Consider the following 71,865-nt stretch of genomic DNA (forward strand, 5'->3'; position numbering starts at 1 on the left):
TGAACCTCTGCTATTGACCAGCCAAGTGGCTTCTGCTGAATTTTTATCCCACTGCTTCCATGCCGCATTGCCCAGTGCTCTCAACATGGTCTTAAGAGCTTCCATCTTTGTCAGCTTCACTGCTGGACACCACTGCTAGGGTCCAGTCCAGAGATGGCGGGCGTTCTTCACCGGCAGGGGACTGCTCTGCGATCGCGCCCAAAACGTCTGAGACATCAGGGCTCTGCTCAGGAGGATCTTCTCCAGCCCCAGCGTGAGCAGCGGCCAGATCTCCGCGTCGGCGCAGAGCGGCCACCGGCGGCGCTGAGAGCCGAAACGACGATCTGACGGAGGCGCGACCGCGGCGGCCACAGCGGTGTGTGTATCCGAGGGCAACGCTGAGGCAGTCGTCGGCTGAGGTTGCGGAGCGAGGTCGGCGTCGGAGCCGCAGCTGTCCAGTGGCAGCACTAGGAGTGTCATAAAGTGTGGTGGCTGCGGGCGAGCGGGCTGCGGCTGCGGGCGAGAGGGCTGCGGCTGCGGGCGCCCGTGACGGGTTGCGCCGACGTGCAGCAAGCCGCCCCTTCGGCTCCCCCGTGCCAGCCTGCCCGTCCGCCCGCTTCCTCCGGCACTGCCGGCTCCTCGTCTGGCAGCCGCTCCGAGGTGGTCGCCGCTGTCCCATCCCCGGCCGTGGCTTCCTCCTGCTTCGCGGAGTGGGTGGCCGCCACCTTGACCCGCCGCGCCTCGGCGGGCGCCGTCGGGGTGTCTGCCGCGATCCGCCTCAGGCGCACTATCAGCGGCTTCGGCGGGAGCTAGCTCCGGTACTGCTGGCCAGCCAGCAAGCCCTAGAGAAACCGGCCGGCCGACCAGCCAACTCGCTCGCCCTCCCTCCCGGCCCCGGCCTCCGCCCTACCCCGACAGAAGCCTCCAGTTGATGAATCAACTCACGGATGGGAGCCAGGGAATCTCGGATCGTGCGATATTGCCTCCGGTGCACTGTCCTGGTAGCAATTGGTACCTGTTGCTCTTGAACTTGCAGCAATCCCACAACAAAAGGGTCTTCTGAGAGGCCAGGTAAATTAGAGAGTTGTTTGATTTTCTCTGTATCTACAGTGGCTATACCAAAAGCCCATCGATACCCCTTGGGGTCTTTGAAGTACCCTCTCCTGAGGTAATCTATGCCAAGAATTCAAGGGGCCTCTGGACCAGTCACAATGGGGTGTTTTTTCCATTTGTCCCCTGTTAAGCTCACTTCAGCCTCTAATACAGATAATTCTTCACATCCCCCTGTCACTCCAGAGATCCAGACAGAATCTGTGCCTCTAGACCTTGATGGCATCAATGTACACTGTGCCCCTGTGTCTACTAAGGCTTTATACCTTTGTGGGTTTGATGTGCCAGGCCATCGAACCCACACAGTCCAGTAGATTCGGTCATCCCTTTCCTCCTCCTGGCTGGAGGCAGGGACACTCTGTTTCTGTTCTTCATCAGAGTATTCGCTATCTGATCCTTGCAATTGCAGACCTGAAGTCTCCTCATTGGCATCGAAGGAAGTAGTTGCAGTTCTTCTATGTCTGGGAGATTGTTGATGGTCCTCTTTTGTTTTGGCAGCCACTCTGCTGACAGCCCTCTTGGGAGGTCCTTTTCTAACAGCTGTCTTCCCCCTTAGTTCACGTACACGCGCTTCCAGCTTAAAAGTGGGTTCACCATCCCACTTCCTCATATCCTCTCCTTGGCCACGCAAAAAGAGCCAGAGTTCATTTCGCGGTGTACTCCTGCGTCTGGGACTTCCCTTTCCCCTGGTCGGGACAGTGGATGACTGAATTCTTGAGGCAGATCTGACAGTCAGGCCATCATCCCACACTGATGAGGAGGTGCAGAGGCTCTCTTCATAGTTCTGTAAATGTCCATGTTTTGAGGCTTTTGTTTAAGACTATCTGAGGTAGTGCACTGTGCTTATGGAGTGTGAAACTTCTTCAGTGGTACTTCAATGAGAAACTTCAACACGGACAAATCATCAAAAATCACATGTATAAGAAAATATTGATGTGAGATTTTGATTGTGATGGGTTTTAATTTTGCTTCTGGAAGCTGTCAGAAATTCACACCCTTTGTGAGAATTGTATATTGTGCATTGTAAGTTCAACAGGAGATTTACGATGTACCGATGTTCTTTGGCATATAACAATGCTTCGTGCTTCTTAAAAGAAGAAACACACAGTAAAGCATGTCTAGATTACATGAATTACCAGCCCTCTGGTTTGTATCCACCTTTAGGTTGTACAGCCTTGTATGGACAGTGAAAGAACCGCTGTGTTACTCAAAATACTGGCTTTTACCCACAGTAATCTTCAGAAGGTGCCGACATTCACTAATTCAGGAGATGAGGCAGAAATGGTTCATCGGGTGAGCATCATTTTACACAGGTAAGTGGGGGTTTTAATTATTAAGACATAACAAACTAAAATATCTTGACTTCTAAGGATAAAGGAGGTTTGTGAATTTGGAATTTAACTACTTCTGCTAAAAACAGCCCAAACCCTGCCCTTCTGCCAGCTAGAAGAAAGGCTGACAGGAATGTCTGACACAGAATGCATTCATGATGACATTTTGAACTATGTTCTGTCTCATTTTGATAAATCCCAATATGGTTCCTCCCCACAGTTACAGCTGTGGATATTGGGTCCCTCCTTCGGGACACGGCCTGCTCTGGCCATAGTGATAAAGAAGGAAATCACTGCCCCTGGCTCGGGGCCATTAATGAAGTGAATCGCTGCCCCTGGACTGGGGCCAGCTTTAGCAAAATGAGTCTCTACCGCTGCTGTAGGGTCTTTAAAGAAATGCAAACAAACCTCAGCTTCCCCAGTTCTCTCCATAGAATGCAGGGAGGTCTCTGTTCCAGCACACCTCCTCCTCTCTTTCATCGCTGACCTTGGAGTCAGCATGGTTGTTTCTCTCACTGTTCCTACTCCTTGCACCACCAGCAGCCAGAAGAAGAAAGGGCAGAAGAAAGAAGAATGGAGGAAGAAACCTCCTCTTCAGGCTTCTCTTAAAAAGTGATGATGGAGGCTCATTGGCTCAGCCCCAGCAGTGGGTCTGGCTCAGAGCTGGGGAGAGCTGCGAGCAACTTCTTCCAGGAGCCATCTTTACAGCCCCTTCCCCCTCACCAGAAAAGGCTGTCATGGCAAACCATGACAAAGTGGTTGGGGAAGGACCTTTTTTCTTACTTCTTAAATCAGTGGATGGAGAGATGGAAACAGCCACTGTTAAAGTGATGTCACACTTCACATGCTTCAAGTAGTACCCTTACAAGTGTGTATAAACCCTGTGCTTAGCTTTAACAGATGAATGCATGCAGTCTTTGGAAGTTACAGATGCCACTTGTGTGACACATTTCAGTTTTCCTCTCCAAGAATCTTTGCTCATGGTGTACACAGCATGCCTGACAACTTCTGTAATGCGATAAAGGTTTGACAAACCGTTACCAGGTTAATACTGCATTTGATCACAAAGTAGTGGATACACAGAAGCTGTTAAAAATACGTGTGTATTTGTTTTAGGATTCTTCTGTAGACCAAGAGAACACAAAGGCAAAGTCAGTCGTTCTGTTAACAGAAAACAACGAGTGTGATGCACTTGGGATCCTCCGCTATTTGCAGCAGGCAGAAGCTGAAGTTCCCCCAGAACTGCCTGGTTTGACTGCCAAGGTGCTAAAAGATGAAGAATACCAGAAATTGTCAAGGCCACTGTGTACCCATCTTAAAACATTTGGGACTTGCAGGTGAGGAATTGCCAAGCTTTCTTACCACCCATACTGGTGTAGGAAGGTGGTATATGCCTCAATCATGGCTGTTTCTGTTTTCTTGCTCAATTTTGCTGTTGGATACTTTCATGAAACCATTTTTTGCTCATGACTCTTTTTCTTGTGGTTACTTTTGCATCAGTTTCACTCTTCTTAGGTACTGCTACGAAAATCAAAATACCAACATTTTCTGGAGACCAATCTCATGTAGCCTGACAGGATATCATAATTCATTGTCATTCCTGCCCAAGTGTTCTTGAGGGAACTTCAGGCTCTTTTTTGATTAGTATTCTAGCCCATAATTGCCCAAGACTTATGCTTTGCTCTCTCCTCTGTTGTCTTCTGTCCCTCCACATTAGGTAAGTAGATGACTTCTCTGAGCTGTGTCTAACTGGATTCTAACAGCGCCTTAGATGAAGCCCTCAGATATTCCTTCTCGTGTGGATGACCCTTGTTGCAAGTAACACAAAATTCAGTGTTAGTATTTGTTTTATTCTGAAACTAGTTTCCTGGTGGATTTTGGTTTTATTGTATAAACTTTTACAACAAGAGCTTTTTGGTCACTTCTGTCTAATCTCCAGTCATTGGTGCTACTTGAAACAGAAATTGAATACTGAGGGCTGATGAAATGTTAGTGTTAAAAGATGTTGTAAGCCACATCAAAAATAGTTTACAACTAAAAGGGCTTTGTTCTAAAACCAGTTTTTAAATATGTAGAAACAGAACAGTGTGTCTGGATCGTCGTCAAGTTAATTTACAAATAGACGTGCCCCAGCATATCCCAGATGCAGTGACACAAACACCTGGATATCTGATGGTAAGTTACAGTTATTGCTTTTTCCCTTGGTTTGGTGTACCAAGAACACATCTTAAATACCTCCTTAGCATATTACCTTCATGTTAATGTAGTACATATCCCACATCTCTTGGGTATTTGGGAGATTTTTAGCTTTTTTAGTTTCTCTGTTGCTTAAGTGTGTGTCAGATTTTCACTTAATCTTTAGCTTGACCTAAAATTGTTTTGTAGGTGGTTCTGAGTTTACCTTAGGTTTTCTCCTGCATTGGAGGCTCATGTTCTGTGGGAAGAGGGCATTTGTTCTGTTTATTCCTTTCCTCTATCAATTTAGAACATAAACCAAAATAGGCAAAGATTAAAGGTCCTGTAAATGTCATTATTTCTGTAGTAGAGCAAACACAATCCTCTGGAGTGAAGAAACGTTGCAGTGGAAGATCATGCCTGTTTAACAAGAGTTGAAGGGAGGATTTTTCCTTCTCTGCCACGTTGATGCAGACTTCCTGAAAAATGAGTATATTCTGGCCTTGTCAATTGAACCAAATATTTTCTCTATTTGCACCGTCCATAGACATGGGATATAAATTCTCTCTTCTAGATGGAGCAGTTGCTTCCTACTAAGGTGTCATTGTGGTGTTGAAAACAGTTTTGATAGAATCCTGTTACATTCAGACTGCCATTTTTAGTAGTTAAATAGTCATGAAACCTTCCTGGTTACTGGTTTGACTTTGCTATAGTGGTTCTTCACATCTCAGTAACAATTTGTATGTCAAAACTCCCTTCACTTGGCTTTTCAGTCCCGACTTTACTAGATAGTCTTCCTGTACAGCAGTACTGTAGAGTCTGTCTCGTCTCCACCTTGGATAATGATTGCTGAGGGCAGATGTGTAGACACTGGTGCTTCCTTTCAAGGTTAGTGCTTGGATCTGAGAACTGCTGGGTGCTTTCCTTTTTGGATGAGCTGCTTACACTTTCTTCCTGTCCTGTCTTTTGCTAGAATTCAGGTGTGCTCAAGTCATGCAATCAATGGGTGTTCCCCATTCCCAAAAATCATAGGTTGTGAGAATAGACAATAAAAACTGGGTGGATTCCTTGGTGTCACTCCATTTCTGCCTAATAAATAAGCTTTTGTTGGCAGCTGGTAGTTGAAACTCGTTGATAACCTATAGATACAGTTTGAGTGCTTGAAACCTGGACAGATTTCATAATACTCCTGTTATAAACTTGTACTTCCCTTTTGTGCACTCAAGACAGCAGTTGTGGCCTCTTTCCTCATCTAGTTCTGCTTCTGCTGACTGCAGAGCCTGGATATATGTCTTACAAATCAGTTGTCAATTGGATAAGTGTTCACTGTCTCTTTTGTTTAGAACTCGGTATCATGTTGCTTTCCTTTAAGAATCTCTAGTTGCACTGTGAGAGTTTTAGGGTTTTAGTAAGTGGAAATTACCTTTCTGGTCTTCTTTTCTGTCTGGCCTCATACACTCAGCTGTATCTCAGTACTTGTGCCTAGCATGAGCCTTTGGATGAAATGCAGCCAGCATTTTGTGAACTGGTGTTCTTGATAGCTTATGTCAAGCATTTTCCGTGCAAAAAGAGGGAAGGCGTCACGCTTCCCCAGTCAGTTCTTCTAAATCTCATTGTAAGGTTGGAGAACACTTAAAATTAAGCTTGGATGATGTGAAATGCCTTAGTGGTTAGTAGCTTGACAGGTAATACTGTAGTTCACTAGTGTTCATTTAAGTGGAATACCACCAAGACCTAATAGATCTTGCTCTATAAACCTCTGTCCAGTCTGGACTGGGCTATGGACAGTTACCATTCATAAGGATTCATTCATTCAGGATTATTCCTAATCTTTGGAGTAATAAGAGGTCATCATCTTCTGAAATGCATGTGTACAGCAGTATTTGTCATCTCTTTAGGCTGGAAAGAGGTAGGTCACCTTCAACATGAAAACGTCTCATTAACTTAAGAAACCATCAGTTGTCTTTATAACGTATTTTATGCTTTCAGATTCTGCCTCTCCACGTTGTAAATGCAACAAACTACTTTCGTCGAAGAGTAGATCAGCAGAAGAACCAATATACAATTCTTGCTGAAGGAATTAATGGGTATTTTAAGGAACCTGGTAATAAGATTGCTGTTAAAAATGTGGAGAAGCTGGCATTTCATGGTTTATGTCAGAAAACAGTTGTTCTCGGTAAAAATGTGGATTTTTTTTTGGTTTAAATTATTCATGTGCACTTTTTAATACAAAGTAGTTTAGAACTTTTACTGCTAAGTTAAAGTTAACCCACCATGAAAACTAGCAAAAAAATCTCTGCTGTACAAATTGTTCTTTTAAAAGCTCTCCCATGCTGCCTGTACTGAAGGGAAGCCAGAATGGCTCCACATACACACCACTGAACATTGTGCTGTGAAAGTTTAATCTTTTTTAGACACAAGGAAGTGAAGAAACTTTACAACTATAATAATTCTTTGATTCCTCTCCAACTCTGAAGGGCTCAGGTGCTAGATATTTCCCCAAAAGAGAAGGAAAATATGTTCTGTAGTGTCAAAATTAACTATATAGATGAAGGCAGAACATGTCAAGTCCAAAGTTACCAGCTGCTTCACTCACCTGCCAAGTTTCAGTGTCTGCCACCTCAGGCTGGGGACTTTGTAGAGTGACACCCATTGGTAATGAACTGGAGTGGAACCCAAAGGTAATATTTATCAGATTTTCAATGGTATGTTCTTTTATTTCTCTTTGTGTGTTATTTTCTGTAAGAAAGCAGTAATGGACTGCAAACTTAGTTTTCAAATTTAACTCCTCATTAGTATTGACAAGAAATATCTACTATTGGCCAGATTCTGAGAAGTCAGCTTTCTTGGTTTGTTTTCCTGCAAAATCAAGTGAGATTTATGCGATTTTTTTTCTTCAATTCTTCTGAATTCAGTATCTTCTTCCAGAAAACGTTATTGCTGCTTTTGCATCTGTGGGGATTGAACAGGGGAAGGGTAGCCTCTGTAAATGAAACTGTGTTTGAGTACTGTCCCATTCAGGAAGCTCCTTCCTTAATGAGTAACAAAATCTGGTTTTATTTGTTTAATACTGGTGTCATGTTTAAGCTTGGAAGATTTGTTTCATTACAGTTATTGTAAAGTTAAGTTGGAATTCATCTCAAGTGCAGTGACTTTGTTTTTCCTTAGGTAACTAATTCTATTCATCAAACAGTTAAAGGAGAACTACACAAAGCGAAAGTAGTACTGACCTTGGGAAACACAACTGGGATTGACCCAATGGGAGGTATAGAATTGCAGCATTACAAAATATTTGTATCTAAACTCCTTTACCAAGAGCACCTGTTCTTTTCTTTGCTTCTGTCCGTTCCAAGTTCAATTTGATTCCACACGGTATTCAGGTAATACTGTTGGATAATTTACTGTGGTGGCGTCTGACCCCTGGAACAGGTTTCTCAGAGACTGTAGAGTCTCTGTCCTTGGAAATAAGCAGAAGCAACCAGCATGTGGTCCTGGGCACATGATTCTAGGTGTCCCTGCTTGAGCAGGGAGTTTGGATGAAATTATCTCCAGAGGGCCATTCCAGCCACAGCCATTCTGTGGTAAACTGAGATAACTTCTCATGGCAATAATCTTAGGCATGGCAATAATCTTATTAAAATTGTTTTAATTATTGGTTTTCTCAGAGTCAACTCTTCAGGTTTTCCTGAAAATAAAATATTACAGTCAGTGTCATGTTTGTATTGTTCTGTCAGTTCCCTGGCCTGTAATAAGGGCACTGGCAAATAGTCTTCTCAGTAAGACTGACTAGAAGGTAACAGCCCTCCGTGCAGTGAGTGTTTCCTCTCAGCATTCTCTTATTCTCCCAAAACCTTGTTGGTCGGAGATTGACTTAGAGATGAGTTTTGCTTAAAGAGTTGGTTATTTTTTAATTGTCTGGACAAGTTCATCAGAAAGGCCACCCCTCCATCTCAGGATCGTGACGTGCCTCTTGTGGCTGCTTGGTCCTGTCCAAGAGTACAGTTAGTTAGTGTTTTGGAATGTGTGATGCTGTTTTCCATCTGAGCATTCAGTCAATTTCAGATGAAAAATAAAGTGGAAACGGGGAATTACTGGAAGTAATTCTCTTTAGCAGCTTCCTTTTCTATATGGCACATCTCAGCCTTTTTCTGATTGCCATGCTTTTGTTTAGAGTTTTTCTAACTGTGTCACCCCAGCAGTTTTCTTCTATGTTTTGGTCTAGGAAGTTATTCTGTGTGGTGTGTATTTCAGCTGTAACTTGTGTAATCAGGGCTCAGATTGTTTACTTGGTTGCTCTCTTGGTTGTGTTCCATGGAGTTAACTACGAGTTCCTTACGACATTATTATGATGAAAAAGATGGCAATATCTGGAGAAGAATTAAACATGGGAACGTGCCTGTTGGGACACTGGGAGAAAACCAATTACTTACAGGTGTCAATAAATGGGTACATGTTTAAAGCTTCACTTAGAGTAGCTTAGAGTTAGAGAGAGACTACTGATGAGTTATGGTTTCAACTTGATGTGTTTTGTCATCCAAGGTCCAGGTTACCAGGCTTCCAGACTTGAAGATGTCAGTTAACAAATACGACGTTCAATCTGAGGTTTTGCCTACAGGTCTGGGAACTGACAATGCAGAACATAGAACACAACTTCAGAAGCTGTGCAGCCACATGAACATATTGGACATGCAGCAAACTTGGAGCCCTTGTAAGAGTTGACAAGGTCTTTTGAGCATACACTTTATGAAAAAAGAAGGAGATGTTTTCATGATTGATATTACTGTGTGTTTCGTTTGAACACGGAAACAAAGGTGTTTGTAATATGTCTGCATTCCTGTGACTGTCTGTAGTGGGTCTGGGACGGTAGTGACTTTCCACAGCAGCTCCTGCAGTGCTGTGCTTACTGTTGATATCAATATTATGACTACCGCTCGCACAGCATCAGGGCTGTCCCTCCAGCATTCCTTTCCCGACGTTCACCAATAACTGTGGGTGGGCATGATCTTGGCACGGGCCATGGCCAGGACAGCTGACCCAGGCTGACCAAGGAGATATTCCATACCCTAAGACATCAGCTCAGGAATATAAACTGGGGGAGAGGAGCAGGAAGGGGAGGCGAGATGCATTTCTGGCCTTCCCAAAGCAACCGCTACGCGTACCGCAGCCCTGCTTCTCGGGAGGTGGCCGGACATCGCTGCTGATGGGAAGTGGAGAGGAACAGCTTTATCTGCTTCTGCTTTGCTTCCCGCGCGCGGCTTTGCTGCTTCTTTATTAAACTGCTTTTATCTCAACCCACGAGACTCCCATCTTATTTTCTCCCCTTCCCTGGCTTGCTGAGGAGGTGGGGGACAGAGTGGTGTGGTGGGCACCTGGCATCCAGCCAGGCTCAAACTACCACACCTACTTACCACTGTAGTTGGGGTCTGTGTACCTGCTTTCTTGTAGTGTCCACACGCAGTGGCATAACTTCTACTGGCAGCCTGTATGTTTTCAATGGGAACTGAGCAGCCCAAGTGCATGGGATTGGAGATAAGTCCCACAGGAAAGCAGCTGCAAATGTGACACAGTGCAAGATGATAGACTACAATGGGACCTACTTACCACTATAGGTGGAGTCTGCCTTCCTGCTTTCTTGTAGCTCCCATACTCAGTGGTAGAGCTTAACCGATACCATGTATTTTTTCAATGGGAGCTGAGGAGTCCCAGTGAGTGGGAATGGAGATAGCTCCCTCAGGAAAGTAGCTGCAAATGTGACACAGTGCTGGCTGATACACTGCATGGGGATATCACAGCACACGTGGGCACTGCAATGGGGTTCAGTGACATTGCCGCACATGTGGCAATTGCAGAGAGACTCTGTGACATCACAGCAGACGTGGGCATGGCAAAAGTGCTCTATAACATCACATCACCTCTGGACACTCTGACAGTGCTCTGTGACATCACAGCACATGTGGGTACTTGTCATGGTTTGACATGACAGCCTTTTCTGGTATGGGGGAAGGGGCTGCAAAGATGACTCCTGCAAGAAGTTGCTCACAACTCTCCCCAGCTCAGAAAAGGCTCACTTCTGGGGCTGAGCCAATTAGACGCCTCCACGATCACTTTTTAAGAAGAAGCCGGAAGGGGAGGTGTCTTCCTCCATCTTCTTTCTTTCTTCTGCCCCTTCTTCTTCTTCTGGCTGGTGGTGGTGCAAGGAGTAGGAACGGTGAGAGAAACAACCATGCGGACTCCAAGGTCAGTGATGAAAGGGAGGAGGTGTACTGTAGCAGAGACTCCCCTGCATTCTATGGAGAGAACTGGTGAAGCTAAGATTTGTTTTCATTTCTTTAAAGACCCCACATCAGCGGGAGAGACTCATTTTGATAATGAGCCCGCATCAGGGGCAGAGACTCATTTTGCTAAAGCTGACCCCGGACCAGGGGCAGCGATTCACTTCATTAAAGGCCCCGAGCCAGGGACAGTGATTTTGGCCGGAGGAGGCCTTGTCCCGAAGGAGGGGCCCTTTATCACTATGGCCGGAGCAGGCCCTGTCCCGAGGAAGGGACCCAATATCCACAGCTGCAACTGTGGGGAGGAACCCACGACAAAGCAGCTCATTAAACTTATGCCCAGAAGAGGCCTTGTCCCGAGAGAGGGACCTTGCAACTGCAGAAACTGCAACCGCGGTGAAGAATTCACGTCAGAGATATTCACCAAGGACTGTGTCCCGTGTGAGGGAACCTGTATCGGCAGAAGCCGCAGCTGCTGGGAACAACCCACACCAGAGAAGTTTGTTAAGGACTGTGTTCCGGGGGAGGAACCCCGTGTTGGAGCAGGGGAAGAATGCCAGGAGTCGTCATCATCTGAGAAGACAGAAGCGGCAAAGCCCATCTGTGAGAGACTGACCACATTCCCCACTCCCTGCCCCCCTGAGCTGTTGCGGGGGGGAGGAGGTAGAGATATCGGGAGCAGTGAGCTGGGCCCGGGAAGAAAGGAGGGATGGGGGAGGGAGATCTTAAAGTGCTGGTTGTAATTTTCTCATCATCCTACTCCCTTTTTGCTTTTATTCTGTTCTGTTTCTTGTAGAATAAACTTTCCTACTTTCCTCTCTAAGTCGAGTACTAGAGTCTGTTTTGCCCAGAACCATAATTGGCAGTGAGCCCTCCCTGCCCTTGTCTCAATCCACAACAATCTTGCTTATCTTTTTACTCACATTTCACTGGGTCCTCCGCCATCTTAACGACGGTGGGGGTGAATGGGGGCATCGAGCGAGAAACTGTCGTGGTGCTGTTGTGCTAGCTGGGCCAAACCACGACAGTACTGCATCCAGGCTGTGTGACATCATAGAATCGTAGAATGGTAGGGGTTGGAACGGACCATTAGATATCATCTAGACCAACCCTCTCCCCCACAATCAAGTTCACCTAGATCAGGTCGCACAGGAACGTGTCCAGGCTTATGCTGAAGTCCTCCAAGGAAGGAGACTCCACAAGCCCTGTGGGCAACCTGTTCCAGTGCTCCGTCTTCCTCTTCCGCGGACGTTTGACATCACAGCACAACTGAACACTGCAAGAGTGCTCTGTGACATCACAGCACAGGTGTGCACTGCAACAGGAGTGTGTAATACAACAGCCCATCTGGCCTTTGCAGCGGCGCTGTGTGACATGACAGCACTTGTGGGCACTGTAGCAGTGCTCTAAGACTTCACATCATATCTGGGCACTGAAACGGGTTTCTGTGGCATCACAGCAGACGTTGTCACTGCAACAGTGCTCTGTGACATCACAGCACAACTAGGTACTGCAACACGGCTGTGTGACATTGCAGGAGATGTGGGCATTGCAGAGGTTGTGCTGTGTGTATTGTATCACAGCACATCTGGGCACCACTACACTGCTCTGTGACATCATTGCTTATCTAGGCACTGGAATGGGGCTCTGTGACATCACATCACATCCGGACACTGCGGCAGTATTCTGTGACGTCACATCACCTTTGGGCACAGCAACAGTGCTGTGTGACATCACAGGACGTCTGGGCACTGTAGCAGTGCTCTAAGGCTTCACATCATATCTGGGCACTGAAACGGGACTCTCTGACATCACAGCACATCTGGGCACTGCAACAGTGCTCTATAACATCTTACCTCAACTGCACACTGCTACAGTGCTCTGTGACATTACAAGACATCTGAGCACTCAATCACTGCTGTGATATATAACAGCATCACTAGGCCCTGGCACGGTGCTCTGTGACATCACAGCACATCTGGGAAAGGCAGCAGTGCTCTGTGACATCACAGAACATGTGCACAGTGCAACAGGACTGTGTAACACAACAGCACATCTGGGCTTTGCAGCAGGGCTGTGTGACCTTACAGCACATCTGGCCACTCCAATAGTGCTCTGTGACATCACAGGACGTCTGGGCACTGGACACACACTGCTCTGAGACTTCACATAGTATCTGGGCACTGAAACGAGACTCTGTCATCACAGCAGACGTGGGCACTGCAACAGTGCTCTGAAACATCCTATCACAAGAGGACATTGCTAGGGTGCCTGTGAGATCACAGCACAAGTGGGAACTGCAGTGGTACTCTGTGACATCACAGCACATCTGGGCACTGCAACAGTGCTCTGTGACATCATAGCACATCTGGGCCCTGCAACAGTGCTCTGTGACATCACAGCACATCTGGGCATGACAAGGGGGTGTGTGAAATCAGAGAACATCTAGGCACTACAACAGGACTGTGTGGCACAGCAGTACATGTGGGCATTGCAGAGGTTGTGCGGTGTGCGTCGCATCACAGCACATCTGGGCAGTGCTACACTGCTCCGTGACATCATAGCATATCTAGGCACTGGAACGGGGCTGTAGGACATCACAGAAAATCTGGGCACTGCAACAAGAGTGTTTGACATCACATCACATCCAGACACTGCCGTGGGGTTCTGCGACGTCCTAGTACTAGGCAGTGCAACAGTGCTCTGTGACATCACAGCACATCTGGGAAAGGCAACAGTACTCTGTGACATCATAAGACGTGTGCACTGCAATAGGACTATGTAACGCGACAGCACATCTGGGCTTTGCAGCAGGGCTGTGTGATATGACAGCACATCTGGGCACTGCAATAGTGCTCTGTGACATCACAGCACATCTGGACACTGGACACACAGTGCTCTGAGATTTCACACAATATCTGGGCACTGAAATGAGACTCTGTGACATCACAGCAGACGTGGGCATGGCAACAGTTCTCTATAACATCACATCACCTCTGGATGCCTCAACAGTGCTCTGTGACATCACAGCACATCTGGGTACTGCATCTAGACTGTGTGACATCATAGAATCCTAGAGTGGTAGGGGTTGGAAGGGACCATTAGAGATCATCTAGAACAACTCCCTCCCCCAGAATTCAGTTCACCTAGATCAGGTCGCACAAGAACGTGTCCAGGCTTGTGCTGAAATCCTCCAAGGAAGGAGACTCCACAAGCCCTCTGGGCAGCCTGTTCTGCAGGGTTTCTTTTTCTTTGTGCAGGGGTTCTTCTTTGTTGCGCGAAACGGGAGTGACCAGACGCCAATCTGATGTGCATCAGCTCCAATTTATTGTCACATCATCATCACTTCTATACCTTTTCAAATGCTTTGTACGTGCCACAATTCATGGCAAATAGTTAATACTAAGCATCACGCACTATGCATAAGGCCTCAAAGTTTCATTTTGGTAACAACTTAAACACCAACCTCACTGTGTTTAAACACCATCCTTCTTGTGCTTAAAACATCAGCCTTATTGTGTCTAAAATATCACCCCATCTGTTTGGCCTTCAGTTAGTTTTCTCTCACACTATGGTTATGCTTACCTTACGTTTAGTTACCTTTATATTATTGTTAGTTACATATGTTACCATTTACTAGTCAAGTACAGTCAATCATACAATGCTAAATTGAATGCTATAGGTGTGGAAAGGCAAGCGGCATATGATTTATTTACTGCATTCTTGCAGAAGCGGCAGATAAAGGGTATAGATCTGCAAAAAGACCTACCAGGGTTGTTAGCTTATGGGTATGCTAAGGGAGTGTTTCAGAATCCACAGACAGTGCATGAATTGAGCGAATGGCGTAGATTTGGGCATTTGCTGTGGGAAGCTACCCTGGAGGACGATGAGATAGCTGAAAAGTTAGGGAAGTTTTGGAGCATAGTGCACAATGAGTTGTTGCAACATGAGGCAGAAAAGAAGGCTGCTGAGCACGCATCAGCAGCACAGAGTAAGAACAAAAACGATGAGCGTGACTGGTTCCAATCCACCTCGCTGGCTCCTACCGTCTCAAAAGTAATGCTCCCCACCCCGCGTGTAGAAAATGACCCTGGAGGCACGGACGGGGTACGAGAACCATATGAGCCATCAGCCCCTCCCGAGGAACAAGAGTGCCGGCCTAAAGAGCCCCCGCCTCCCCCCCCTTCCCCCCCACTTAGTGAGCCTGTCCCTGGGGCAGAGAGTGAACTGGCAGAGGCACCGACAGTAGTGTCGGGAGAGGTGCCGAGAGTAGCGCCGGGAGCAGCGCCGGGAGAGGTGCCGAGAGTAGCGCCGGGAGAAGCGCCGGGAGAGGTGCCGGGAGAGGTGCCGGGAGCAGCGCCGGGAGAGGTGCCGGGAGAGGTGCCGAGAGTAGCGCCGGGAGAGGTGCCGGGAGAGGCGCTGGGAGAGGTGCCGGGAGAAGCGCCGGGAGAGGTGCCGGGAGAGGTGCCGAGAGCAGCGCCGGGAGAGGTGCCGGGAGAGGTGCCGGGAGAGGTGCCGAGAGTAGCACCGGGAGAGGTGCCGGGAGAGGTGCCGGGAGAGGTGCCGAGAGCAGCGCCGGGAGAGGTGCCGGGAGAAGCGCCGGGAGCGGCGCTGAGGCGGATGATACCGAGAAAAAAGAAAAAGATTCTTCTCTACACAAGAGTATTTACAAAGTTAGAGAGGCGAAGGGACTTCAGAGCAGAGCCCCCGCGGGAGAGCTGCTTCCCATTCGAGCCCAACCCGCCGAGTTACCCCTGGGACGACTCGCAGGGGAATGCCGAGCGGGCGGAGTCGGGCCGGGGTGCAGCGCAGGATGATCAGAGGAGAGTGGGGGAGCGCGACCCCGTGTTACACTCGACACCATCGGGCATGTGAGGGAAGAAAAATAAAACACGGGAGAGAGTAACAGCGGCTGCGCCGCCGCCGCCGGGGACGGCACGGAGTGAGCCAGACCCCCCGCGCCCCTTCCATCCGCAGCCGCCGCCGCGCAGCCGCTTCCCGCGCCCGGTCGGTGTCTCCGGAGCCCCCCACACACACCGCGCCGACACCGCCGGCCCCGGCCCTCACGGACCGCTGGGCTCGTCCTTTCCATCCTCAGTCCCTTGCCTCAACGAGTGTAAACACTGGGGTTTTGTGGAAATTCTGAGGGATTTGGGTGGAATTTTATAGAGGAAAAGCGGTGTTTTTGAGCAATTCTGAGGGGAAAAGTAGAGTTTTTGTTTATTTGTGTTCTGGTTTAGCAAGGAGCAGCTTTTGGCTTAGTAACAGGGGGAGCGGGTTGCAGTGAAGACCCGAGAAAGAGTTTGCGGACTCTCTCCCTCCCCCGGCTCCTGGGTTCACACCCACCTCCGGCCCGGCTGGGCCAATCTGGCGCCTCTGCGATCATTATTTAGGGGACGGGAATGTGAAATGCGAGGCAGGAGGTGTAAGAGTGACACGAGATGGAGGCGACCACGCGGACCCTTCAGCCGGAGAAGGAGGAAGGAAGGAGAAGCAACAGAGCAGAGACTCCTCTGCAAGCCGTGGCGAGAATGCAGCTGTGCCCCTGCAGCCTGTGGAGATCCATGGCAGGAGCGAGAGTTCCCAGCAGCTCCGTGTGAGTGAGCCCGGACAGGAGAGGGACTGTGTGGGGAGGGGCCACGGCCCAGGCCGTGCTGGAGAGCCTGCACGCCGCAGAGCAGCCCCACACGAGAGGCAGAGACGAGCTGCAGCCTTTGGAGTCAGTGGGCATCGGAGCAGCCCGTGCAGGGCTGCCATGCGTGTGAGTTACCCCACGGACTCGCAGGGAGGACTGGTGTGGAGTTCACCGGTCCTGAGGAGGGACAAATGGCAGAAGCTATGGAGAACAGACTGACTGAAACCCCCACTGCCTGCCCCCCCGAACCGTTCAGGGGGGGACAAGGTAAAAGCCCCGGGATCAGGGCTCTGAGCCTGGGAAGAGGGGAGGGGTGGCAAGAAGGTGTTCTTCAAAAGGCTGGTTGGACTCTTCATTGATGTATTGCTCCGTGTTGTTTCATTTTGGTTATGTTTTGGGTTTTTGGGGGTATGTTTTAGTTGATGTTGCATTACACTGTTTCTCTGTTTTCTTCCCCAAACCGAGTGGCCTGGTCTGCTTTGTCCTGAACCTTCAGCGGCAATTAAGCTCTCCCTGCCCTTGAGCAATTCTCAGCCACTTGGGTACTCGGGGCTAATCGTGGCCTTTGTTCCCTGATGGGCCTAAACCAGGACAATTTCTGAGAAGAAAAGTGAGGTTTTGTTGGAGTTTTAGGAGAAAAAATGGGTTTTGGTGCAGTTTTGCAGGGAAAAGTGTAGTTTGGAAGAGTTTTGAGGGGAAAAGTATGGATGGAGTACATTTCTGAGGGCCAAAATCCGTGGAGTTGTGGGATAAAATGAGGTTTTGGTGCAATTCTGAGGGGAAAAGGTGGGATTTGGGTGGTGTTTTGAGGGAAAAAGCAGGGTTTTGGTAAATTTCTGAGAGCAAAAGTGGGGTTTAGGTGGAGTTTGGATGGAAAAAGTGAGATTTTGGAGTAATTCTGAGGGGAAAAGAGGGCCTTTGGGGAAGATGTGAGGAGAAAAGGGGTTTTGTGTGAGTTTTGAAGGACCAAGTGGGGTTTTGGAGGAGTTCTGAGGGATGAAAAGAGGTTTTGGGGTAATTGTGAGGGAAAGCAATTGGGATTTGGGTGTAGTTTTGAGAGGAAAAGTGGGGTTTTGGAGCAATTCTCAGGGGCAAAGTGGGGGTTTGTGTGGAGTTTTGGGAGAAAATATGTGTTTTTGTTGGGGTGTTTAAAGAAAAAATGAGGGTTTTGGGAAATCTTGAGGGGAAAGTGTGAGGTCTGGGTGGAGTTGTGAGAAAAAAAGGAAGGTTTTGGTAACTATCTGAGGTCCAAAGTGGGGGTTTGGCTGGAGGTTTGAAGGAACAAGTGGGTTTTTGTTGGGGTTTTGAGGGGAAAAGTAAGGGTTTAGGGGAGTTCTGAGAGATAAAATGAGGTTGGGGGCAATTCTGAAGTCAAGTGAGGTTTGGGTGGCGTTTTGAGTGGGAAAATGGGTTTTTGGGGAACTTATGTGGCAAAAAGTGGGGTTTTGGTAGAGTTTTGAGAAGAAAAGTAGGGTTTGGGGGGGTTCTGAGGGATAAAATAAGGTTTTGGCGCAATTCTGAGAGCAAAAGTGTGGTTTCAGTGGAGTTGTGAGGGATAAAAGGAGGTTTTTGGGCATGTCTGAGGGGAAAAGTGGGGGTTTTGGTGGTTTTCTGAGGCGGCAAAAGTGGGGTTTTGAGGGTATTTCTGTGGGGAAAAGTGTTTGATTTGGTAGAGTTTTGAGGGGAAAAGTGAGCTTTTGGGGAAATCCTGAGGGGAAAGTGTGAGGTCTGGGTGGAGTTGTGAGGAAAAAAAGGAAGCTTTTGGTCAATATCTGAGTTCCAAAGTGGGGGTTTGGGTGGAGGTTTGAAGGAACAAGTTGTTTTCTGTTGGGATTTAGAGGGGAAAAGTGAGGGTTTGTGGGAGTTCTGAGGGATAAGATGAGGTGTGGGGACAAATCTGAGGGGAAAAGTGAGGTTTGGTTGGCATTTTACAGGAAAACAGTTGGGATTTGGGTGGAATTTGATAGAGGAAAAGCAGTGTTTTTGAGCAATTCTGAGGGAAAAAGTAGAGTTTTTGTTTATTTCTGAGAGCAAAAGGGAGGTTTTGTTGGAGTTTTAGGAGAAAAAGTGGGTTTTGGTGCAGCTTTGCAGGGAAAAGTGTAGTTTGGAAGAGTTTTGAGAGGAAAAGTGGGGATGGAGTACATTTCTGAGGGCCAAAAGCAGTGGAATTGTGGGATAAAATGAGGCTTTGGTGCAATTCTGAGGGGAAAAGGTGGGATTTGGGTGGAGTTTTGAGGGAAAAAGTGGGGTTTTGGTAAATTTTTAAAGGGAAAAAGTGGGGTTTGTGTGGATTTTTGAAAAAACAAGTGTATTGATGGGGTTTTGAGGGGAAAAGTGGGGTTTTGTGGAAATTCTGAGGGTAAAAGTGCAGTTTGGGTGGAGTTTTGAGGGGGAAAATGGGGTTTTGGTGGAGTTTTGAGGGGGAAAAAGTGGGGTTTGGTAGAGTCTTGAGGGGAAAGGTGCAGTTTTGGGGAACTTCTGGGGGAAGAAGCGGGGTTTTGGTGCAGTTTTGAGGGAAACAGTGGTGTTTTGGTGGAGTTCTGAGTGAAAAAGTGAGGTTTTGGAGGTGTTTTCCGAGGAAAAGTTGGTTTTGGGTGCTATTCTGAGGGAAAATTGGGATTTTTGGGAACTACTGGGTAAAAAAGTGCCATCTTGAGGGGAAAAAGTGGAGTTTTGGAAGCGTTTTGAGGGGAAAAAGTGGGGTTTGGGGGAGTTGTGAGGGATAAAATGAGGTTTTGGTGCAATTCTGAGAGAAAAACAAGGATTTTGGAGGAGTTTTAATGCAAATTGCCTTTGCATCAGGCCAGTGCAGAGAGCCTCAGGTTCCATCAGAAATCATCTGCTGGTTGTTTCAAGTGCAGAGCACAGAGTCTGGATAAATGTCCAGCAAGAACTGTAAAGGGAGAATCCCAGGCAACAGATGTGAAAAGGGGGGTGGAAAAGGGAGGGAGAATTCTCCAGTCCAGGTGGGCAAAATGTCAAACCAAACCCAAAGTCAAGTCCCCAGGAGATCAACAGAAACTTGTCACCACTGCAGTGAGAGGGAGACTTTTAAAACACCCATTGTTTGCTCTTCCAGATGCTGTTAGTGAGGAAACACTGGGCTGGAGAAGAGCAGGAAAGAACAGGCAGCTGTGTCATTGAAACACCATCACTCAGTTGCTACTACCCAGACGACAGCCAAAGTATGTGCTGTAGAAGATACCACATCTGATGTTTTCCTTTATGTGACAATAAAAGGTGAAAAGGTAAGATATTTTGATCTCTACAAAGCTCTTTGTGCACTGTGCTGTAGAAGTTATAACTTTGTGACAAATTTAAGGCCGAAAAGTGTTATTTGCAAGTGAATTTTGTAATTTGCCATATACAGTAGAAGTGCAATCATTAACTTACTAGAAGATTTATTTTCTAAATCTGTTGTTTGTGAACTTTGGAATGAATTCTGTGAGGTGGAAACTTGTGAAGCGCTTTGGAAGGTATTGACAAGCAAATGAAGTCCCCCATGTACTTCAGATGAACAACTATGTGAATTTACTGTACTCTTGTCCTTCTTTGTGATACACTTAAAGATATTTCAAGAAGGCAGTTGCATGGTGTTATGAAAATAAATACAAGTTCATATGTGCATAAGACTGAGTTCCCAAACAGTTGGGAGAAAGGAAGAAAGCTCGTTGCACTTACCAAAGTGCGTAACTCCTGCTAAATCTCTGCTGCAGCTACTGTCAGACTTAAGCAGCTGCGTAGTAGACAAAAATAAATGTGTTTGAAAACTGCTGCCATTTGGAGTATTTTACCAAGACTTTTAACATTAGAGCTGTGGTCTTCACTGTAGACAATAACTTGGATTACATCTTAATTTGAATACCTTCTCTGTTCAGAATCACAGTTGGCAAGTGTCACTTCTCTCTGAGCCAGTAAGAACTTTGAAGTTGAATATTGTTTTTTCCTGCCAGGTTTGGATGCACTCTGAATCAAAGGGACATAAAACTAAGATAGTTTTTCTAAAAATGTTTAAAGCTCATAGAAAACTGAGCACAGAATTTTAGGCAAAAGCATGAAACTGGTAAGTAACACCTGTTTGGAGAACATAGAGGAAGATATGACCAACTTTTCTGCCCTGGAATGAGTACTCTTCAGAAAGCATTTGTACATACTGCATATGTCTTCCTGTTGTCTCCAGCTTCAAGTAAATTCTAAAGCAGTATGTGATGGTGACTTGCTTGTTGATTCTGGTCAGTCAAATACTTGGGTTTTTTAGGTATGCGTTAATGATGATCTCGTCTTAAGCAGCTTTGCTCATTTTGAGCAAGCTGAAGAGAATGCAGTGAGTTCAGCAGATTATCAGGAGACCCAAACATCATTAAATCTTGACTCTCTTCCAATGAAAGTTGTTAATCCTGCACTTGATTTGAGGACAGTGCTGCTCCAGCAGAAGGTATCAATAGATCCTGAAACAAGTGGGAACCGTGTGTGTTGGCAGCAATCATTCATGCAGTGCATCATTTGTCTTTACCTGGATATATTGAACTACTGTATCAGTTGGAATCCAACAAGTGGAACAAAAGGTATCCTAACAAACACTACCTATGTATCAGTTTACAAAGAGCAATCAAATCAGCAGATGCAGGAATATTCTAAAGCATTTTGTACTTGATAAGACAAAGGTGAGTTGCAGGGTCATTTGTTGATATGCTGAAAAGCATTAGATACTGTTGAAATAACTTGTAGCATTGATCAGTGATACCTTACTGTTTGATTTGAGTTTAGAGGGATTTCTCTACACAGAGGTAACTTGAATGTTTTCTGTGAGTTGTCTTGTTTAAAACAGACTTGAATCACTATAAATATCCTCTGTCCTTGTTCCCTCGGTTCATTTGCATATCTTTATGTAAATACAATTGTCTTTTGGTTGTTCTTTTTGCCATTAGAAAATGAGACAAGCAGAGAAAGAAGTCAGTTGCAACCAACTGTAAAAACACTGGCCTTTCTTAGATTCAGATAATCACAAACGTGTTTCTGCATCTTTTAAAATTGTCTTTCTAGATCTTGCTATATCTGGTTCTATTCTTGAAAAGACATGACAAAGCTCCAACACAGATGACAGTGAAACTACCACATCTGTAAGTGTTAGATTTTCTATTCAAATGTCAGAATGAATTAAGTGAAGCATCTGTAAGGCAGATTAGGAATACTGTAGTCAGCTATCACGTCCTTTTCTGTAACAAATCTGGGACTAACTCTTGATCTAGTTAAAAGAGAACATTGTCCTTCAAGTTTGTGGTTCTGGTGGTTTTGGTTTTTTAGATTGCAACGATGGACTTTGAACAGGTTGTGTCTCCTTTTGTGCTCACTTGCTCTAGTGCTGTGAAGATGTGTAGTGGTTTTGTGTGGCCAGCTTTTGGTAGTTGTTGGGGGAATACAGGGGCGGATTCTTCAAAGAGCGAGCTGCCAGAAGCTATAGCTTGAGCTGTGAACGTGAACTGATTCTCCTGTGTGGTTGATGTTCTTGTTGCATGCTTGATTCTTAATGAAGAAAATTCGGTTAGGTAAGAAAACCACCTTGAGCTCAGTAATCTTTTTTTTCTAAAATGTTGCTCTTAAACAGTATTTTACTGCCAGAAAAGGGTTTGTCTTTTCTTGATAGATTGTCCAAACAATCCCAGGATTGCCTTTCAAGGAAAATCCAGCAGTTCACACAGACAGGTATGGTATAGTATGTTACATATTTGAAACAATTGTTTAGTCAGATAATTAGGAGCTGTAGTATGTTTCCAGTTACTCTTCTTAGACAGCTAAAAGGGCAGAGGGTAAGACAAGATGTGTGCACATGGTATTGGGGAAGGAGGCCATTAGAAGCTGCTGATACTTATCCAGACCACAGTAAAAATAGCAATTCTTTCTAAACAGTAGCTTGAAAACAAGGCTGTGATGAGGCAGTACGTTTCTGCACACTCAGCATATTCAGTTGCCTTCTTTTATTCTTAGTGTGATTGATAAAGTTTTCAAGCTGAATGAAATCTGACTGAGTTGACTTGTGCAAGGCTTTTATTATGCTGCAAATCACTTGCTGCATATGTAAACAAGCTGAGGGGTGTTTTTAATTCAAGTTTTAACTGTTGCAAAGATACATTGTTTCATGTTTTTGCAACTTTAAGACACCTTTTTCCTGCAGTCCCATCTGATTTTCTTCTGAAGTTGAGGAACCCACCAATTGTCTTGGTTAAAAAGCCTTTGGGTTATTTTCAGATACCTAAAACCTAATAGTAAATTTTACATCCAAAATGATACTTCTTGATTTCTTCTTTCATATTTGAGGATTTTTGTTGGCACAGGTAATACATCAGAGATATTTTGTAGGTGAACTGTTTCGTGCCATTTTAGAAATATTGGTGATATTTATCGATTACACTTTCCTTTTGCATTTCCATTGAATTTAATATTTGTATATTTCTCAGGCTTCAGCAGTGCTTAAATTCTGATCCTTTGAACACACATAGAACTGAAAATGAGCAACAGGTAATTCCAGGATGTAACTTCCATTTAAACCTCTGCAAACGTGTGTCATATATGTGGAAGGTGTGAGTAGTGTTGAGGCTACAAGAGTGGTCATTGTGGAGGGACTCTGTGGAGGGACATCAGGGACTGAATCCAGCCACATCAGCAACAAGACCAGACCAAAGGTCAGCAAGCCAGCAAAGTTGGCAAGCCAGCAAAGTTGGTGGTGCCTCTGTGAAAATATGAAGGGCAAAAAAAAATGCAGGGGAATAGACAAAAAGAAAAAAAGCAAGAAACAGAGGCAATGGCCAAGTCAGGGGACAGTAGGAGTCTCAGCACTGTTCTGTGTGACGTGTGTGTGAGTTGTACTTCATTTGTGTTTAGCATTTCGTTGTCTAATTCTTCTCAAAAAAAATAGTTTTTAAGTTGGATGTAAGCTCAAACCCATTTACTAAGTATTGCCCTTGTCATCTATTTCATATGGTTTCAGAGTTTTCAAAATCTTGAAGAAAGAAACTTTGTCTTTCTTGGCAAGAAAATGAAGCCACCATCAATTCTGGAAACAGCATCACTTCTTGAAGATCTGGAACGAGTAATGCTAATGTAATACATTACATTTAGTATTTTTAAGACTAATATCATACCTTAACTTTCAGATACTAAATATGACAGTAGCTAATTTTGATTGAGGAATGTGTAGGAGGTTGTTCATAAGGTTGAGTAAATTATGCTTCAGAGAGACTGTAGAATTGTACAGTTTCATCTGATCTATCAACCACTGCTACAAAATGATGGCATTTGAATGAGATGTAAGAATTTAAGTCCTCATCCCAGAAGAACTCTTATCATATTGTGTGTTAAGGAAATGTATTATGCAGTGGGTCAAAGGCTTTTAAATTGCTCATTGCTTTGTGTTGCCTTGTTGGTGTTTCAAGCACACGATTTTCAGGTAGAACTCTTTATTTCTCTTTCTGTAGGAACTTACTTGGAAAAAAGTTTTAGGCCCTAACTCCACTGAATCTTACTGTTGGCCACCAATAGCTCAAGGATGTGATGCAGTTGCCATCTCATATCAGGGAAATAATCCTTTCTTGTATATTCCACCAATTCTTACACTTTTGCAGTCGAGCAGTTGCTACAAACCTTGAGAAACAGGAGTGGAGGATGTATATATTAGAGTACTGCAGGTTTTGTGTTCTAAGGTGCAAATGTCAATGAATGATCCAAAAGGTAGTGCATGTTGAGAATGGGTGCATCTCATGTAGTCTTAGAGTATCTTCATGATGCTTCCCAGGTTATTTAGGCCATCTGCTTAGACATTGACAGAGATGGACTGCATGAGTGTGGGAGTCTGTAACTTATTTATCAAGTAATATCTAACAAGTGGTTAATGTCATATCACTTGGATACTCGATGAAGCTTGATTTTTAAGGGGCTGTTACATAGTGAAATGGAAATGTCTGGTTTGATTTTTAAAACATTGTCATTCATTTTCTACTGCATTAGATCACAGAAACATAGACTTACTGAGGCTGTAAGGGACCACTGAAAATGGCTCACACAGCTCCAAGACAGACAAGATGTTTCTGCTTCTATGAAACTTTTGGACCTTTCACCGTGTGTTGCTGCACATCCATTTGTCTCCAGCTTGGTGCACGGTTCCTCGGGCCTGTACCATCTGCATTTAAGAGGTGATATGGTGTTAAAAGCTTCTATTTGAAGCATTGAAAGGCCTGTTTTGCGGATTTTAGTTTTGCCCTAAATTCTGAAATAGTACAATGACTAAGATTCTAAACAGTTGTCTCATGCTCTACTGTAACTCTTTTGTACATCCACACCTAGCCACTAGCACTTATCTTGTGTCCTGGGTGGAAGAAGGCACAACTTGTTTTTGAGCTACTGAAAACATACCAGAGATGCTCCAGACAGCTTCATCCAATGTTGTTAATACTTGGGCAGAACAAAGAAGCAGCTAAAAGTGTGAAAATCTGAGGAAGTAAGAATGCTCCTGTCGTCTGAATGACACTTGAATGCAATGTGGGCTGTCTTAGTTGCACAAAACTGTAAGAAATGAAGTTTTACTTTTTCCTATCAAGTGATCATTTTGTTTCTTAGATGCTGTAACTCTAGTGATGCATGAAGCTTCATTAATGCTATTTAACAGTAAATAGTATTAAAGCTGTTAAAATGATCTGTGTTTTTGCAAGTCTCATAACCACTATTTTTAGTCAAACGAGTGGGAGGGGTTTGCTGAGGTTCATGCTGAATTAAGATTCATCATAGATGTTCCTGATTTAGAGGCAGGTTTTACAATAGTGGTTTTATTTTTACATGTGTGTATTTTTACATACATGTGTAGATATGGAAGATACAATATTGGCTTTAATTTGTTGTTAAAACCAAACTTCTAAAGGCTATGCTTGAATGTATTTAAATATTTACCTTCTGTCGATCTGGTTCTACCATGGTCTTTTGGGAAATGAAATGACATCCTGCTCTGTAAAGCTGTTAACAAAGACTTTTCAGTGTTTCAAAAACACAGTTTTACGTACTCAGATCTTAAAGACACACAGGGGTAAAGAAATAGAAGCGAACTAAAATGACTGTTGACTAGAAGTCAGAACATGGAGTTATATGGTCCCTATTTAAAAAAAAACAAAACAAAAACCCCAACCAAAAATCCAAACACACACAAATATCCAAACAAAAATACCTTACCACCAAAACCAACCAAAAAAACCCTTCCCATAACTTCAAGATGATGCATCTGAAATGCAGTTGAGATCTTCTTCATAAAACTAGTGTGTCATGATGTGGAATGTAAATTAATGTTAACAGTTGTCCTTTACCGACTTGTAGGTGAGGTAATAGTGCCTGCACCATATTGCCTCCTGAGACTGTCTGAACATCACACGCTGTTTCGTAATCTTTGCCATCTTGTTCTTGATGAGGTTGAGGTGCTGTTCTCTGATGCTCCTGAACAGGTAAATAGCTTAAATGTTCAGATGGGAAAATACTGTTCAATTGTGCAAGTGTTTTGAAAGCAAGTGTCACCCACTGAAAACAAACACCTTCCTGAACCCCAGTGGTAGAGTTGAAAAGAAAATGAAGTTTGAAAACCCCACATTTGTATACTTCTGGCAGAATGAAGTATTGGAGAAGTGGAGTTGTAATCAGTCAAAGCAGACTTTACCTTGTTTTTTTCTTTAATCAGTGAGCCCTGTCTTGCCCTGGTCTAAGCTACTGCTCCATTATGCTGTTGTCTTTTGCTGTGGATGGTTTCCAAAGCAGTTGACTTTTGTTTTTGTTCCATTTGGTAGCGGTGGTTTCAGTGTAGGGGTCTTTAATGTGCTTTAAGGTCTTGTCTGTAAGAAACTTCATTTTTCCTCTTAGCAGCACTGTTTAAACAGTAGAATGAAAGGCAGAAGTGAATGATCAAATAGTCTTGGAAGCATTTTCTTGTGTTCTTGGGTCTTAATGACAGTGCAGATAAAGAAGGAGCTGATCACAGTCTTCTAAGAGGAACAGCATCAAGTTCCATGTTGACCAGGATGTATCAGTATCAGATTTTTTTTAAATCATTAACCTTCTAATATTATCTATTAAAAAATTGGTGATAAGACTAAAGGGCTGTGCTTCTAGCTGTGATAAGCTAGAGAAAGTCCTTAGTGGAAACAGGTTGCCCAATTTGCTGTGTGTGAAGCTGTTAAATGTGCCTTTGTAGCAGCAAATATCAAGTTATAAATTAGATGATATGTCTTCTTTATCCAGTGGGCTATTGCTGTTTTCTCTTCAGACTGCTCTTTCTGTTGTGCTATTGGACTTCCTGAGACGGAGTGTGGATATAACATTACAATTGTGGGAGAGGTAGTTCTCAGTTTCTCAAAAACATTTGTCTTGAATAGGAAAAACAAAGATGCTCTTTCAGCGGGGAATGGTCATTTGAAAATGTTTGAGCTATTTGATAAAGATTTGATTGTAGCTCTTCTAAAGTATTGTTACAGAAAGGGTATGTTATTGCAGCTAGGGGTAAGTTTAGTGGCAGGTTGAGAAAGATGTCTCAGAGCTGTGCCAGAGCTCTATATTACTTTAAAGTGTGGTAGAGCTTTGCCAAAAATCCTGCTGTTGTTCCACAGCTGAACTGCACGTCACTTAGGTAAGCAGTACACCAGGAATGTGTGAGCTCTGTCTTAGTGGGTTTCACTTGTTAGAAGTAATTTAATGCTGCACACACACCATTGGGGCTCTGGGGTTTGGTTTTTTTTGACAAGTCTGCTGTCTGCCTCTGACCTCTTGGATTTGCTTTTGCCTAGGCTTAGTTTGGTTTTTTTTTCAGATTTGAACTGCTCCTTTTCCTGAGACTTCCATCTTTTGTGACTGGAAAGAACAGTGGGCTGAAACAGTTTGCTTTTTACTGCTGCTACGTACTCGTTGGAACAGGATAAGAGGATAGAAACTGACTTCTGCTTTTTCTTGATAGGTGTTTACTATATGAGATTGTTACAAGAAACCCGTTATTGCTGAAGAATGGAAGTATTCACAGCAAATTATTGCTGTTGGAACTCATTGGAATAAGCGTACAGCACACTAGATAAAGGAGCTCATGAACGATCCTTGCGATGTGGTAACAGCCATTGAAGAAGCTTCCATCTACGGAAATGTGCAACAGGTAAGAGTTTGGGGATGGTGTCACTCTTTGTTCACGACACTGTTTTGCTGTTTGCACTGATTGAGGTCAGTATACATGAGCAGTGCTACAGGGCTGAATGGACTGTCCAGTTGCACGTCCCGCGAGTGCAGCGAGGGAACTCTTGGAAGACCTGTGTCAGTTAATCACTGAACCAGCTGAAGGTCTTTTTTAAGCCTGAGATGAAGGTGCACTCTCCAGTATTTTATTGTTAGTGCAAATGAGCCTGAGTTTGGTATCAAGTACTTGCAAATGCTATTGTTTGTGACCAGAATGTTCCGAATGTTTTTGTGGTTGTTGATTGAGTGGCAGAACTACAAGTGAGTTTTCCAAAGACAGAGCTAGTAAAATGCTTGTTTGACTGCTCTGTGCCACACAGTGCAGAAATTAATTTGACCTAATATTTTGAGAAAGCTACTGTATATCCTGAGGTGTCTTCTCATGGAACTTCCAGTCAGTGTGGTGTAGAGCTGAAGAATTGTATAAAATGTTACAAGTATGATCTGAATTCTTCTGTGACTCAAAACATAATCATTTAGGGATTGAGAATGTTGGGAAGTCTCTAAGACCAGACATTCTGAGCATGACATGAAACTGGAAAAACATCACTTTTTGTGAAAAGTCTAGTGATTTGGCAGCACTGCAAATGTCCATGTTTTGGGGCTTTTTTTAAGACTATCTGAGGTAGTGCACTGTGCTTATGGAGTGTGAAACTTCTTCAGTGGTACTTCAGTGAGAAACTTCAACACTGACAAATCATCAAAAATCACAGGTATAAGAAAATACCGATGTGAGATTTTGATTGTGATGGGTTTTAATTTTGCTTCTGGAAGCTGTCAGAAATTCACACCCTTTGTGAGAATTGTATATTGTACGTTATAAGTTTAACAGAAGATTTAGGATTTACCAATGTTCTTTGGCATATAACAATGCTTCGTGCTTCTTAAAAGAAGAAACACACAGTAAAGCAGGTTCCTTTTTTAAAAGTGTTTGCTGTTTCTTCAATTTAAAAGGCGTATTAACAAACACTTGATCATCTTCATTATGATACTGAGCAGCTTCTTTTTCTAATTCAGCTTCCTCATCGGAGGATAATTCTTCAGATAATTCTATAGGTCTCAAGGCGCTCTTGCTTTGTTTTAACGGTCGGCATTTTTTACCTCCCATATTTGAGTACATAAGAAAGGGATTTTTAAAATTAGATTCCTGAATATCTTTTTGTTCATTATTGATTATTGATGGATATTCAGGTGGAGCAGAGGGTTGTGAATCGGGATTAATAACAGCAGAAGGTTTTAAACCTGAATCCGCTGAACGAGATCGAGGACGTGTTTGTCGTTGCCATTTATCATATTCAGTATCACCTTGTAAACATTCTTTAATTAAAATCCATAAAGGAAAAGCATCTATAGGGATCTTATCAGGGCCGTTAGCAGCATAATAGCTTTTAATGTTTTCACCGACCTTATTCCAGGTTTCCAAGTTAATAGTGCCTTTATTCGGAAACCAAGGACACACAGTGTCTATAAATTCTAAAAATCCACCCACTTGCTTGGTGGTTACAGATATATTTCGACTTTTTAACAATGTCTTGACCATAGCTACAAACAGCTGTCTTTCCGTACTATGTACATGTCCCATATTTTAAATTGTAAATGCTGAATATGAGGGAGCCCTACCGTTGAGTCAGGAGGTTCAGTTTGGACCCCCTTGCTTTCTAAGACACCTTATAGAAAGGGCTTAGGTGCGGCTGGATCCAGACTTAGTCTCAGACTTGGTCAACGGAAAATCTAAGACAAAAAAGGGATTTTTGTTTTTATTTTACTGAGATAAATTTCTACTTTCTTATATTTTACACCTTCCTAGTAGTTCTGCCCCCCTTTATTTCCCCTTTTCCTTACCGCGGTTCTGTTGATTCGGAGGCAGCTCACCCTGGTCAAAGGCAACCGAGTTTCCCGGGTTTCGGCACCATTTGTCAGAGACCAGCTCTTTCCAGGACGATGAAGGACAGGCGGACCACTGCTCTTTGAGCAAGTGACAGTTTATTGCTTCTTCTTATGCTCTTTTTATAGTCAGTACATATCGCAAAGGTCATCAGTATAGGTTAACAAACAATATGAGTACGTGTATTTTCTATATGCTACAAATCAATCAAATGTTATCTACAAAATTTATGGTACTGTTTACTACATTTTTGTGATATATGTTCCGTGGCTACAAGACATCTGGTGTCGTTATCACTGTTGTGTATACAGGATGTTTTTGCTTAAGTTAGGGGCTTTGTTTAAGGAGCCAACCCTTTCAGGCAGGCTTCCTTAGAAAAGATTAACCCTTACCAGGCAAATCCTTTCGAGGGCCATTCTACCCTTTCAGGCAGATTGGTCTCATCAGGTCATGTTGCATTTCTACTGCTGTCTCCGACAAATGGTGACCTCGACGTGATACACGGGGGACGTGATATACCGACGTGATACACGAACGACGTGATACAAGATTGGCAACCACGGCGGAGCGGCGAAGGAGCTCGGGTCCTAGCAGCGAGGACGGCAACTAAGCACCAGAAAGCAGAAGGAAGGGGTGGTGCCGTGCCCTGGGTGATCGTACAAACGAGCCCGGCCGATACGTGCTGCCGAGACCTTGTGGGGCTGCAACAGCGCTGACGACTTCTGAAAATGGAAAGGCAAGCAGCATATGATTTATTTACTTGTTTTTTAAAGAAGCGACAGGTTAAGGGAATAGATTTGGAAAAGGATCTCCCTGGGCTTTTAGCTTATGGGTATGTTAAGGGTTGTTTTCAGAACCCACATACTGTTCATGAGTTAAGTGAATGGCGAAAGTTTGGGGATAAACTATGGGAAGCTACCCTGGAGGACGATGAGATAGCTGAAAAGTTAGGGAAGCTTTGGAGGATAGTGCGCAATGAGTTGTTGCAACATCAGGCAGAAAAGAAGGCTGCTGAGCACACATCAGCAGCACAGAGTAAGAACAAAAACTATGAGCATGACTGGTTCCAATCCACCCCACTGGCTCCTACTGTCTCAAAAGTAATGCTCCACCCCCCCCCCCCCGCGTGTAGAAAATGGGGTGCGGGAGCCATGTGAGTCATCGGCCCCTCCCGGGGAACGAGAGTGCCGGCCTAAAGAGCCCCTGCCTCTGCCCCCCCCACTTAGTGAGCCTGTCCCTGGGGCAGAGAGTGAACTGGCAGAGGCACCGACAGTAGTGCCGGGAGAGGTGTCGAGAGCAGCGCCTGGAGCAGCACCGAGAGTAGTGTTGGGAGCGGCGCTGAGGCGGATGATACCGAGAAAAAAGGAAAAGGTTCTTCTCTACACAAGAGTATTTACAAAGTCAGAGAGGCGAAGGGGCTTCAGAGCAGAGCCCCCGCGGGAGAGCTGCTTCCCATTCGAGCCCAACCCGCCGAGTTACCCCTGGGGCGACTCGCAGGGGAATGCCGAGCGGGCGGAGTCGGGCGGGGATGATCAGAGGAGAGTGGGGGAGCGCGACCCCGTGTTAGACTGGGCACCATCGGGCATGTGAGGGGAGACAAAGAAAACACGGTTGAGAGTAACAGCGGCTGCGCCGCCGGGGACGGCACGGAGTGAGCCAGACCCCCCCCGCCCCTTCCATCCGCAGCCGCCGCCGCGCAGCCGCTTCCCGCGCCCGGTCGGTGTCTCCGGAGCCCCCCCACACACACCGCGCCGACACCGCCGGCCCCGGCCCTCACGGACCGCTGGGCTCGTCCTTTCCATCCTCAATCCCCTGCCTCAACGAGTGTAAACACTGGGGTTTTGTGGAAATTCTGAGGGATTTGGGTGGAATTTTATAGAGGAAAAGCGGTGTTTTTGAGCAATTCTGAGGGAAAAAGTAGAGTTTTTGTTTATTTGTGTTCTGGTTTAGCAAGGAGCAGCTTTTGGCTTAGTAACAGGGGGAGCGGGTTGCAGTGAAGACCCGAGAAAGAGTTTGCGGACTCTCTCCCTCCCCCGGCTCCTGGGTTCACACCCACCTCTGCCCGGCTGGGCCAATCTGGCGCCTCTGCCAGCACTATTTGGGGGACGGGAATTTGGAATGCGAGGCAGGAGGTGTAAGAGTGACACGAGATGGAGGCGACCACGCGGACCCTTCAGCCGGAGAAGGAGGAAGGAAGGAGAAGCAACAGAGCAGAGACTCCTCTGCAAGCCGTGGCGAGAATGCAGCTGTGCCCCTGCAGCCTGTGGAGATCCATGGCAGGAGCGAGAGTTCCCAGCAGCTCCGTGTGAGTGAGCCCGGACGGGAGAGGGACTGTGTGGGGAGGGGCCATGGCCCAGGCCGTGCTGGAGAGCCTGCACGCCGCAGAGCAGCCCCACACGAGAGGCAGAGACGAGCTGCAGCCTTTGGAGTCAGTGGGCATCGGAGCAGCCCGTGCAGGGCTGCCATGCGTGTGAGTTACCCCACGGACTCGCAGGGAGGACTGGTGTGGAGTTCACTCGTCCTGAGGAGGGACAAACGGCAGAAGCTATCGGGAACAGACTGACTGAAACCCCCACTGCCTGCCCCCCCGAACCGTTCAGGGGGGGACAAGGTAAAAACCCCGGGATCAGGGCTCTGAGCCCGGGAAGAGGGGAGGGGTGGCAAGAAGGTGTTCTTCAAAAGGCTGGTTGGACTCTTCATTGATGTATTGCTCCGTGTTGTTTCATTTTGGTTATGTTTTGGGTTTTTGGGGGTATGTTTTAGTTGATGTTGCATTACACTGTTTCTCTGTTTTCTTCCCCAAACCGAGTGGCCTGGTCTGCTTTGTCCTGAACCTTAAGCAGCAAATAAGCTCTCCCTGCCCTTGAGCAATTCTCAGCCACTTGGGTACTCGGGGCTAATCGTGCTCTTTGTTCCCTGATGGGCCTAAACCAGGACAATTTTTGAGAGCAAAAGGGAGGTTTTGTTGGAGTTTTAGGAGAAAAAGTGGGTTTTGGTGCAGTTTTGCAGGGGAAAAGTGTAGTTTGGAAGAGTTTTGAGAGGAAAAGTGGGGATGGAGTACATTTCTGAGGGCCAAAAGCTGTGTAGTTGTGGGATAAAATGAGGTTTTGGTGCAATTCTGAGGAGAAAAGGTGGGATTTGGGTGGAGTTTTGAGGGAAAAAGTGGGGTTTTGGTAAATTTTTAAAGGGAAAAAGTGGTGTTTGGGTGGATTTTTGAAAAATCCAAGTGTTTTTGTGGGGTTTTGAGGGGAAAAGTGGGGTTTTGTGGAAATTCTGAGGGGAAAAGTGGAGTTTGGGTGGTGTTTTGAGGGGGGAAAATGGGGTTTTGGTGGAGTTTTGAGGGGAAAAAGTGCGTTTTGGTAGAGTCTTGAGGGGAAAGGTGCAGTTTTGGGGAACTTCTGGGGGAAGAAGCGGGGTTTTGGTGCAGTTTTGAGGGAAATAGTGGTGTTTTGGTGGAGTTCTGAGTGAAAAAGCGAGGTTTTGGAGGTCTTTTCAGAGGAAAAGGGGGTTTTGGGTGGTATTCTGAGGGAAAAAGTGGGATTTTTGGGAACTGCTGGGTGAAAAAGTGCCATCTTGAGGGAAAAAGTGGAATTTTGGAAGCGTTTTGAGGGGAAAAAGTGGGGTTTAGGTGGATTTTGAATGCAAGAAAGGGGGGAGTTGGTTGGGTTTTGACGGGAAAAGAGGGGTTTGGGGGAGTTGTGAGGGATAAAATGAGGTTTTGGTGCAGTTCTGAGAGGAAAAAAAAGGATTTTGGAGGAATTTTGAGGATTTAAAGTGGGGTTTGAGTACATTTCTGAGGAAGAAAAGTGGCATTTGGGTGGAGTTTTGAGGGAAAAGATGAGGTTTTGGGGCATTTCTGAGGGAAAAGGTGGGATTTGGTTGTTGTTTTGAGGGAAAAAGCAGGGTTTTGGTAAATTTCTGAGAGCAAAAGTGGGATTTAGGTGGAGTTTGGATGGAAAAAGTGAGGTTTTGGAGTAGTTCTGAGGGGAAAAGAGGGCCTTTGGGGAAGATGTGAGGAGAAAAGGGGTTTTGTGTGAGTTTTGAAGGACCAAGTGGGGTTTTGGGGGAGTTCTGAGGGATGAAAAGAGGTTTTGGGGTAATTGTGAGGGAAAGCAATTGGGATTTGGGTGTAGTTTTGAGAGGAAAAGTGGGGTTTTGAAGCAATTCTGAGGGGCAAAGTGGTGTTTCGGTTTATTTCTGAAAGGAGAAGTGGGGTTCTGTTGGAGTTTTGGGAGAAAAAGTGGGGCTTTGGTGCAGTTTTGCAGGGGAAAGCTGGGATTGAGTACATTTGCGAGGGCAAAGAGCGGTGGAGTTGTGGGCTAAAACGGGGTTTTGTTTCAATTCTGAGAGCAAAAGTGTGGGTTTGTGTGGAGTTTGCAAGGAAAAAGTGGGTTTTTGTTGGGGTTTTGAGGGGAAAAGTAAGGGTTTAGGGGAGTTCTGAGAGATAAAATGAGGTTGGGGGCAATTCTGAAGTCAAGTGAGGTTTGGGTGGCGTTTTGAGTGGGAAAATGGGTTTTTGGGGAACTTAGGTGGCAAAAAGTGGGGTTTTAGTAGAGTTTTGAGAAGAAAAGTAGGGTTTGGGGGGTGTTTGGAGGGATAAAATAAGGTTTTGGCGCAATTCTGAGAGCAAAAGTGTGGTTTCAGTGGAGTTGTGAGGGATGAAAGGAGGTTTTTGGGCATGTCTGAGGGGAAAAGTGGGGGTTTTGGTGGTTTTCTGAGGCAGCAAAAGTGGGGTTTTGAGGGTATTTCTGTGGGGAAAAGTGTTTGATTTGGTAGAGTTTTGAGAGGAAAAGCGAGCTTTTGGGGAAGTCCTGAGGGGAAAGTGTGAGGTCTGGGTGGAGTTGTGAGAAAAAAAGGAAGGTTTTGGTCAATATCTGAGGTCCAAAGTGGGGGTTTGGGTGGAGGTTTGAAGGAACAAGTTGTTTTCTGTTGGGATTTAGAGGGGAAAAGTGCGGGTTTGTGGGAGTTCTGAGGGATAAGATGAGGTGTGGGGGCAAATCTGAGGGGAAAAGTGAGGTTTGGGTGGCCTTTTGAGGGATTTAGGTGGAATTTGATAGAGGAAAAGCGGTGTTTTTGAGCAATTCTGAGGGAAAAAGTAGAGTTTTTGTTTATTTCTGAGAACAAAATGAGGTTTTGTTGGAGTTTAAGGAGAAAAAGTGGGTTTTGGTGCAGCTTTGCAGGGAAAAGTGTAGTTTGGAAGAGTTTTGAGAGGAAAAGTGGGGATGGAGTAGATTTCTGAGGGCCAAAAGCAGTGGAGTTGTGGGATAAAATGAGGTTTTGTAGCAATTCTGAGGAGAAAAGGCGGGATTTGGGTGGAGTTTTGAGGGGAAAAGTGGGGTTTGGGTGGATTTGTGGAAAAACAAATGTTTTGGTGGGGTTTTGAGGGGAAAAAGTGGTGTTTTGGTGGAGTTCTGAGTGAAAAAGCGAGGTTTTGGAGGTATTTTCAGAGGAAAAGTGGGTTTTGGGTGCTATTCTGAGGGAGAAAGTGGGATTTTCGGGAACTGCTGGGTAAAAACGTACCATCGTGGGGGAAAAAGTGGAGTTTTGGAAGCGTTTTGAGGGGAAAAAGTGGGGTTTGGGGGAGTTCTGAGGGATAAAATGAGGTTTTGGTGCAATTCTGAGAGAAAAAAAAGGATTTTGGAGGAGTTTTGATGCAAATTGCCTTTGCATCAGGCCAGTGCAGAGAGCCTCAGGTTCCATCAGAAATCATCTGCTGGTTGTTTCAAGTGCAGAGCACAGAGTCTGGATAAATGTCCAGCAAGAACTGTAAAGGGAGAATCCCAGGCAACAGATGTGAAAAGGGGGGTGGAAAAGGGAGGGAGAATTCTCCAGTCCAGGTGGGCAAAATGTCAAACCAAACCCAAAGTCAAGTCCCCAGGAGATCAACAGAAACTTGTCACCACTGCAGTGAGAGGGAGACTTTTAAAACACCCATTGTTTGCTCTTCCAGATGCTGGGTTAGTGATGAAACACTGGGCTGGAGAAGAGCAGGAAAGAACAGGCAGCTGCGTCCTTGAAACACCATCACTCAGTTTTGCTACTACCCAGACGACAGCCAAAGTATGTGCTGTAGAAGATACCACATCTGATGTTTTCCTTTATGTGACAATAAAAGATGAAAAGGTAAGATATTTTGATCTCTACAAAGCTCTTTGTGCACTTAGCTATAGAGGTTATAACTTTGTGACAAATTTAAGACGGAAAAGTGTTATTTGCAAGTGAATTTTGTAATTTGCCATATACAGTAGAAGTGCAATCATTAACTTACTAGAAGATTTATTTTCTAAATCTGTTGTTTGTGAACTTTGGAATGAATTCTGTGAGGTGGAAACTTGTGAAGCGCTTTGGAAGGTATTGACAAGCAAATGAAGTCCCCCATGTACTTCAGATGAACAACTATGTGAATGTACTGTACTCTTGTCCTTCTTTGTGATACACTTAAAGATATTTCAAGAAGGCAGTTGCATGGTGTTATGAAAATAAATACAAGTTCATATGTGCATAAGGCTGAATTCCCAAACAGTTGGGAGAAAGGAGGTGTGGTAGTTTGAGCCTGGCTGGATGCCGGGTGCCCACCACACCGCTTTACCCCCCACCTCCTCAGCAAGCCAGGGAAGGGGAGAAAATAAGATGGGAGTCTCGTGGGTTGAGATAAAAGCAGTTTAATAAATAAGCAGCAAAGCCGCGCGCGGGAAGCAAAGCAGAAGCAGATAAGCTGTTACTCTCCACTTCCCATCAGCAGCGATGTCCGGCCACCTCCCGAGAAGCAGGGCTGCGGTACGCGTAGCGGTTGCTTTGGGAAGGCCAGAAATGAATCTCGCCTCCCCTTCCTGCTCCTCTCCCCCAGTTTATAATACTGAGCTGACATCATATGGTATGGAATATCTCCTTGGTCAGCCTGGGTCAGCTGTCCTGGCCATAGTCCCTCCCAAGATCATGCCCACTCACAGCTATTGGTGAAGGTGGAGGAAGGAATGCTGGAGGGACAGCCCTGATGCTGTGCAAGCGGTAGTCATAATATTGATATCAACAGTAAGCACAGCACTGCAGGAGCTGCTGTGGAAAATCACTACCGTCCCAGACCCACTACAGTCTCCACCCCTTATTCCATACCATTTATGTCATGCTCAGACAAACCATCTTAACAATCCATATACATTCTTATATACTCTCATTAACCAGTACCCCCACTCTTCAACAGACAAACATCATTCTTGTATTCCCTCTTGCATCTTGCATCCAACAAACAAACAACATTCTTATATCTTTCATCCTCTGTAGATGTTCACTGGAGCAGGCCATAACTTCTGTCTCATCCATCAAGATGGATATCCAAGCCAGGGGAAACAGTATGTTCAGTGTTGGGCACCAGCACCGGCTTGGTTTGTCCACTTGTCCGGTTTTTCTTGCAAAGTTCATCTACAACAGATAACTCACATAACAGGTTATTTTTCCCCCAAGGTTAAGTCTCCTTGAGGTACACATCGAGTTTCCCCATCCTTTCTCATCACCCACCAAGTACAGCCAGGCCCTTGAGCAAAGACAATCCCACGAATGGGTTTGCCTTTTCCCATGGGAGGTGCAACCCATACTGCCTTCCCCAGCCATTTCCCTGGGTGCACTACGGGGACCTTGTCTCCTCCCACAGTATGTAGTGGTTTTGTTTGGGCAGGACCAGGACGGTCAGTTGAACCTCTGCTATTGACCAGCCAAGTGGCTTCTGCTGAATTTTTATCCCACTGCTTCCATGCCCCATTGCCCAGTGCTCTCAACATGGTCTTAAGAGCTTCCATCTTTGTCAGCTTCACTGCTGGACACCACTGCTAGGGTCCGGTCCAGAGATGGCGGGCGTTCTTCACCGGCAGGGGACTGCTCTGCGATCGCGCCCAAAACGTCTGAGACATCAGGGCTCTGCTCAGGAGGATCTTCTCCAGCCCCAGCGTGAGCAGCGGCCAGATCTCCGCGTCGGCGCAGAGCGGCCACCGGCGGCGCTGAGAGCTGAAACGACGATCTGACGGAGGCGCGACCGCGGCGGCCGCAGCGGTGTGTGTATCCGAGGGCAACGCTGAGGCGGTCGTCGGCTGAGGTTGCGGAGCGAGGTCGGAGCCCCTTCGGCTCCCCCGTGCCAGCCCGCCCGTCCGCCCGCTTCCTCCGGCACTGCCGGCTCCTCGTCTGGCAGCCGCTCCGAGGTGGTCGCCGCTGTTCCATCCCCGGCCGTGGCTTCCTCCTGCTTCGCGGAGTGGGTGGCCGCCGCCTTGACCCGCCGCGCCTCGGCGGGTGCCGTCGGGGTGTCTGCCGCGATCCGCATCAGGCGCACTATCAGCGGCTTCGGCGGGAGCTAGCTCCGGTACTGCTGGCCAGCCAGCAAGCCCTAGAGAAACCGGCCGGCCGACCAGCCAACTCGCTCGCCCTCCCTCCCGGCCCCGGCCTCCGCCCTACCCCGACAGAAGCCTCCAGTTGATGAATCAACTCACGGATGGGAGCCAGGGAATGTCGGTTCGTGCGATATTGCCTCCGGTGCACTGTCCTGGTAGCAATTGGTACCTGTTGCTCTTGAACTTGCAGCAATCCCACAACAAAAGGGTCTTCTGAGAGGCCAGGTAAATTAGAGAGTTGTTTGATTTTCTCTGTATCTACAGTGGCTATACCAAAAGCCCATCGATACCCCTTGGGGTCTTTGAAGTACCCTCTCCTGAGGTAATCTATGCCAAGAATACAAGGGGCCTCTGGACCAGTCACAATGGGGTGTTTTTTCCATTTGTCCCCTGTTAAGCTCACTTCAGCCTCTAATACAGATAATTCTTCACATCCCCCTGTCACTCCAGAGATCCAGACAGAATCTGTGCCTCTAGACCTTGATGGCATCAATGTACACTGTGCCCCTGTGTCTACTAAGGCTTTATACCTTTGTGGGTTTGATGTGCCAGGCCATCGAACCCACACAGTCCAGTAGATTCGGTCATCCCTTTCCTCCTCCTGGCTGGAGGCAGGGACCCTCTATTTCTGTTCTTCATCAGAGTATTCGCTATCTGATCCTTGCAATTGCAGACCTGAAGTCTCCTCATTGGCATCAAAGGAAGTAGTTGCAGTTCTTCTATGTCTGGGAGATTGTTGATGGTCCTCTTTTGTTTTGGCAGCCACTCTGCTGACAGCCCTCTTGGGAGGTCCTTTTCTAACAGCTGTCTTCCCCCTTAGTTCACGTACACGCGCTTCCAGCTTAAAAGTGGGTTCACCATCCCACTTCCTCATATCCTCTCCTTGGCCACGCAAAAAGAGCCAGAGTTCATTTCGCGGTGTACTCCTGCGTCTGGGACTTCCTTTTCCCCTGGTCGGGACAGTGGATGACTGAATTCTTGAGGCAGATCTGACAGTCAGGCCATCATCCCACACTGATGAGGAGGTGCAGAGGCTCTCTTCATAGTTCTGTAAATGTCCATGTTTTGAGGCTTTTGTTTAAGACTATCTGAGGTAGTGCACTGTGCTTATGGAGTGTGAAACTTCTTCAGTGGTACTTCAATGAGAAACTTCAACACTGACAAATCATCAAAAATCACATGTATAAGAAAATATTGATGTGAGATTTTGATTGTGATGGGTTTTAATTTTGCTTCTGGAAGCTGTCAGAAATTCACACCCTTTGTGAGAGTTGTATATTGTACATTATAAGTTTAACAGAAGATTTAGGATTTACCAATGTTCTTTGGCATATAACAATGCTTCGTGCTTCTTAAAAGAAGAAACACACAGTAAAGCATGTCTAGATTACATGAATTACCAGCCCTCTGGTTTGTATCCACCTTTAGGTTGTACAGCCTTGTATGGACAGTGAAAGAACCGCTGTGTTACTCAAAATACTGGCTTTTACCCGCAGTAATCTTCAGAAGGTGCTGACATTCACTAATTCAGGAGATGAGGCAGAAATGGTTCATCGGGTGAGCATCATTTTACACAGGTAAGTGGGGTTTTTAATTATTAAGATATAACAAACTAAAATATCTTGACTTCTAAGGATAAAGGAGGTTTGTGAATTTGTAATTTAACTACTTCTGCTAAAAACAGCCCAAACCCTGCCCTTCTGCCAGCTAGAAGAAAGGCTGACAGGAATGTCTGACACAGAATGCATTCATGATGACATTTTGAACTATGTTCTGTCTCATTTTGATAAATCCCAATATGGTTCCTCCCCACAGTTACAGCTGTGGATATTGGGTCCCTCCTTCGGGACACAGCCTGCTCTGGCCATAGTGATAAAGAAGGAAATCACTGCCCCTGGCTCGGGGCCAACAATGAAGTGAATTGCTGCCCCTGGACTGGGGCCAGCTTTAGCAAAATGAGTCTCTACCGCTGCTGTAGGGTCTTTAAAGAAATGCAAACAAACCTCAGCTTCCCCAGTTCTCTCCATAGAATGCAGGGAGGTCTCTGTTCCAGCACACTTCCTCCTCTCTTTCATCGCTGACCTTGGAGTCAGCATGGTTGTTTCTCTCACTGTTCCTACTCCTTGCACCACCACCAGCCAGAAGAAGAAAGGGCAGAAGAAAGAAGAATGGAGGAAGAAACCTCCTCTTCAGGCTTCTCTTAAAAAGTGATGATGGAGGCTCATCGGCTCAGCCCCAGCAGTGGGTCTGGCTCAGAGCTGGGGAGAGCTGCGAGCAACTTCTTCCAGGAGCCATCTTTACAGCCCCTTCCCCCTCACCAGAAAAGGCTGTCATGGCAAACCATGACAAAGTGGTTTGGGAAGGACCTTTTTTCTTAATGCTTAAATCAGTGGATGGAGAGATGGAAACAGCCACTGTTAAAGTGATGTCACACTTCACATGCTTCAAGTAGTACACTTACAAGTGTGTATAAACCGTGTGCTTAGCTTTAACAGATGAATGCATGCAGTCTTTGGAAGTTACAGATGCCACTTGTGTGACACATTTCAGTTTTCCTGTCCAAGAATCTTTGCTCATCGTGTACACAGCATGCCTGACAACTTCTATAATGCGATAAAGGTTTAACAAACCGTTACCAGGTTAATAGTGCATTTGATCACAAAGTAGTGGATACACAGAAGCTGTTAAAAATACATGTGTATTTGTTTTAGGATTCTTCTGTAGACCAAGAGATCACAAAGGCACAGTCAGTCATTCTGTTAAGAGAAAACAACGAGTGTGATGCACTTGGGATCCTCCGCTATTTGCAGCAGGCAGAAGCTGAAGTTCCCCCAGAACTGCCTGGTTTGACTGCCAAGGTGCTAAAAGATGAAGAATACCAGAAATTGTCAAGGCCACTGTGTACCCATCTTAAAACATTTGGGGCTTGCAGGTGAGGAATTGCCAAGCTTTCTTACCACCCATACTGGTGTAGGAAGGTGGTATATGCCTCAATCATGGCTGCTTCTGTTTTCTTGCTCAATTTTGCTGTTGGATACTTTCATGAAACCATTTTTTGCTCATGACTCTTTTTCTTGTGGTTACTTTTGCATCAGTTTCACTCTTCTTAGGTACTGCTACGAAAATCAAAATACCAACATTTTCTGGAGACCAATCTCATGTAGCCTGACAGGATATCATAATTCATTGTCATTCCTGCCCAAGTGTTCTTGAGGGAACTTCAGGCTCTTTTTTGATTAGTATTCTAGCCCATAATTGCCCAAGGCTTATGCTTTGCTCTCTCCTCTGTTGTCTTCTGTCCCTCCAGATTAGGTAAGTAGATGACTTCTCTGAGCTGTGTCTAACTGGATTCTAACAGGGCCTTGGATGAAGCCCTCAGATATTCCTTCTCGTGTGGATGACCCTTGTTGCAAGTAACACAAAATTCAGTGTTAGTCTTTGTTTTATTCTGAAACTAGTTTCCTGGTGGATTTTGGTTTTGTTGTATAAACTTTTCCAACAAGAGCTTTTTGACCACTTCTGTCTAATCTCCAGTCATTGGTGCTACTTGAAACAGAAATTGAATACTGAGGGCTGATGAAATGTTAGTGTTAAAAGATGTTGTAAGCCACATCAAAAACAGTTTACAAGTAAAAGGGCTTTGTTCTTAAACCAGTTTTTAAATATGTAGAAACAGAACAGTGTGTCTGGATCGTCATCAAGTTAATTTACAAATAGACGTGCCCCAGCATATCCCAGATGCAGTGACACAAACACCTGGATATCTGATGGTAAGTTACAGTTATTGCTTTTTCCCTTGGTTTGGTGTACCAAGAACACATCTTAAATACTTCCTTAGCATATTACCTTCATGTTAATGTAGTACATATCCCACATCTCTTGGGTATTTGGGAGATTTTTAGCTTTTTTAGTTTCTCTGTTGCTTAAGTGTGTGTCAGATTTTCCCTTAATCCTAAAATTGTTTTGTAGTGGTTCTGAGTTTACCTTAGGTTTTCTCCTGCATTGGAGCCTCATGTTCTATGGGAAGAGGGCATTTGTTGTGTTTATTCCTTTCCTCTGTCAATTTAGAACATAAACCAAAATAGGCAAAGATTAAAGGTCCTGTAAATGTCATTATTTTTGTAGTAGAGCAAACACAATCCTCTGGAGTGAAGAAACATTGCAGTGGAAGATCATGCCTGTTTAACAAGAGTTGAAGGGAGGATTTTTCCTTCTCTGCCACGTTGATGCAGACTTCCTGAAAAATGAGTATATTCTGGCCTTGTCAATTGAACCAAATATTTTCTCTATTTGCACTGTCCATAGACATGGGATATAAATTCTCTCTTCTAGATGGAGCAGTTGCTTCCTACTAAGGTGTCATTGTGGTGTTGAAAACAGTTTTGATAGAATCCTGTTACATTCAGACTGCCATTTTTAGTAGTTAAATAGTCATGAAACCTTCCTGGTTACTGGTTTGACTTTGCTATAGTGGTTCTTCACATCTCAGTAACAATTTGTATGTCAAAACTCCCTTCACTTGGCTTTTCAGTCCCTACTTTACTAGATAGTCTTCCTGTACAGCAGTACTGTAGAGTCTGTCTCATCTCCACCTTGGATAATGATTGCTGAGGACAGGGTTGTAGACACTGGTGCTTCCTTTCAAGGTTAGTGCTTGGATCTGAGAACTGCTGGGTGCTTTCCTTTTTGGATGAGCTGCTTACACTTTCTTCCTGTCCTGTCTTTTGCTAGAATTCAGGTGTGCTCAAGTCATGCAATCAATGGGTGTTCCCCATTCCCAAAAATCATAGGTTGTGAGAATAGACAATAAAAACTGGGTGGATTCCTTGGTGTCACTCCATTTCTGCCTAATAAATAAGCTTTTGTTGGCAGCTGGTAGTTGAAACTCGTTGATAACCTATAGATACAGTTTGAGTGCTTGAAACCTGGACAGATTTCATAATACTCCTGTTATAAACTTGTACTTCCCTTTTGTGCACTCAAGACAGCAGTTGTGGCCTCTTTCCTCATCTAGTTCTGCTTCTGCTGACTGCAGAGCCTGGATATATGTCTTACAAATCAGTTGTCAATTGGATAAGTCTTCACTGTCTCTTTTGTTTAGAACTCGGTATCATGTTGCTTTCCTTTAAGAATCTCTAGTTCCATTGTGAGAGTTTTAGGGTTTTAGTAAGTGGAAATTACCTTTCTGGTCTTCTTTTCTGTCTGGCCTCATACACTCAGCTGTATCTCAGTACTTGTGCCTAGCATGAGCCTTTGGATGAAATGCAGCCAGCATTTTGTGAATTGGTGTTCTTGGTAGCTTATGTCAAGCATTTTCCATGCAAAAAGGGGGAAGGCGTCACGCTTCCCCAGTCAGTTCTTCTAAATCTCATTGTAAGGTTGGAGAACACTTAAAATTAAGCTTGGATGATGTGAAATGCCTTAGTGGTTAGTAGCTTGACAGGTAATACTGTAGTTCACTAGTGTTCATTTAAGTGGAATACCACCAAGACCTAATAGATCTTGCTCTATAAACCTCTGTCCAGTCTGGACTGGGCTATGGACAGTTACCATTCATAAGGATTCATTCATTCAGGATTATTCCTAATCTTTGGAGTAATAAGAGGTCATCATCTTCTGAAATGCATGTGTACAGCAGTATTTGTCATCTCTCCAAGTTCAATTTGATTCCACACGGTATTCAGGTAATACTGTTGGATAATTTACTGTGGTGGCGTCTGACCCCTGGAACAGGTTTCTCAGAGATAGTAGAGTCTCTGTCCTTGGAAATAAGCAGAAGCAACCAGCATGTGGTCCTGGGTACATGATTCTAGGTGTCCCTGCTTGAGTAGGGAGTTTGGATGAAATTATCTCCAGAGGGCCATTCCAGCCACAGCCATTCTGTGGTAAACTGAGATAACTTCTCATGGCAATAATCTCAGGCATGGGATGAAATTGTTTTAATTATTGGTTTTCTCAGAGCCAACTCTTCAGGTTTTCCTGAAAAGAAAATATTAGTCAGTGCCATGTTTGTATTGTTCTGTCAGTTCCCTGGCCTGTAATAAAGGCACTGGCAAATATTCTTCTGGGTAAGACTGACTAGAAGATAACAGCCCTCCATGCAGTGAGTGTTTCCTCTCAGCATTCTCCTATTCTCCCAAAACATTGTTGGTAGGAGATTGACTTAGAGATGAGTTTTGCTTAAAGAGTTGGTTATTTTTTAATTGTCTGGACAAGTTCATCAGAAAGGCCACCCCTCCATCTCAGGATCGTGACGTGCCTCTTGTGGCTGCTTGGTCCTGTCCAAGAGTACAGTTAGTTAGTGTTTTGGAATGTGTGATGCTGCTTTCCATCTGAGCATTCAGTCAATTTCAGATGAAAAATACAGTGGAAACGGGGAATTACTGGAAGTAATTCTCTTTAGCAGCTTCCTTTCCTATATGGCACATCTCAGCCTTTTTCTGATTGCTATGCTATTGTTTAGAGTTTTTCTAACTGTGTCCCCCCAGCAGTTTTCTTCTTCTATTTTGGTCTAGGAAGTTATTCTGTGTGGTGTGTATTTCAGCTGTAACTTGTGTAATCAGGGCTCAGATTGTTTACTTGGTTGCTCTCTTGGTTGTGTTCCATGGAGTTAACTACGAGTTCCTTATGACACTATTATGATGAAAAAGATGGCAATATCTGGAGAAGAATTAAACATGGGAACGTGCCTGTTGGGACATTGGGAGAAAACCAATTACTTCCAGGTATCAATAAATGGGTACATGTTTAAAGCTTCACTTAGAGCAGCTTAGAGTTAGAGAGAGACTACTGATGAGTTGTGGTTTCAACTTGGTGTGTTTTGTCGTCCAAGGTCCGGGTTACCAGGCTTCCAGACTTGAAGATGTCAGTTAACGAATACGACGTTCAATCTGAGGTTTTGCCTACAGGTCTGGGAACTGACAATGCAGAACATAGAACACAACTTCAGAAGCTGTGCAGCCACATGAACATATTGGACATGCAGCAAACTTGGAGCCCTTGTAAGAGTTGACAAGGTCTTTTGAGCATACACTTTATGAAAAAAGAATGCTACAATTAAGGAGATGTTTTCATGATTGATATTACTGACTGTGTGTTTCGTTTGAACACAGAAACAATAGTGTTTGTAATATGTCTGCATTCCTGTGACTGTCTGTAGTGGGTCTGGGACGGTAGTGATTTTCCACAGCAGCTCCTGCAGTGCTGTGCTTACTGTTGATATCAATATTATGACTACCGCTCGCACAGCATCAGGGCTGTCCCTCCAGCATTCCTTCCCCCACCTTCACCAATAGCTGTGGGTGGGCATGATCTTGGGAGGGACTATGGCCAGGACAGCTGACCCAGGCTGACCAAGGAGATATTCCATACCCTAAGACATCAGCTCAGGAATATAAACTGCGGGAGAGGAGCAGGAAGGGGAGGCGAGATGCATTTCTGGCCTTCCCAAAGCAACCGCTACGCGTACCGCAGCCCTGCTTCTCGGGAGGTGGCCGGACATCGCTGCTGATGGGAAGTGGAGAGGAACAGCTTTATCTGCTTCTGCTTTGCTTCCCGCGCGCGGCTTTGCTGCTTCTTTATTAAACTGCTTTTATCTCAACCCACGAGACTCCCATCTTATTTTCTCCCCTTCCCTGGCTTGCTGAGGAGGTGGGGGACAGAGTGGTGTGGTGGGCACCTGGCATCCAGCCAGGCTCAAACTACCACACCTACTTACCACTGTAGTTGGGGTCTGTGTACCTGCTTTCTTGTAGTGTCCACACGCAGTGGCATAACTTCTACTGGCAGCCTGTATGTTTTCAATGGGAACTGAGCAGCCCAAGTGCATGGGATTGGAGATAAGTCCCACAGGAAAGCAGCTGCAAATGTGACACAGTGCAAGATGATAGACTACAATGGGACCTACTTACCACTATAGGTGGAGTCTGCCTTCCTGCTTTCTTGTAGCTCCCATACTCAGTGGTAGAGCTTAACCGATACCATGTATTTTTTCAATGGGAGCTGAGGAGTCCCAGTGAGTGGGAATGGAGATAGCTCCCTCAGGAAAGCAGCTGCAAATGTGACACAGTGCTGGCTGATACACTGCATGGGGATATCACAGCACACGTGGGCACTGCAATGGGGTTCAGTGACATTGCCGCACATGTGGCAATTGCAGAGAGACTCTGTGACATCACAGCAGACGTGGGCATGGCAAAAGTGCTCTATAACATCACATCACCTCTGGACACTCTGACAGTGCTCTGTGACATCACAGCACATCTGGGTACTGCATCCAGGCTGTGTGACATCATAGAATCGTAGAATGGTAGGGGTTGGAACGGACTATTAGATATCATCTAGACCAACCCTCTCCCCCACAATCAAGTTCACCTAGGTCAGGTAGCACAGGAACGTGTCCAGGCTTATGCTGAAGTCCTCCAAGGAAGGAGACTCCACAAGCCCTGTGGGCAACCTGTTCCAGTGCTCCGTCTTCCTCTTCCGCGGACGTTTGACATCACAGCACAACTGAACACTGCAAGAGTGCTCTGTGACATCACAGCACAGGTGTGCACTGCAACAGGAGTGTGTAATACAACAGCCCATCTGGCCTTTGCAGCGGCGCTGTGTGACATGACAGCACTTGTGGGCACTGTAGCAGTGCTCTAAGACTTCACATTGAGAAGAGGCGAAACTGAGGAGAAGCAAAACAAACTGAGGAGAAGCAAAACAAACAAAATGGAGTACGCCCTGCACACCATGAGAACAACAACCGCCTCAGCGAAAGTGCAGTCTCATTGAGACCGCTTCATTTCCTAGAAGCAGAAGTTAAAAACATTTCCTAAAAAAGGCTGCGGCCTGTGGTTATCAGGAAGGGCCAGACCAAGGGTCAAGAGCTTGTAACTATTGTTTGAACCCTATATCTGTTGTGTGGCGTGTAAACCCTATAAAAACCCTTTTCTACTGAGCACCAGGGTCGCCTCCTCTGACTCCTGCGTGAGTTACGAGACGACCCGGAGCTCCGAAATAAACCTCACCTCGTGCGTTTGCATCTAGTCGGCTCCTCGTTTTCCTCTGAGGTGCACGTCTGCCTGGGTAGAGGAAAGCTTCGCCTTTCATTTTGGGGGCTCGTCCGGGATCAACGACGAACACCTCAGGAAACGATGACCCCTTGGAGGTGAGCTTTTTTGTGTGAATGTTTGTGGCGCCACATGAGAGCTTGTGAGCTTGTGTAGATTGAGATTAAGAGTTTGTGGTTTGTGTAACTGAGCAGGCTTTGTTGAGATAACATTGTTTTTAACGTTATTTCTTTCCATTATCTCTGTTTCTTTTGTGTCTCTCGAAATTTAAATTAGTGCCCATTCCTCTATGTCATAGGCTGCGTACCGTTGACCAAGTCTGAGACTAGGTCTGGATCTAGCCGCACCTAAGCCCCTTTTAAGGGTGCCTTAGAAAGCAAGGGGGTCCAGACTGAACCTCGTGACTCAACGGCAGGGTCTCCTTAAATAAGCCTACTGTTGACCAGGTCTGGGACTAAGGATTCTTTCCTGAACCTCGTGACCCAACAGTCCATAATCCCCAACTTCAGTAAGAAAAACACTTAGGGATACACGGATAAGGTTCTCAGTCTCTCACTCTCTTTTTCTCTCTCTCTCTCCATTAACCTCTGAAAATGTTTTAAGTGTGTGAGATTGGGAGCTCGCTGTTGCACAGTTATCTTAAGCATCAGAGACCAAGTGAATGTTACTTTTGTGGGTGATTGGGTGAGAACATACCTTGATACCCTTGTAAGTTCAGGGAATGCTTTTTGTGCCGCCTCTGTGTCCATAAGTGTATTTGTTGGTTTCACCTGAGAGTCACACTCAACAATTACGGGGATAGGTACGGGACAGAAACCCCTTTGTGCAAAATTTTAGATGTGCCTGATTAATTGTATTGATTTTTTATGTTCTACCTGTGTAAGGATAGGAGTCATAATTGTCAGGGTTGTGTTATGTTGTTTTGGAAGTAAGGGTCACGGGAAAACTGAAGCTGCTGGGTCAGTAAAGGTCTGACAGACTTTAAAGAGGTTTCTGAGTAGCACGTGTGGGGGACAGACGTGTCCGGCACCACAGGCTACGGCCCTGGGCGACGCCTCACGGGTGAAAATAGGCAACCTTTGCCTATAGGTGAAACCTAGCTGGTCCTTGTGGAGTGAATGAGGGGACGAAGTCTCCGCCCTTCTGAAATTTTGATAAGATCTCTTCCGTGGTGTAAAAGTCGTGGAGAGCAAGAAATCGTTTCTGTGTGTGTGTGTCTTATTATAATCTTTTTTGTATTACTGATAACCATGGGGCAGTCCCGATCCACCCCTCTGTCATTAACATTGGCACATTGGGCAAAAGTAAAAGCACGAGGGCAAAACCTGTCTCTTATTATCAAGAAGGGGGATTGGCAAAATTATTGCGAAAGTGAATGGCCAACCTTTAAAGTAGGATGGCCACGGTCAGGTACCTTTGACATCCATACCATACGGGCAGTCCGAATGACTATTTTCGCCTCAATAGGAGGCCATCCTGACCAAGAACCATATATCACAGTATGGGAAGATTTGGTGATGTATCCGCCGGACTGGGTCCGACCATTTCTTCCAAATGATAAAATAAGAGTCCTAGCCCCATCCTACTCATACTTTAGACGGGGCGTACCTGTGACAACCAGGACTCTGGCTCTCACAGGAGTAGAAGAAGGGGTGACCAATAATGGAGGAGATTATGAAAAATTGAAAGAACCAAGCCCTAAGACCAAGGTATATCCAGAGGTCGAAGGACCCCCTGAATGGACTCCACCTGTATCCACATCTATACCCACCGCCCCCCCAACTGGACCCCGGTCCCCAGACGAGGGAGTACCTGTGCCATATAACCCGGGGGGTTGGGAAGAAGGACCCTATACCGGTACCAGGAGTAAACGGGGGATAATGCCTGAGGGACCAGACTCCACTGTAGCCTTACCACTCCGGGCGGTGGGGCCAGCCCCCACAGAGCCAGATGAGTTACAACCATTACAGTACTGGCCCTTTTCGTCCTCCGATTTGTACAACTGGAAAGCAAATAACCCTTCTTTTTCTGAGAACTCTGCTGCCCTCATAGGACTAGTCGAATCCCTGATGTACTCCCATCAGCCCACATGGGACGACTGCCAGCAGTTACTTCAAACACTTTTCACCACAGAGGAGCGAGAACGAATCTTCTCGGAGGCACGAAAAACCCTGCAGGAAGGCCAACCAGGCCAACCCCCTCGAACAGGAATGGAAGTGGAGGCGTTGTTCCCAGTAGCGCGGCCGCAATGGGACTATAATACAGCAGCAGGTAGGGAACGACTGTCCATATACCGCCGGGCTCTGGTAGCAGGACTAAGAGGGGCAGCCAGGAAACCTACCAATCTGGCAAAGGTGAGAGAAATTATGCAGGGGCCTAATGAACCACCCTCGGTGTTCCTAGAACGTATCATGGAGGCCTATCGTATTTATACCCCATTTGATCCCGAATCTAGGGGACAACGGGCCTCCGTTATCATGTCCTTCATTGGACAAGCTGCACCAGATATAAAACGAAAACTGCAGCATATCGAGGGATTGCAGGATTACACCCTGCAAGATATTGTTAAAGAGGCTGAGAAAGTGTTCCATAAAAGGGAAACCGAGGAAGAAAAGTGGGAGAGGGAAAAGAATGAGAGAGAGAAGGAAGAAATACGAAGACAAAAGAGACAGGATAAGAATTTAACAAGAATACTTACTACAGTAATGGCCGAGGGGAAACGCCAAGGGGAAAGACAGGCGAAAGGAGGAAGGGACCTGGACGACAATGACAGGAATAAGGGACCCAGAAGACTGGGAAAAGATCAATGTGCGTTCTGCAAGGAACATGGGCATTGGGCCCGTGAATGCCCTAAGAAAAAGGGAAAGAGAGTACTAACCCTGGAGGAAGATGAAGATTAATGGGGTCAGGGCCCGGAACCCCTCCCCGAGCCTAGGATAACGTTAAATGTGGAGGGGACCCCAGTAAATTTTTTGATTGATACTGGGGCAGAATATTCCGTACTGAAAACCTCATTAGGGACTGTAACTAACAAACAGACCATGGTAATTGGAGCAACAGGTCGAAAAGAATACCCCTGGACAACTAATCGAACTATTGACTTGGGAACTAACCAGGTATCCCATTCTTTTTTGTTAATACCCGAGTGCCCTACCCCCCTCCTCGGACGAGACCTGTTAACAAAAATGAAGGCTCAGATAAGCTTTACTTCTGCTGGCCCTGAGATCGCCCTTGCAGGCAGAAAGCCAAAAACATGCGTATTGTCTCTGCACTTGGGGGAGGAATATAGACTATACCAAAACCCCAAGGAGAACCTGGATAACCTTGAAAAGTGGCTCAAGCAGTATCCGAAAGCATGGGCCGAAACTGGGGGCATGGGGGAAGCGGTGAACATCCCTCCCATAGTGATCAAGCTGCAATCAAGTGCCACCCCAATAAGCGTAAAACAATACCCATTGTCAAAAGAGGCAGTAGCAGGGATACGACCTCACATCGACAAGCTTGTACAACAAGGGATTCTTGTGCCTTGTAAATCTCCCTGGAACACACCACTCTTGCCGGTAAAGAAACCTGGGACTGGGGATTATCGGCCAGTACAGGACTTGCGGGAAGTCAACAAGAGTCCTTACCTTACATCCTACGGTACCCAACCCATATAATCTCTTAAGCTCTCTTCCCCCAGATCGTGCCTGGTATACAGTCCTTGACCTAAAGGATGCATTTTTCTGCTTGCGACTGCATCCAGTGAGCCAGTTAATTTTCGCTTTCGAGTGGAGAGATCCTGAAAGTGGGAGAGTGGGTCAACTCACGTGGACAAGATTACCACAAGGATTTAAGAATTCTCCTACCTTGTTTGATGAAGCCCTCCACAGGGACCTGGCAACTTTCCGGGCACAAAACCCACAGGTAACTTTACTCCAATATGTAGATGACCTCCTACTCGCGGCGTCCACCAAAGAAAGCTGCCTGATGGGAACTCGCAGACTACTGGTTGAACTTGGAAGGTTGGGGTACCGTGTCTCAGCAAAGAAGGCACAAATCTGCCAGAAAGAGGTAACCTATCTGGGATATGCTCTAAAGGATGGAAAAAGGTGGCTGACGGAAGCCCGAAAGAAGGCCATCTTGCAGATCCCCACCCCGTCAACCTCTCGACAGGTGCGTGAGTTCCTGGGAACGGCGGGGTTCTGTCGCCTTTGGATACTTGGGTTTGCTAGCTTGGCTGAACCACTATATCCACTCACCAAAAACAAAGGAGAATTCGTATGGGGCAAAGAGCAGGAGGAGGCCTTCACCAACATAAAGAAGGCGCTGTTAAGTTCCCCTGCTCTGGCGTTACCTGACCTCACCAAACCATTTACTCTGTTCGTGGATGAGCGAAAGGGAGTGGCCCGGGGTGTGTTAACACAGAAACTCGGACCCTGGAAACGGCCAGTGGCATACTTGTCAAAAAAATTAGACCCCGTGGCCAGTGGATGGCCTGCCTGCCTTAAAATAGTGGCTGCCACCGCAGTCTTGGTAAAAGACTCTGATAAACTTACTTTTGGACAACCAATTACAATCATTGCAGCCCACTCCCTGGAAAGCATTATTCGACAACCTCCTGACCGGTGGTTAACAAATGCCAGGATGACTTACTATCAGAGTCTGTTACTAACTGAACGTATTAAGTTTGCCCCTCCAGCCATCCTGAACCCAGCCACACTGATGCCTGAAGCAGGAGAGAGTGACCAGCCTCTCCATGAATGCCAAGAGGTTCTAGCCGAAGAAGTGGGCATTCGCGCAGACCTAACTGACCAGCCTATGGAAGGAACCCCCTCGTGGTTCACCGATGGGAGCAGCTACCTGTTGGAAGGAAAGCGAAAGGCTGGCGCAGCCGTAGTGGACGGGAAACGGGTCGTGTGGGCTAGCTCGTTGCCAGAGGGGACCTCTGCCCAAAAAGCCGAACTAGTAGCCCTCATACAGGCCCTGAGGTTGGCTGAAGGAAAAGTGATTAACATATTTACCGATAGCAGATACGCCTTCGCAACAGCCCACGTCCATGGGGCAATATACAGACAGAGGGGGCTCTTGACATCGGCGGGGAAGGAAATTAAGAACAAAGAGGAAATTTTAAATCTCCTAGAAGCCGTACATCTCCCCAAAAAGGTGGCCATCATACATTGCCCAGGGCATCAAAAAGGAGATGACTGGGTTGCAAGAGGGAATCGAATGGCAGACACAACTGCCAAAGAGGCCGCACTAGAGGCCATGATACTCTCAGTAAAACTTGACGACAAACAGGCAGTGGAAGGAAAGGAAGAAACAAACCTATCCGCTGAGGAAGGGAAAGCTTACATCGATAAAATGCACCGACTTACGCATTTGGGGACTGAAAAACTTATCACACTAGCAAAAAAATCACGCTACAAGGTCCCGGACCTACGAAAAACCATGGAACGCATCGTACAAAATTGCGAGGCATGTGCCTTTACAAATGCAGGACATACTAAAGGAATCCAAGGAAAGAGACTGAGAGGAGATCGACCAGGAGCATATTGGGAAGTAGACTTTACGGAAGTAAAACCTGCCCGGTACGGTAACAAATATTTGTTAGTATTTGTAGATACCTTCTCTGGATGGGTCGAAGCATACCCTACAAGGAACGAAACAGCACTAGTAGTCGCAAAAAAGATCCTGGAAGAGATTTTTCCCCGGTTTGGTATTCCCAAGGTAATCGGGTCAGACAATGGACCTGCCTTTGTCGCCCAGGTAAGTCAGGGAGTAGCCAGACAATTGGGGATTAACTGGAAGCTCCATTGTGCATACCACCCTCAAAGTTCAGGACAGGTAGAAAGGATGAATAGGACCTTGAAAGAAACTTTAACTAAATTAGTAGTGGAGACCGGCGGGAGGGATTGGACAGTCTTTCTCTCCCTCGCTCTGTTTAGGGTTCGAAACACCCCAGGACCTACGGGGCTCACCCCTTATGAAATCTTGTATGGGAGTCCCCCTCCTCTGACAGAAATAGTGGGGACTGATGAACCTGTTGTGCCCTCTCTTACTCTTGCAGCACGCCTAAAAGCGTTGGAAGTAGTTAGAAAAGAAGTTTGGGAACAGTTGAAGAACCTCTACGATCCGGGTGAGGTGTCGATGCCCCATTCGTTCCAGGTCGGAGACAAAGTTCTGATTAGACGACACCGATCAGAGACGCTCGAACCTCGGTGGAAGGGACCGTATGTGGTATTGTTAACAACTCCCACCGCTGTAAAAGTCGATGGGATTACTGCGTGGGTACATTCAGCGCATGTAAAAAGGGCACCTAGAGATATACAAAAGGATGATTGGGTGGTGGAAAAGACTGATAATCCTCTTAAGCTTCGTGTGTTTTGGAAACCAAACCGAAACACCTAGGGAAAATCTGTTGGTGGGACTAATCCGAGATTTCGGGAAGGCCCAAAATGCGACCAGTATCACTGCTTGTTTACCATTACCACAAGCAGCTGGGGAGCCTATTCCGTGGGGTATAATCCCGGCGGGACCACTACCAAAATATAAAAATAATGTATCCCAATTTTGTAAGAGTGTGCCTCGAACTAGGACTGGGGTAGGTCGGCGATTTATCAGGACACGAAAATCACAGTGGAAAATCAGGAAGGAAGACTGCAAACGAAAACTTAATTCTGAATATAAAAAGGGAGGGATCCATTCTGTGGGGACGTGTTATTTTGATGAGGAAAAACAAGTTACAGTAACTACCACTGAAACTTACTCTGAAGTGGTATGTCAGAATATCACACAATTAGACCCCAAGGTCTGGCAATCTATCTGGGGACCCGCTATTGCAGAAACTTTTAGCTACATAGGACCAGTAAACTGGTGTGTGCAGTTTCAAGGAAAGCAGGATCAACGCTATACACACACTTTTCATGAGATGACTTCTAAAAAAACGAATGTGGAACACACACATGGGTGGAACTGTACCAAAGTCCTCAACTGTGACACCCCGGAGAAGGAAATAGGGATTTTCCCCGTCCGTTATCTGCTTAAGTGGGGATGTGAATGTCGAGGATACAAACATACCCTGCCACCACATACTAAAGGTGGGTCAGATGGGGAAATGCTTGACTGCAAATATACTACAGTCCAGAGTTCTGGAAATTTAGTATGGGTCACTAACGAATGAAAATGGACCACACATATTTCCATTGATGGGCCTATTAATCAAGTTACCCTAGGGGTGCCCACACTGTGTCCCTACTGGAAAAAGTCTGGAGAAAAAGAACTTATGCCTCGAAAGAGGAGGGATGTAAGTAAAGAAGGCGAGGAAGCCCCCAGTGATGAATGGCAGGAACCAAAAACTGCGGTAAAAATAGGGTGGGCAATTGAATCCATATTTCCCCAAATCGCATCATATAGAAATAGGGAGATGCTTGATAAATTGTTGGCACAAACCGCACGACGAGCGGCTGTTACTAGAAAGGGATTTAAAGATATGAATTTCCAACTCCAGGCAACTAGCAAAATGGCTCTGCAAAATCGGATGGCCCTTGATATGTTACTATTAAAGGAACATGGGGTTTGTGGGTATCTAAAAAATAAAATAAGCGACTGTTGTATACATATCCCAAATGTTACGGAAGCTGTGGAAAACGATATTAACAAATTACATCAGATAGAGGAGAAAACAAAAGGAATTGAAGAGGAAGCCCGAAGAAATTGGGTAGGGGAAGTATTCAATTCCCTAGGAATACATATTGCTGAGTGGTTATCTTCATTAATCCAAACTGTGATAATTACTATTATTCTTATTGGTATAATCTTTATTTCTTATAAGTGTGTTTTAGGACTGTGCCTAAAGGGGTGGAAGAAGACTCCAAAATGACATCCATAATGTTATAAGCATAGAATAGAAATATAATGTTAGTAAGTGTTAGTCTTGACCACTGGCCTGGCCTCTCCAGAAATTCTAAGATTAGAAATGTACAAAAGAAAAAGAGGGGAATGAGAAGAGGCGAAACTGAGGAGAAGCAAAACAAACTGAGGAGAAGCAAAACAAACAAAATGGAGTACGGCCTGCACACCATGAGAACAACAACCGCCTCAGCGAAAGTGCAGTCTCATTGAGACCGCTTCATTTCCTAGAAGCAGAAGTTAAAAACATTTCCTAAAAAAGGCTGCGGCCTGTGGTTATCAGGAGGGTCCAGACCAAGGGTCAAGAGCTTGTAACTATTGTTTGAACCCTATATCTGTTGTGTGGCGTGTAAACCCTATAAAAACCCTTTTCTACTGAGCACCAGGGTCGCCTCCTCTGACTCCTGCGTGAGTTACGAGACGACCCGGAGCTCCGAAATAAACCTCACCTCATGTGTTTGCATCAAGTCGGCTTCTCGTTTTCCTCTGAGGTGCGCGTCTGCCTGGGTAGAGGAAAGCTTCGCCTTTCAACATCATATCTGGGCACTGAAACGGGTTTCTGTGGCATCACAGCAGACGTTGTCACTGCAACAGTGCTCTGTGACATCACAGCACAACTAGGTACTGCAACACGGCTGTGTGACATTGCAGGAGATGTGGGCATTGCAGAGGTTGTGCTGTGTGTATTGTATCACAGCACATCTGGGCACCACTACACTGCTCTGTGACATCATTGCTTATCTAGGCACTGGAATGGGGCTCTGTGACATCACATCACATCCGGACACTGCGGCAGTATTCTGTGACGTCACATCACCTTTGGGCACAGCAACAGTGCTGTGTGACATCACAGGACGTCTGGGCACTGTAGCAGTGCTCTAAGGCTTCACATCATATCTGGGCACTGAAACGGGACTCTCTGACATCACAGCACATCTGGGCACTGCAACAGTGCTCTATAACATCTTACCTCAACTGCACACTGCTACAGTGCTCTGTGACATTACAAGACATCTGAGCACTCAATCACTGCTGTGATATATAACAGCATCACTAGGCCCTGGCACGGTGCTCTGTGACATCACAGCACATCTGGGAAAGGCAGCAGTGCTCTGTGACATCACAGAACATGTGCACAGTGCAACAGGACTGTGTAACACAACAGCACATCTGGGCTTTGCAGCAGGGCTGTGTGACCTTACAGCACATCTGGCCACTCCAATAGTGCTCTGTGACATCACAGGACATCTGGGCACTGGACACACACTGCTCTGAGACTTCACATAGTATCTGGGCACTGAAACGAGACTCTGTCATCACAGCAGACGTGGGCACTGCAACAGTGCTCTGAAACATCCTATCACAAGAGGACATTGCTAGGGTGCCTGTGAGATCACAGCACAAGTGGGAACTGCAGTGGTACTCTGTGACATCACAGCACATCTGGGCACTGCAACAGTGCTCTGTGACATCATAGCACATCTGGGCCCTGCAACAGTGCTCTGTGACATCACAGCACATCTGGGCATGACAAGGGGGTGTGTGAAATCAGAGAACATCTAGGCACTACAACAGGACTGTGTGGCACAGCAGTACATGTGGGCATTGCAGAGGTTGTGCGGTGTGCGTCGCATCACAGCACATCTGGGCAGTGCTACACTGCTCCGTGACATCATAGCATATCTAGGCACTGGAACGGGGCTGTAGGACATCACAGAAAATCTGGGCACTGCAACAAGAGTGTTTGACATCACATCACATCCAGACACTGCCGTGGGGTTCTGCGACGTCCTAGTACTAGGCAGTGCAACAGTGCTCTGTGACATCACAGCACATCTGGGAAAGGCAACAGTACTCTGTGACATCATGAGACGTGTGCACTGCAATAGGACTATGTAACGCGACAGCACATCTGGGCTTTGCAGCAGGGCTGTGTGATATGACAGCACATCTGGGCACTGCAATAGTGCTCTGTGACATCACAGCACATCTGGACACTGGACACACAGTGCTCTGAGATTTCACACAATATCTGGGCACTGAAATGAGACTCTGTGACATCACAGCAGACGTGGGCATGGCAACAGTTCTCTATAACATCACATCACCTCTGGATGCCTCAACAGTGCTCTGTGACATCACAGCACATCTGGGTACTGCATCTAGACTGTGTGACATCATAGAATCCTAGAGTGGTAGGGGTTGGAAGGGACCATTAGAGATCATCTAGAGCAACCCCCTCCCCCAGAATTCAGTTCACCTAGATCAGGTCGCACAACAACGTGTCCAGGCTTGTGCTGAAATCCTCCAAGGAAGGAGACTCCACAAGCCCTCTGGGCAGCCTGTTCTGCAGGGTTTCTTTTTCTTTGTGCAGGGGTTCTTCTTTGTTGCGCGAAACGGGAGTGACCAGACGCCAATCTGATGTGCATCAGCTCCAATTTATTGTCACATCATCATCACTTCTATACCTTTTCAAATGCTTTGTACGTGCCACAATTCATGGCAAATAGTTAATACTAAGCATCACGCACTATGCATAAGGCCTCAAAGTTTCATTTTGGTAACAACTTAAACACCAACCTCACTGTGTTTAAACACCATCCTTCTTGTGCTTAAAACATCAGCCTTATTGTGTCTAAATATCACCCCATCTGTTCGGCCTTCAGTTAGTTTTCTCTCACACTATGGTTATGCTTACCTTACGTTTAGTTACCTTTATATTATTGTTAGTTACATATGTTACCATTTATTAGTCAAGTACAGTCAATCATACAATGCTAAATTGAATGCTATAGGTGTGGAAAGGCAAGCGGCATATGATTTATTTACTGCATTCTTGCAGAAGCGGCAGATAAAGGGTATAGATCTGCAAAAAGACCTACCAGGGTTGTTAGCTTATGGGTATGCTAAGGGAGTGTTTCAGAATCCACAGACAGTGCATGAATTGAGCGAATGGCATAGATTTGGGCATTTGCTGTGGGAAGCTACCCTGGAGGACGATGAGATAGCTGAAAAGTTAGGGAAGTTTTGGCGGATAGTGCACAATGAGTTGTTGCAACATCAGGCAGAAAAGAAGGCTGCTGAGCACGCATCAGCAGCACAGAGTAAGAACAAAAACGATGAGCGTGACTGGTTCCAATCCACCTCGCTGGCTCCTATCGTCTCAAAAGTAATGCTCCCCCCCCGTGTAGAAAATGACCCTGGAGGCACGGACGGGGTACGAGAACCATATGAGCCATCAGCCCCTCCCGAGGAACAAGAGTGCCGGCCTAAAGAGCCCCCGCCTCCCCCCCCTTCCCCCCCACTTAGTGAGCCTGTCCCTGGGGCAGAGAGTGAACTGGCAGAGGCACCGACAGTAGTGCCGGGAGAGGTGCCGAGAGTAGCGCCGGGAGCAGCGCCGGGAGAGGTGCCGGGAGAGGTGCCGAGAGCAGCGCCTGGAGCAGCACCGAGAGCAGTGTCGGGAGTGGCGCTGAGGCGGATGATACCGAGAAAAAAGAAAAAGGTTCTTCTCTACACAAGAGTATTTACAAAGTCAGAGAGGCGAAGGGACTTCAGAGCAGAGCCCCCGCGGGAGAGCTGCTTCCCATTCGAGCCCAACCCGCCGAGTTACCCCTGGGACGACTCGCAGGGGAATGCCGAGCGGGCAGAGTCGGGCCGGGGTGCAGTGCAGGATGATCAGAGGAGAGTGGGGAGCGCGACCCCGTGTTAGACTGGGCACCATCGGGCATGTGAGGGAAGAAAAATAAAACACGGGAGAGAGTAACAGCGGCTGCGCCGCCGCCGCCGGGGACGGCACGGAGTGAGCCAGACCCCCCGCGCCCCTTCCATCCGCAGCCGCCGCCGCGCAGCCGCTTCCCGCGCCCGGTCGGTGTCTCCGGAGCCCCCCACACACACCGCGCCGACACCGCCGGCCCCGGCCCTCACGGACCGCTGGGCTCGTCCTTTCCATCCTCAGTCCCTTGCCTCAACGAGTGTAAACACTGGGGTTTTGTGGAAATTCTGAGGGATTTGGGTGGAATTTTATAGAGGAAAAGCGGTGTTTTTGAGCAATTCTGAGGGAAAAAGTAGAGTTTTTGTTTATTTGTGTTCTGGTTTAGCAAGGAGCAGCTTTTGGCTTAGTAACAGGGGGAGCGGGTTGCAGTGAAGACCCGAGAAAGAGTTTGCGGACTCTTCCCCCGGCTCCTGGGTTCACACCCACCTCCGCCCGGCTGGGCCAATCTGGCGCCTCTGCGATCATTATTTAGGCGACCGGAATTTGGAATGCGAGGCAGGAGGTGTAAGAGTGACACGAGATGGAGGCGACCACGCGGACCCTTCAGCCGGAGAAGGAGGAAGGAAGGAGAAGCAACAGAGCAGAGACTCCTCTGCAAGCCGTGGCGAGAATGCAGCTGTGCCCCTGCAGCCTGTGGAGATCCATGGCAGGAGCGAGAGTTCCCAGCAGCTCCGTGTGAGTGAGCCCGGACGGGAGAGGGACTGTGTGGGGAGGGGCCATGGCCCAGGCCGTGCTGGAGAGCCTGCACGCCGCAGAGCAGCCCCACACGAGAGGCAGAGACGAGCTGCAGCCTTTGGAGTCAGTGGGCATCGGAGCAGCCCGTGCAGGGCTGCCATGCGTGTGAGTTACCCCACGGACTCGCAGGGAGGACTGGTGTGGAGTTCACCCGTCCTGAGGAGGGACAAACGGCAGAAGCTATGGAGAACAGACTGACTGAAACCCCCACTGCCTGCCCCCCCGAACCGTTCAGGGGGGGACAAGGTAAAAGCCCCGGGATCAGGGCTCTGAGCCCGGGAAGAGGGGAGGGGTGGCAAGAAGGTGTTCTTCAAAAGGCTGGTTGGACTCTTCATTGATGTATTGCTCCGTGTTGTTTCATTTTGGTTATGTTTTGGGTTTTTGGGGGTATGTTTTAGTTGATGTTGCATTACACTGTTTCTCTGTTTTCTTCCCCAAACCGAGTGGCCTGGTCTGCTTTGTCCTGAACCTTAAGCGGCAATTAAGCTCTCCCTGCCCTTGAGCAATTCTCAGCCACTTGGGTACTCTGGGCTAATTGTGGTCTTTGTTCCCTGATGGGCCTAAACCAGGACAATTTCTGAGAAGAAAAGTGAGGTTTTGTTGGAGTTTTAGGAGAAAAAGTGGGTTTTGGTGCAGTTTTGCAGGGAAAAGTGTAGTTTGGAAGAGTTTTGAGGGGAAAAGTGGGGATGGAGTAGATTTCTGAGGGCCAAAATCCGTGGAGTTGTGGGATCAAATGAGGTTTTGGTGCAATTCTGAGGGGAAAAGGTGGGATTTGGGTGGAGGTTTGAGGGAAAAAGTGAGGTTTTGGTAAATTTTTAAGGGGAAAAAGTGGGGTTTGGGTGGATTTTTTGAAAAAAACAAGTGTTTTGGTGGGGTTTTGAGGGGAAAAGTGGGGTTTTGTGGAAATTCTGAGGGTAAAAGTGGAGTTTGGGTGGTGTTTTGAGGGGGAAAATGGGGTTTAGGTGGAGTTTTGAGGGGAAAAAGTGGGGTTTGATGGAGTTTTGAGGGGAAAGATGCAGTTTTGGGATAAAATGAGGTTTTGGTGCAATTCTGAGGGGAAAAGGTGGGATTTGGGTGGATTTTGAATGCAAAAAAGGGGGGAGTTGGTGGGGTTTTGACAGGAAAGGTGGGGTTTGGGGGAATTCTGAGGGATAAAATGAGGTTTTGGTGCAATTCTGAGAGAAAAACTAGGATTTTGGAGGAGTTTTGAGGCTGTAAAGTGGGGTTTGAGTACATTTCTGAGAAAGAAAAGTGGCATTTGGGTGGAGTTTTGAGGGAAAAGATGAGGTTTTGGGGCATTTCTGGGGGAAAAGGTGGGATTTGGGTGGTGTTTTGAGGGAAAAAGCAGGGTTTTGGTAAATTTCTGAGAGCAAAAGTGGGGTTTAGGTGGAGTTTGGATGGAAAAAGTGAGATTTTGGAGTAATTCTGAGGGGAAAAGAGGGCCTTTGGGGAAGATGTGAGGAGAAAAGGGGTTTTGTGTGAGTTTTGAAGGACCAAGTGGGGTTTTGGAGGAGTTCTGAGGGATGAAAAGAGGTTTTGGGGTAATTGTGAGGGAAAGCAATTGGGATTTGGGTGTAGTTTTGAGAGGAAAAGTGGGGTTTTGGAGCAATTCTCAGGGGCAAAGTGGGCGTTTGTGTGGAGTTTTGGGAGAAAATATGTGTTTTTGTTGGGGTGTTTAAAGAAAAAATGAGTGTTTTGGGAAATCTTGAGGGTAAAGTGTGAGGTCTGGGTGGAGTTGTGAGAAAAAAAGGAAGGTTTTGGTAACTATCTGAGGTCCAAAGTGGGGGTTTGGCTGGAGGTTTGAAGGAACAAGTTGTTTTCTGTTGGGGTTTTGAGGGGAAAAGTGAGGGTTTAGGGGAGTTCTGAGAGATAAAATGAGGTTGGGGGCAATTCTGAAGTCAAGTGAGGTTTGGGTGGCGTTTTGAGTGGAAAAATGGGTTTTTGGGGAACTTACGTGGCAAAAAGTGGGGTTTTAGTAGAGTTTTGAGAAGAAAAGTAGGGCTTGGGGGGGATTCTGAGGGATAAAATAAGGTTTTGGCGCAATTCTGAGAGCGAAAGTGTGGTTTCAGTGGAGTTGTGAGGGATGAAAGGAGGTTTTTGGGCATGTCTGAGGGGAAAAGTGGGGTTCTGGTGGTTTTCTGAGGCGGCAAAAGTGGGTTTTGAGGGTATTTCTGTGGGGAAAAGTGTTTGATTTGGTAGAGTTTTGAGGGGAAAAGTGAGCTTTTGGGGAAATCCTGAGGGGAAAGTGTGAGGTCTGGGTGGAGTTGTGAGAAAAAAAGGAAGGTTTTGGTCAATATCTGAGGTCCAAAGTGGGGGTTTGGGTGGAGGTTTGAAGGAACAAGTTGTTTTCTGTTGGGATTTAGAGGGGAAAAGTGAGGGTTTGTGGGAGTTGTGAGGGATAAGATGAGGTGTGGGGGCAAATCTGAGAGGAAAAGTGAGGTTTGGTTGGCATTTTACAGGAAAACAGTTGGGATTTGTGTGGAATTTGATAGAGGAAAAGCAGTGTTTTTGAGCAATTCTGAGGGAAAAAGTAGAGTTTTTGTTTATTTCTGAGAGCAAAAGGGAGGTTTTGTTGGAGTTTAAGGAGAAAAAGTGGGTTTTGGTGCAGCTTTGCAGGGAAAAGTGTAGTTTGGAAGAGTTTTGAGAGGAAAAGTGGGGATGGAGTACATTTCTGAGGGCCAAAAGCAGTGGAGTTGTGGGATAAAATGAGGCTTTGGTGCAATTCTGAGGGGAAAAGGTGGGATTTGGGTGGAGTTTTGAGGGAAAAAGTGGGGTTTTGGTAAATTTTTAAAGGGAAAAAGTGGTGTTTCTGTGGATTTTTGAAAAAACAAGTGTATTGATGGGGTTTTGAGGGGAAAAGTGGGGTTTTGTGGAAATTCTGAGGGTAAAAGTGCAGTTTGGGTGGAGTTTTGAGGGGGAAAATGGGGTTTTGGTGGAGTTTTGAGGGGGAAAAAGTGGGGTTTGGTAGAGTCTTGAGGGGAAAGGTGCAGTTTTGGGGAACTTCTGGGGGAAGAAGCGGGGTTTTGGTGCAGTTTTGAGGGAAACAGTGGTGTTTTGGTGGAGTTCTGAGTGAAAAAGTGAGGTTTTGGAGGTGTTTTCCGAGGAAAAGTCGGTTTTGGGTGCTATTCTTAGGGAAAATTGGGATTTTTGGGAACTACTGGGTAAAAAAGTGCCATCTTGAGGGGAAAAAGTGGAGTTTTGGAAGCGTTTTGAGGGGGAAAAGTGGGGTTTGGGGGAGTTCTGAGGGATAAAATGAGGTTTTGGTGCAATTCTGAGAGAAAAACAAGGATTTTGGAGGAGTTTTAATGCAAATTGCCTTTGCATCAGGCCAGTGCAGAGAGCCTCAGGTTCCATCAGAAATCATCTGCTGGTTGTTTCAAGTGCAGAGCACAGAGTCTGGCTAAATGTCCAGCAAGAACTGTAAAGGGAGAATCCCAGGCAACAAATGTGAAAAGGGGGGTGGAAAAGGGAGGGAGAATTCTCCAGTCCAGGTGGGCAAAATGTCAAACCAAACCCAAAGTCAAGTCCCCAGGAGATCAACAGAAACTTGTCACCACTGCAGTGAGAGGGAGACTTTTAAAACACCCATTGTTTGCTCTTCCAGATGCTGGGTTAGTGAGGAAACACTGGGCTGGAGAAGAGCAGGAAAGAACAGGCAGCTGCGTCATTGAAACACCATCACTCAGTTTTGCTACTACCCAGACAACAGCCAAAGTATGTGCTGTAGAAGATACCACATCTGATGTTTGCCTTTATGTGACAATAAAAGGTGAAAAGGTAAGATATTTTTATCTCTACAAACCTCTTTGTGCACTTTGCTATAGAAGTTATAACTTTGTGACAAATTTAAGACCGAAAAGTGTTATTTGCAAGTGAATTTTGTAATTTGCCATATACAGTAGAAGTGCAATCATTAACTTACTAGAATATTTATTTTCTAAATCTGTTGTTTGTGAACTTTGGAATGAATTCTGTGAGGTGGAAACTTGTGAAGCGCTTTGGAAGGTATTGACAAGCAAATGAAGTCCCCCAAGTACTTCAGATGAACAACTATGTGAATTTACTGTACTCTTGTCTTTCTTTGTGATACACTTAAAGATATTTGAAGAAGGCAGTTGCATGGTGTTATGAAAATAAATACAAGTTCATATGTGCATAAGGCTGAATTCCCAAACAGTTGGGAGAAAGGAAGAAAGCTCGTTGCACTTACCAAAGTGCGTAACTCCTGCTAAATCTCTGCTGCAGCTACTGTCAGACTTAAGCAGCTGCGTAGTAGACAAAAATAAATGTGTTTGAAAACTGCTGCCATTTGGAGTATTTTACCAAGACTTTTAACATTAGAGCTGTGGTCTTCACTGTAGACAATAACTTGGATTACATCTTAATTTGAATACCTTCTCTGTTCAGAATCACAGTTGGCAAGTGTCACTTCTCTCTGAGCCAGTAAGAACTTTGAAGTTGAATATTGTTTTTTCCTGCCAGGTTTGGATGCACTCTGAATCAAAGGGACATAAAACTAAGATAGTTTTTCTAAAAATGTTTAAAGCTCATAGAAAACTGAGCACAGAATTTTAGGCAAAAGCATGAAACTGGTAAGTAACACCTGTTTGGAGAACATAGAGGAAGATATGACCAACTTTCCTGCCCTGGAATGAGTACTCTTCAGAAAGCGTTTGTACATACTGCATATGTCTTCCTGTTGTCTCCAGCTTCAAGTAAATTCTAAAGCAGTATGTGATGGTGACTTGCTTGTTGATTCTGGTCAGTCAAATACTTGGGTTTTTTAGGTATGCGTTAATGATGATCTCGTCTTAAGCAGCTTTGCTCATTTTGAGCAAGCTGAAGAGAATGCAGTGAGTTCAGCAGATTATCAGGAGACCCAAACATCATTAAATCTTGACTCTCTTCCAATGAAAGTTGTTAATCCTGCACTTGATTTGAGGACAGTGCTGCTCCAGCAGAAGGTATCAATAGATCCTGAAACAAGTGGGAACCGTGTGTGTTGGCAGCAATCATTCATGCAGTGCATCATTTGTCTTTACCTGGATATATTGAACTACTGTATCAGTTGGAATCCAACAAGTGGAACAAAAGGTATCCTAACAAACACTACCTATGTATCAGACTTTACAAAGAGCAATCAAATCAGCAGATGCAGGAATATTCTAAAGCATTTTGTACTTGATAAGACAAAGGTGAGTTGCAGGGTCATTTGTTGATATGCTGAAAAGCATTAGATACTGTTGAAATAACTTGTAGCATTGATCAGTGATACCTTACTGTTTGATTTGAGTTTAGAGGGATTTCTCTACACAGAGGTAACTTGAATGTTTTCTGTGAGTTGTCTTGTTTAAAACAGACTTGAATCACTATAAATATCCTCTGTCCTTGTTCACTCGGTTCATTTGCATATCTTTATGTAAATACAACTATCTTTTGGTTGTTCTTTTTGCCATTAGAAAATGAGACAAGCAGAGAAAGAAGTCAGTTGCAACCAACTGTAAAAACACTGGCCTTTCATAGATTCAGATAATCACAAACGTGTTTCTGCATCTTTTAAAATTGTCTTTCTAGATCTTGCTGTATCTGGTTCTGTTCTTGAAAAGACATGACAAAGCTCCAACACAGATGACAGTGAAACTACCACATCTGTAAGTGTTAGATTTTCTATTCAAATGTCAGAATGAATTAAGTGAAGCATCTGTAAGGCAGATTAGGAATACTGTAGTCAGCTATCACGTCCTTTTCTGTAACAAATCTGGGACTAACTCTTGATCTAGTTAAAAGAGAACATTGTCCTTCAAGTTTGTGGTTCTGGTGGTTTTGGTTTTTTAGATTGCAACGATGGACTTTGAACAGGTTGTGTCTCCTTTTGTGCTCACTTGCTCTAGTGCTGTGAAGATGTGTAGTGGTTTTGTGTGGCCAGCTTTTGGTAGTTGTTGGTGGAATACAGGGGCGGATTCTTCAAAGAAAGAGCTGCCAGAAGCTATAGCTTGAGCTGTGAACATGAACTGATTCTCCTGTGTGGTTGATGTTCTTGTTGCATGCTTGATTCTTAATGAAGAAAATTCGGTTAGGTAAGAAAACCACCTTGAGCTCAGTAATCTTTTTTTTCTAAAATGTTGCTCTTAAACAGTATTTTACTGCCAGAAAAGGGTTTGTCTTTTCTTGATAGATTGTCAAAACAATCCCAGGATTGCCTTTCAAGGAAAATCCAGCAGTTCACACAGACAGGTATGGTACAGTATGTTACATATTTGAAACAATTGTTTAGTCAGATAATTAGGAGCTGTAGTATGTTTCCAGTTACTCTTCTTAGACAGCTAAAAGGGCAGAGGGTAAGACAAGATGTGTGCACATGGTATTGGGGAAGGAGGCCATTAGAAGCTGCTGATACTTATCCAGACCACAGTAAAAATAGCAATTCTTTCTAAACAGTAGCTTGAAAACAAGGCTGAGATGAGGCAGTACGTTTCTGCACACTCAGCATATTCAGTTGCCTTCTTTTATTCTTAGTGTGATTGATAAAGTTTTCAAGCTGAATGAAATCTGACTGAGTTGATTTGTGCAAGGCTTTTATTATGCTGCAAATCACTTGCTGCATATGTAAACAAGCTGAGGGGTGTTTTTAATTCAAGTTTTAACTGTTGCAAAGATACATTGTTTCATGTTTTTGCAACTTTAAGACACCTTTTTCCTGCAGTCCCATCTGATTTTCTTCTGAAGTTGAGGAACCCACCAATTGTCTTGGTTAAAAAGCCTTTGGGTTATTTTCAGATACCTAAAACCTAATAGTAAATTTTACATCCAAAATGATACTTTTTGATTTCTTCTTTCATATTTGAGGGTTTTTGTTGGCACAGGTAATACATCAGAGATATTTTGTAGGTGAACTGTTTCGTGCCATTTTAGAAATATTGGTGATATTTATCGATTACACTTTCCTTTTGCATTTCCATTGAATTTAATATTTGTATATTTCTCAGGCTTCAGCAGTGCTTAAATTCTGATCCTTTGAACACACATAGAACTGAAAATGAGCAACAGGTAATTCCAGGATGTAACTTCCATTTAAACCTCTGCAAACGTGTGTCATATATGTGGAAGGTGTGAGTAGTGTTGAGGCTACAAGAGTGGTCATTGTGGAGGGACTCTGTGGAGGGACATCAGGGACTGAATCCAGCCACATCAGCAACAAGACCAGACCAAAGGTCAGCAAGCCAGCAAAGTTGGTGGTGCCTCTGTGAAAATATGAAGGGCAAAAAAAAATGCAGGGGAATAGACAAAAAGAAAAAAAGCAAGAAACAGAGGCAATGGCCAAGTCAGGGGACAGTAGGAGTCTCAGCACTGTTCTGTGTGATGTGTGTGTGAGTTGTACTTCATTTGTGTTTAGCATTTCGTTGTCTAATTCTTCTCAAAAAAAATAGTTTTTAAGTTGGATGTAAGCTCAAACCCATTTACTAAGTATTGCCCTTGTCATCTATTTCATATGGTTTCAGAGTTTTCAAAATCTTGAAGAAAGAAACTTTGTCTTTCTTGGCAAGAAAATGAAGCCACCATCAATTCTGGAAACAGCATCACTTCTTGAAGATCTGGAACGAGTAATGCTAATGTAATACATTACATTTAGTATTTTTAAGACTAATATCATACCTTAACTTTCAGATACTAAATACTATAGTAGCTAATTTTGATTGAGGAATGTGTAGGAGGTTGTTCATACGGTTGAGTAAATTATGCTTCAGAGAGACTGTAGAATTGTACAGTTTCATCTGATCTATCAACCACTGCTACAAATGACGGCATTTGAATGAGATGGAAGAATTTAAGTCCTCATCCCAGAAGAACTCTTATCATATTGTGTGTTAAGGAAATGTATTATGCAGTGGGTCAAAGGCTTTTAAATTGCTCATTGCTTTGTGTTGCCTTGTTGGTGTTTCAAGCACACGATTTTCAGGTAGAACTCTTTATTTCTCTTTCTGTAGGAACTTGCTTGGAAAAAAGTTTTAGGCCCTAACTCCACTGAATCTTACTGTTGGCCACCAATAGCTCAAGGATGTGATGCAGTTGCCATCTCATATCAGGGAAATAATCCTTTCTTGTATATTCCACCAATTCTTACACTTTTGCAGTCGAGCAGTTGCTACAAACCTTGAGAAACAGGAGTGGAGGATGTATATATTAGAGTACTGCAGGTTTTGTGTTCTAAGGTGCAAATGTCAATGAATGATCCAAAAGGTAGTGCATGTTGAGAATGGGTGCATCTCATGTAGTCTTAGAGTATCTTCATGATGCTTCCCAGGTTATTTAGGCCATCTGCTTAAACATTGACAGAGATGGACTGCATGAGTGTGGGAGTCTGTAACTTATTTATCAAGTAATATCTAACAAGTGGTTAATGTCATATCACTTGGATACTCGATGAAGCTTGATTTTTAAGGGGCTGTTACATAGTGAAATGGAAATGTCTGGTTTGATTTTTAAAACATTGTCATTCATTTTCTAATGCATTAGATCACAGAAACATAGACTCACTGAGGCTGTAAGGGACCACTGAAAATGGCTGACACAGCTCCAAGTAAGACAAGATGTTTCTACTTCTATGAAACTTTTGGACCTTTCACCGTGTGTTGCTGCACATCCATTTGTCTCCAGCTTGGTTCACGGTTCCTCGGGCCTGTACCATCTGCATTGAAGAGGTGATATGGTGTTAAAAGCTTCTGTTTGAAGCATTGAAAGGCCTGTTTTGCAGATTTTGCCCTAAATTCTGAAACAGTACAATGACTAAGATTCTAAACAGTTGTCTCATGCTATACTGTAACTCTTTTGTACATCCACACCTAGCCACTAGCACTTATCTTGTGTCCTGGGTGGAAGAAGGCACGACTTGGTTTTGAGCTACTGAAAACATACCAGAGATGCTCCAGACAGCTTCATCCAATGTTGTTAATGCTTGGGCAGAACAAAGAAGCAGCTAAAAGTGTGAAAATCCAAAGATGTAAGAATACTTCTGTCGTCTTAATGACACTTGAATGCAATGTAGGCTGTCTTAATTGCATAAAACTGTAAGAAATGAAGATACAATATTGGCATTATTTTGTTGTTAAAACCAAACTACTAAAGGCTATGCTTGAATGTGTTCAGATATTTACCTTCTGTCGATCTGGTTCTACCACAGTCTTGTTGGGAAATGAAATGACATCCTGCTCTGTAAAGCTGTTAACAAAGACTTTTCAGTGTTTCAAAAACACAGTTTTGCGTACTCAGATCTTAAAGACACACAGGGGTAAAGAAATAGAAGCGAACTAAAATGACTGTTGACTAGAAGTCAGAACATGGAGTTATATGGTCCCTATTTAAAAAAAAACAAAACAAAAACCCCAACCAAAAATCCAAACACACACAAATATCCAAACAAAAATACCTTACCACCAAAACCAACCAAAAAAACCTTCCCATAACTTCAAGATGATGCATCTGAAATGCAGTTGAGACCTTTTTGATAAAACTAGTGTGTCACGTGGAATGTAAATTAATGTTAACAGTTGTCCTTTACCGACTTGTAGGTGAGGTAATAGTGCCTGCACCATATTGCCTCCTGAGACTGTCTGAACGTCACCCGCTGTTTCGTAATCTTTGCCATCTTGTTCTTGATGAGGTTGAGGTGCTGTTCTCTGATGCTCCTGAACAGGTAAATAGCTTACATGTTCAGATGGTAAAATACTATTCAATTGTGCAAGTGTCTTGAAAGCAAGTGTCACCCACTGAAAACAAACACCTTCCTGAACCCCAGTGGTAGAGTTGAAAAGAAAATGAAGTTTGAAAACCCCACATCTTTATACTTCTGGCAGAATGAAGTATTGGAGAAGTGGAGTTGTAATCAGTCAAAGCAGACTTTGCCTTGTTTTTTTCTTTAATCAGTGAGCCCTGTCTTGCCCTGGTCTAAGCTACTGCTCCATTATGCTGTTGTCTTTTGCTGTGGATGGTTTCCAAAGCAGATGACTTTTGTTTTTGTTTCATTTGGTAGCAGTGGTTTCAGTGTAGGGGTCTTTAATGTGCTTTAAGGTCTTGTCTGTAAGAAACTTCATTTTTCCTCTTAGCAGCACTGTTTAAACAGTAGAATGAAAGGCAGAAGTGAATGATCAAATAGTCTTGGAAGCATTTTCTTGTGTTCTTGGGTCTTAATGACAATGCAGATAAAAGAAGGAGCTGATCACAGTCTTCTAAGAGGAACAGCATCAAGTTCCATGTTGACAAGGATGTATCAGTATCAGATTTTTTTTAAATCATTAACCTTCTAATATTATCTGTTAAAAAATTGGTGATAAGACTAAAGGGCTGTGCTTCTAGCTGTGATAAGCTAGAGAAATTCCTTAGTGGAAATAGGTTTCCCAATTTGCTGTATGTGAAGCTGTTAAATGTGCCTTTGTAGCAGCAAATATCAAGTTACAAATTAGATGATATGTCTTCTTTATCCAGTGGACTATTGCTGTTTTCTCTTCAGACTGTTCTTTCTGTTCTGGTATTGGACTCACTGAAATGGAGTGTGGCTATAACATTAAAATTGTGGGAGAGGTAGTTCTCAGTTTCTCAAAAACATCTGTCTTGAATAGGAAAAACAAAGATGCTCTTTAAGCGGGAAATGGTCATTTGAAAATGTTTGAGCTATTTGATAAAAATCTGATTGTAGCTCTTCTAAAGTATTGTTACAGAAAGGGTATGTTATTGCAGCTTGTCCTGGTTTAGGCCCATCAGGGAACAAAGACCACGATTAGGGGGAGCGGGTTGCAGTGAAGACCCGAGAAAGAGTTTGTGGACTCTCCCCCGGCTCCTGGGTTCACACCCACCTCCGCCCGGCTGGGCCAATCTGGCGCCTCTGCCAGCACTATTTAGGGGACGGGAATTTGGAATGCGAGGCAGGAGGTGTAAGAGTGACATGAGATGGAGGTGACCACGCGGACCCTTCAGCCAGAGAAGGAGGAAGGAAGGAGAAGCAACAGACCAGAGACCCCACTGCAAGCCGTGGCGAGAATGCAGCTGTGCCCCTGCAGCCTGTGGAGATCCGTGGCAGGAGCGAGAGTTCCCAGCAGCTCCGTGTGAGTGAGCCCGGACAGGAGAGGGACTGTGTGGGGAGGGGCCATGGCCCAGGCCGTGCTGGAGAGCCTGCACGCCGCAGAGCAGCCCCACACGAGAGGCAGAGACGAGCTGCAGCCTTTGGAGTCAGTGGGCATCCTGCTCCTCTCCCCCAGTTTATAATACTGAGCTGACATCATATGGTATGGAATATCTCCTTGGTCAGCCTGGGTCAGCTGTCCTGGCCATAGTCCCTCCCAAGATCATGCCCACTCACAGCTATTGGTGAAGGTGGAGGAAGGAATGCTGGAGGGACAGCCCTGATGTTGTGCAAGCGGTAGTCATAATATTGATATCAACAGTAAGCACAGCACTGCAGGAGCTGCTGTGGAAAATCAGTACCGTCCCAGACCCACTACAGTCTCCACCCCTTATTCCATACCATTTATGTCATGCTCAGACAAACCGTCTTAACAATCCATATACATTCTTATATACTCTCATTAACCAGTACCCCCACTCTTCAACAGACAAACATCATTCTTGTATTCCCTCTTGCATCTTGCATCCAACAAACAAACAACATTCTTATATCTTTCATCCTCTGTAGATGTTCACTGGAGCAGGCCATAACTTCTGTCTCATCCATCAAGATGGATATCCAAGCCAGGGGAAACAGTATGTTCAGTGTTGGGCACCAGCACCGGCTTGGTTTGTCCACTTGTCCGGTTTTTCTTGCAAAGTTCATCTACAACAGATAACTCACATAACAGGTTATTTTTCCCCCAAGGTTAAGTCTCCTTGAGGTACACATCGAGTTTCCCCATCCTTTCTCATCACCCACCAAGTACAGCCAGGCCCTTGAGCAAAGACAATCCCACGAATGGGTTTGCCTTTTCCCATGGGAGGTGCAACCCATACTGCCTTCCCCAGCCATTTCCCTGGGTGCACTACGGGGACCTTGTCTCCTCCCACAGTATGTAGTGGTTTTGTTTGGGCAGGACCAGGACGGTGAGTTGAACCTCTGCTATTGACCAGCCAAGTGGCTTCTGCTGAATTTTTATCCCACTGCTTCCATGCCGCATTGCCCAGTGCTCTCAACATGGTCTTAAGAGCTTCCATCTTTGTCAGTTTCACTGCTGGACACCACTGCTAGGGTCCGGTCCAGAGATGGTGGGCGTTCTTCACCGGCAGGGGACTGCTCTGCGATCGCGCCCAAAACGTCTGAGACATCAGGGCTCTGCTCAGGAGGATCTTCTCCAGCCCCAGCGTGAGCAGCGGCCAGATCTCCGCGTCGGCGCAGAGCGGCCACCGGCGGCGCTGAGAGCCGAAA

General features: G+C 45.5%; 1 protein-coding gene across 1 annotated transcript; it reads left to right on the forward strand.

Annotated features, from left to right (window-relative positions):
* The first annotated feature begins 48,275 nt into the window (after nucleotides 1–48,275).
* On the forward strand, nucleotides 48,276–53,120 carry LOC133629295 (uncharacterized). Its single transcript, XM_062019952.1, is given in 4 exon segments — nucleotides 48,276–50,678; nucleotides 50,680–52,730; nucleotides 52,733–52,779; nucleotides 53,112–53,120. Coding segments are annotated over 4 exon segments (4,473 nt in total). The 5' UTR covers nucleotides 48,276–48,312.
* Nucleotides 53,121–71,865: the final 18,745 nt, after the last annotated feature.

Source organism: Colius striatus, unplaced genomic scaffold, assembly GCF_028858725.1.
Source record: "Colius striatus isolate bColStr4 unplaced genomic scaffold, bColStr4.1.hap1 scaffold_37, whole genome shotgun sequence".
In the NCBI taxonomy this organism is placed as follows: Eukaryota; Metazoa; Chordata; class Aves; order Coliiformes; family Coliidae; genus Colius; species Colius striatus.